This window comes from Eleutherodactylus coqui, chromosome 6, assembly GCF_035609145.1.
Source record: "Eleutherodactylus coqui strain aEleCoq1 chromosome 6, aEleCoq1.hap1, whole genome shotgun sequence".
Lineage (NCBI taxonomy): Eukaryota > Metazoa > Chordata > Amphibia > Anura > Eleutherodactylidae > Eleutherodactylus > Eleutherodactylus coqui.
Window position 1 is genome coordinate 192,247,220 of NC_089842.1, and position 72,089 is coordinate 192,319,308.

At 46.2% G+C, this 72,089-nt stretch overlaps 1 protein-coding gene across 1 annotated transcript; it reads right to left on the reverse strand.

Annotated features, from left to right (window-relative positions):
• Nucleotides 1–14,157: 14,157 nt before the first annotated feature.
• Nucleotides 14,158–49,749, reverse strand: FAM98B (family with sequence similarity 98 member B). Its single transcript, XM_066608518.1, has 8 exons — nt 49,588–49,749; nt 47,648–47,793; nt 45,412–45,543; nt 43,218–43,387; nt 40,014–40,094; nt 36,677–36,793; nt 20,683–20,850; nt 14,158–15,733 (listed from the first exon to the last, which is right to left on the reverse strand). Exons 1-8 carry the CDS (start codon nt 49,623–49,625, stop codon nt 15,479–15,481), a joined length of 1,107 nt encoding a protein of 368 aa, XP_066464615.1. The 5' UTR covers nt 49,626–49,749; the 3' UTR covers nt 14,158–15,478.
• Nucleotides 49,750–72,089: the final 22,340 nt, after the last annotated feature.

Genomic DNA, 72,089 nt, shown 5'->3' on the forward strand with positions numbered 1-72,089 from the left:
CCCCAAGGCTCCAAGACTGGTGAGTTCGCTGGCACGAGACCAGTTACCGGGACATGACCCACCGACTTGACCCTCCCACCGGAGTGGACTTCTCCACCCTTTCTACCCTCGAGCAGAGAAGCAACGAGATGGACATTATCTTTATAACCATTCTTTTTCCTCCCTGAGTAGGACGCGCAAATTGCGGCCAAGCGGCTAGGCCAAGCATTTATATTGTTTTTGGTTACATAATACCAAGATAGAAGAGGACGCTGCCTCCTCTATCTTTCACTGCACGAGTTTGGAGTGCCGTAGCGCCGCTTCGGACCCTACGCACTGCCACGTTACCCCAAGTAGGGTTTCAGGGGCACTGGTTTCTCACAGGAACTCAGAGGAACAGGCCCTCTGAATAGTTTATAGTACCCTGCTGGCTTTACGCTAGCAGTTAAGGTTCTTTGGGTTTTTTTTTTTGTTTGTTTTTTTTTTTTTAGTGTACGTCTTTGTCTGTGTGTACCTCCCCCCTCTCTCCCCCCCTCCCCTCTTTCCCCACGGACCCATCCCCAGGGGCACACCTCTGACCGCAGAGGCATCGTAACGGCACCTACCGGTACACCAACCTCAATCAGGTCAAAAATGCCACCCGATACTGCTAACCTTACGATTGTGTCCCTAAATGCACAGGGCTTGAATGTTCCGGAGAAAAGGTCCTCCATTCTCCATCTCCTGTGGAAAAGAAAAGCGCAAGTGGCCTTCGTACAGGAGACACACTTCCGGACAGACGCAGCCCCCAGGTTCCGTGATGCCAGGTTTCCGAACGTTTACCACAGCACGAACCACGAATCCAAGTCTAAGGGGGTATCGATCCTCATCGCCAATTCGGTTCCGTGGGAGCACGTGGAGACGCGCGCTGATGCAGGAGGCAGATCTCTCTTCATTAAAGGTAAGCTGGCCGACACTCCAGTCACACTTGCAACGGTTTACCTCCCTAACTCCAACCAGGTGACTTTCTTGGAGAGGACCCTGGAGGACTTAGAGGAGTTCAAGGAGGGCACCCTGATATTGGGGGGAGACTTCAACCTGCCATTAGACCCACACATAGACACCTCTAGGGGGAGTAGCTGCCTATCGCAAGCCGCACATCGTAGAATCCGAAAGACACTCCACAAATACCAACTAGTGGACGCGTGGAGGATCCTACACCCCTCTACAAAGGACTATACGTTCTTCTCCGCGCCCCACAATACATACTCCAGGATAGATTACTTCCTGGTGCATCACTCAAACCTGCCCGCCCTAGTCACAGCGGACATAGGCAATATCACCTTCTCAGACCACGCCATGATCACTATGTCAATAACGCTTCCCAATGTGTATGGCAGAGCTTGGCATTGGCGCTTAAATGAATCCCTGATCAATGACCCGATTACTTCCAAAGAAGTTAAGGAGGCATTGCAAGACTACTTCGCCCACAACAACACCACAGATGTAGACCCATTAATGATATGGGAAGCCCACAAATGTGTCATCCGTGGCTTTTGCATCAGCCTCGGATCCCGCATCAAGAAAGAGCGAAATGCACACCTCCAGGGACTGCTCTCGCAGATCCAGACGCTAGAACGCACCCACAAATCCTCAAGTAACGACAGGGGGACAGAACTAGCTCAGCTCAGAGAGAAGGTCCGCTCATTCTGTCTAGGTCGAGCAAAGGCGAATCTGACAAAATGTAAACGCCACTTCTTCGAATTTGGGGATAAGCCCAGCCGCACACTAGCCCGTGCACTCCGCACCACCAGAGCCAGGACATACATACCACACATCACAAACGGCGGCGGGCATATGCACCATACACCTCAACAGATAGCCGAAGCATTCAGGGACTACTACCAGGCCCTGTACAACTCGGCCCCCACCCTGTCAGAGCAGGAGAGGACAGCCAGACGAGAAAAAATGAGAGACTATCTTCAACACTCCAATTTAGGCAAACTCCCATGTGAGGCCATAAAAGCGATGGAGGCCCCGATCACACAAACAGAACTAGCAAACGCCATAGCAGACTCCAACACAGGGAAGGCACCAGGACCAGACGGTCTCACGCTCACATATTACAAAAAGTATTTAGAGGTCTTGTCCCCTCACTTTACCCGGGCATTTAACGCAATTACGTCAGGGAATAAACTTCCAAGGGACACCCTAAAAGCCCACATCACGGTAATACCAAAAGAAGGAAAGGACCCATCTCAGTGCCAGAGCTACCGCCCCATCTCACTGCTAAATACAGATTTGAAACTATTCGCCAAAATTCTAGCCAACAGGATCTCCCCATTCCTACAGGGCCTGATCCATGAAGACCAAGTGGGCTTTGTCCCACTCAGGGAAGCAAAAGACAACACGACGAAGGCCATAAACCTGATCAACATAGCAAAAAAAAGCTCGCTCCCTATCAGTCTACTCTCCACAGACGCGGACAAAGCGTTCGACAGAGTAGACTGGGACTTCATGTTCACCACGGTCGCCCATGTGGGGCTGGGTCCTAACATGCTATCCTGGCTAGCAAGCCTTTACTCCAACCCCTCAGCATTGGTCAAGGTGAACGGCCAGCTCTCCCCCCCATTCATGATCAATAACGGCACGAGGCAGGGCTGCCCCCTATCCCCCCTAATCTTTATCATATGCCTGGAACCGCTATTAGGACACATCCGCTCCAACCCGGATATTAAGGGAATCAAGCTAGCAGACACAGAGCATAAGATAGCGGCATACGCAGATGATCTCCTGTTCTTTATATCAAACCCACGAATATCGCTCCCTAATCTAATGGCAGAAGTAAACCAATACTCCGCCCTATCGAATTTCAAAATTAATTACAACAAATCTGCGGCGCTTAATGTATCATTACCCCAGACCACGGCGACAGAGCTGGAGGACGCCTTCCCTTTCTCGTGGAAAGGTGACCACATACAGTACTTAGGAACTAAGCTGACACCAGAGGTTGAGGGACTTTATGCGGCTAATTTTCCAGCGCTCCTGAACAGGGTGAGACAGGATCTCAACTCCTGGACGAAAGGCCTGTTCTCATGGTTTGGTAGAGGGGCAATTATCAAGATGAATATCCTACCCAGAGTACTATACCTGCTCCAGGCCCTCCCTATCCAAATACCGAAACAATTCTTTCAGCACCTAAATTCCCTGATGACCAAATTCGTGTGGGCAGGTAAGCCCACCCGCATCGCACGTAGCACTTTATCCAGACCAAAAAATGAAGGGGGTATGGGACTTCCCAACTTTACGCAATACTATCAGGCAGCTCATCTAACACGGATCGTAGACTGGCACAGGCACTTAGTATCCAAACAATGGGTCACGATTGAACAGCACGCTACATCAGTCCCGCTCAAAGTTCTACCCTGGACACAAACAGGAATCCCCCCGGAAATAGCAAACCACCCCACGATTGGCCCCACATTGGCGGTAGCAGCAAAAACTTTCCCCAGAGCAAACATCTCCCCTAAGCCCTCACCATTGTTCCCAATCCTGGGCAACCCTGCCTTCCCTCCAGGTACCGAAGACAAGGCATTGAGAAACTGGCTCGCGGAGGGCGTATTCAGGGCAGAGCACTTTATACAGGAGGGCCAATGGCTCTCGGTGGACGCGCTACTAGCAAGGGGGACAGGCAGAGCACCACTGACACACTGGAGGGCGATCCAAACACGGCACTTCCTCACCTCCCTCCCCCGACCCAACACCTTCACGCGCCCCAAAACACAATTCGAAACCACCTGCATTCAGGAGGGACCTTCAAGACACACACTCTCCAGAATGTACAATCTACTCAATTCACAACCAGAGACACCGCCCCCGGGATACATACAGAAATGGGAAACAGAGCTCGGGATTACGCTCTCCACAGAGGAAAGGGGGGAAATATACAATATCACGCACTCCTCTTCTATATCTAGCAAGATACAAGAAGCAGGATACAAAATCCTCTCGCGCTGGTACAGGGTGCCCTCCTTCCTCAACACAATATTCCCGTCGGTCTCGCACCTGTGCTGGAGGTGCGGTGCAGAACGGGGCACGTTGTTGCACGTGTTTTGGGAGTGCCCGGCATTAGCGAATTTCTGGTCCGAAGTCTGGCGGATCATATCAAAGTTCACAGACCACTCAGTTCCGAAATCCCCGGCCTTCTTCCTCCTGCATCATAGCGACATACCGCTGGCGAGATACAAAAACTCGATCGTGCGCCATCTGGTGAACGCGGCGAAATCCTGTATCCCCAGACTGTGGAGGCAGACTGCGCCGCCCACCCTACACATGTGGCTTAACATAGCCAACTGGATCATGGAAATGGAGGACCTTACTGCATCTCTAAAAGGGACACAAGAAAAATTCAGGAAGACCTGGTATCATTGGATAGCGTTCCAGGGTTCGGAGGAATATCGGCAATTACTCCGCACTTAAGGTACCAAGTACCCCACCCCCTGAATCCCTACAACGTTCCCGCCCCCTGCTCCCACTGTTCTCCTCTCCGTGAGATGTTTGTAAGTTACGTTGACATGTTCTATATTTCTGCAAAGGCACATGAGAGCAAGCACTGGCAGAAGTATACGACTACAGGTGGAGCAATCGGCCGCTGGGCATAACAGTGTTTTGTGACACGAAACCCCCCGGCGATCGACTGCCCCCATGCACACTACTTCTCTGCGGCTGCTATACCCGTGCTCCGTCCAGCCAATGGTTATACGCCTAACAGCCGGGCAAAGAGCACCACAGAAAACGGTTCTAACAACAAGAGAATGATTGCTCTCGCTGTCCTCGGGGCGGTACTCCGCCTGAGGAGAGGCGAATACAGAAGAACCCTAAAACACCACGCTACATAACAGCAGCTGAGACGAGACAATGTACAGGATGTCCAAGTTATGTTCAGACAAATGTTTGAAGATGTTTAATGAAAATGTCATATTTTTCCGTTACTATGTCACTGTCATTGAAAATGAAAATTGAAAACGAGAAAATAAAGAATTTAAAAAAAATAAATAAATGTTTTTCTTCCCCACTGTAAATCAAGGCTGAAGTGCAGTCCCTCTGAAAGCCACTGCCTGTTATTAGGCACCCAGCTTCTCTAGTAACTTGGACCTTAGAACATCATCTTAGGTGTGAGGAAGGGGCTGCCTTCACAGGCTCCGCTTCCTCAAAAATCTGTCAGAGTTGCAGTCATTGTGTGCACAATCTCTGCCTCTGCTTCCCTTTACCTAACTTGCTATGTGTGTTCATCTTTATGTTGTAGACATTATTATTATCCTTACTAGGTATTGTGCGTTTTCTGCTTTGCCCACTAGAGACATATATAAAGACCAGTCCATTATGCTGCATAAACATAAGTGCACATAGCAAGTTAGCCAGTTGTTAGGGAAGCTAAATGTCTGATGACAAGCAGTGGACTGCAGAGGAGCTATTCGTCAACAATGATTTAGCCTGTGTTTGTGTGATCAATTTTGTAATATGCCTTCATTAAAAAAGTATAAGTCGTCTGAAAAGTTAGGTATACTTTAAGTATGTATCTATGTTGACTGTACAACACTACAAATGTTTACTATTTTGCAACAGTTTTCCCAATTTGTTCCAAGAGCAGTGCATGACTGTCACCCATTTTTATACACTATATGTACCGCTGTCCTTACAAAATTCTGTGGCTAAGGCGGCCTTCACATGGGCGAAAAAACCTGCGTAATTTTTGAGCTATGTGAGAAAATGCAGAATTATGAAACCCATGACTTTCAATGACTTCATTCCCATGTGCGATTTTCCCTGTTGTGAGATTTGGAAAATCGCTGTCTTCCCCATCTTTATGCGTTTTGCTATTTTTTTTTACTCATCTTTCCCTATGGAGCTTCCGATCCATCACAATGCATGAACTGATGAGGTACGTGCAATCTGTTTTTTAGCATTAACCATCCTTTTGTAGTATATCGTGTGAGAAAATCGCAGGCTGCAGCGATGCTGGATTATTTTTCAGGAAAAAGCATCGCTGATGCTCAAACACTGCATGAGCAAATATGTGATATCCCTACAAGTATTGTGCGGCACTATCGCGCTTGCCTGTGTGAAGTGAGCCTGAATGTAGGTTTTGTACACCTTAGCTACCAACATACATACAAGCAGACCCATTACATTACCACAACTATAGACAAGGTTTACTTCAATTCTTTTTCCTACAGAAGCGCAATACAGGTGTATTTATTATAGGCATCTACGACGCTGAGGGTTCGGCTCAGTAGACCTGCGGTTAAGCCAGGACATTTGTTCTGTATTGCACTCCTGTAAAACCGGCTACACACACATCATATTAACCTTTGCTATTATCTGTACTTTCATGACAAACAGCTCCATCATAAAATGACCATTTTGTCAGTCTCGCAGAAATTGCTTTAGGCTGTGAAAGGTCTCAAGCCCGAAGATCGCTGTGTTACCCAGCTGCAAACGTGATCACATTGCGACTTAGAAGAAATCTAAACATGTTGGACTTCTTACAACTGTCGAGTTGACGTCACAGAACAACTATATTCACTTACACTACAACGCAGCGAAAGTCGCCATGTACAGCCCTAACTGATCCCTACTACTACTCGTTGACAGCATACAATGGCGTAAGGATTTATTTACATCTGCCCCACGGTTTCCATTAGTGATAGACCCAAAGCACAATGGATCCCACTGGCTGTAATTGTTTCGGCCAGGATGTGTACAGTAGCATAGCGGTCTATAGGACTTTGTCCCTAAAGACAATAGAAATTGGAGGGAGGAGAGGCGCATCAATCAATGGAGACACGTACAGAAACGTTTCTTTACAATATTCTACTTCTGCTTGATTACAGAAATCTGTAGCCATATAGCAATGTGAATAAAGCCTTACACAAGAGAGTGGAAAAACCAATACGGATTCCTACGACAAACGAACGTGCTCCGCTATTAGACCTTATTTACATGATCTGCGGGTGAAACTATGCCACAGATTTGTATCAGGGGAGTTAATGCACTAGTTCAGGGGCAGAGTCAATGGGAATATTGAACATGCAATATTGGGGTTACACAGTCATTTCATGCAAAATTTTGCAAGAGCGTGTAAATTTGGCGTCGAAAATATGGATTGCCGTTAAGATTTCAGCAGATTCTGTCCACATTTACGCACCTAAAACCTGACAAAATCTACTCTTTCTGTATGAACACACCTTTGTAGTATACGAACACAGGTCAGACCTGCAGAAGAAATAAATAGTGCAAATTCACTGCACCACAGCTCAATTTCCACCACTTTTCTCCCAGCAAAGTCTGGATGGACTTGCTGTAAATTCTATTCACATTGCTTGTACTGTAAATTGCTGGGGATTTGCTGCAATGCAGGAACATACCCTTGGGGGTGGGGGTGGGGGGGCATCACACAGACTATATTCGCTGAAGGCTTTCCAGTGGCCAAATCTGTACCTAAATGGTGCGGATTTAGCCACATGTTTCAAACTTTTTATTAGGCTGGAAGTCACTGTCAAATTCTGCAGTACATATTGACATGCTGTGGATTTAGAAATTGCACCTCTAAAAACAGGGTCAAATGGGCAAAATCTGTATACGGAATTCTGGCACGGAAACATGAAACCGCTGATTTTCGTGTCAGAATTCCACATGCATATTTTGCCCAGTGACAGGGAAAAATCCGCATGCAGATCCGGACCAAAAGGCTGCGAATTTTGATGTCTTTTTTTAGGCAGAAGTTGCCATGGAAAATTCCACCAGGATTCTGCCGTGTGAACATACCCTTGAAGTTTGAAGACATGTCCAATAAGGCCAAACACTCTGCAGTAGCAGGCAGACAAACAATGTAATATGTTACAAAGTACCAAGCCTACTGAAGTCTGTACTAGAATTAAAGTGGAATTCCCCTTTTAACATTACACCATTAGAGTTCTCAGAGTTCAAGTTAATGACACTTAATTGTCAGCACTCATCAAGATAAACCAGTCTGTGTGCCAAATCTACAACATGTATTCGTACCCAGGTGCAGGCGATGGAAAAAAACGTGGGTTTTACCTGACATCCATCGTCCGTGCCATGCTATGGATCTCCCATCCTGCTGATACTATGTGGGTCTTGTGATATAATAGGACATACCTGCATTCTGGCACCATCACAGACCAAATATATATACAGAATATATAACAGGACCTTGACAGAAAGGCATCTTGAAACTCCTGGACCGAATATAGTTAGGGCCAGAAATATTTGGACAGTAACACAATTTTCGCGAGTTGGGCTCTGCATGCCACCGCATTGGATTTGAAATGAAACCTCTACAACAGAATTCAAGTGCAGATTGTAACGTTTAATTTAAAGGGTTGAGCAAAAATATTTGATAGAAAATGTAGGAATTGTACACATTTCTTTACAAACACTCCACATTTAAGGAGCTCAAAAGTAATTGGACAAATAAACATATCCCAAACAAAATATTTTTTGGTTCAATATTTTGTTGCAAATCCTTTGGAGGCAATCACTGCCTTAAGTCTGGAACCCATGGACATCACCAAACGCTGGGTTTCCTCCTTCTTAATGCTTTGCCAGGCCTTTACAGCCGCAGCCTTCAGGTCTTGCTTGTTTGTGGGTCTTTCCGTCTGAAGTCTGGATTTGAGCAAGTGAAATGCATGCTCAATTGGGTTAAGATCTGGTGATTGACTTGGCCATTGCAGAATGTTCCACTTTTTTGCACTCATGAACTCCTGGGTAGCTTTGGCTGTATGCTTGGGGTCATTGTCCATCTGTACTGTGAAGCGCCGTCCGATCAACTTTGCAGCATTTGGCTGAATCTGGACTGAAAGTATATCCCGGTACGCTTCAGAATTCATCCGGCTACTCTTGTCTGCTGTTATGTCATCAATAAACACAAGTGACCCAGTGCCATTGAAAGCCATGCATGCCCATGCCATCACGTTGCCTCCACCATGTTTTACAGAGGATGTGGTGTGCCTTGGATCATGTGCCGTTCCCTTTCTTCTCCAAACTTTTTTCTTCCCATCATTCTGGTACAGGTTGATCTTTGTCTCATCTGTCCATAGAATACTTTTCCAGAACTGGGCTGGCTTCTTGAGGTGTTTTTCGGCAAATTTAACTCTGGCCTGTCTATTTTTGGAATTGATGAATGGTTTGCATCTAGATGTGAACCCTTTGTATTTACTTTCATGGAGTCTTCTCTTTACTGTTGACTTAGAGACAGATACACCTAGTTCCCTGAGAGTGTTCTGGACTTCAGTTGATGTTGTGAACGGGTTCTTCTTCACCAAAAGAAAGTATGCGGCGATCATCCACCACCGTTGTCTTCCGTGGATGCCCAGGCCTTTTTGAGTTCCCAAGCTCACCGGTGAATTCCTTTTTTCTCAGAATGTACCCGACTGTTGATTTTGCTACTCCAAGCATGTCTGCTATCTCTCTGATGGATTTTTTCTTTTTTTTCAGCCTCAGGATGTTCTGCTTCACCTCAATTGAGAGTTCCTTTGACCGCATGTTGTCTGGTCACAGCAACAGCTTCCAAATGCAAACCCACACACCTTTAATCAACCCCAGACCTTTTAACTACTTAAAGGGGTTGTCCCGAGGCAGCAAGTGGGTCTATACACTTCTGTATGGCCATAATAATGCACTTTGTAATATACATTGTGCATTAATTATGAGCCATACAGAAGTTATAAAAAGTTTTTTACTTACCTGCTCCGTTGCTAGCGTCCTCGTCTCCATGGTGCCGACTAATTTTTGGCCTCCGATGGCCAAATTAGCCGCGCTTGCGCAGTCCGGGTCTTCAGCAGTCTTCTATGGAGCCGCTCGTGCCAGAGAGCGGCTCCGTGTAGCTCCGCCCCGTCACGTGCCGATTCCAGCCAATCAGGAGGCTGGAATCGGCAGTGGACCGCACAGAAGAGCTGCGGTCCACGAAGACAGAGGATCCCGGCGGCCATCTTCAGCAGGTGAGTATGAAGACGCCGGACCGCCGGGATTCAGGTAAGCGCTGTGCGGGTGGTTTTTTTAACCCCTGCATCGGGGTTGTCTCGCGCCGAACGGGGGGGGGGGTTTAAAAAAAAAAAAACCCGTTTCGGCGCGGGACATCTCCTTTAATTGATTACAGGTTAACGAGGGAGACGCCTTCTGAGTTAATTGCAGCCCTTAGATTCCATTGTCCAATTACTTTTGGTCCCTTGAAAAAGAGGAGGCTATGCATTACAGAGGTATGATTCCTAAACCCTTTCTGCTATTTGGATGTGGAAACTCTCATATTGCAGCTGGGAGTGTGCACTTTCAGCCCATATTATATATAAAATTGTATTTCTGAACATGTTTTTGTAAACAGCTAAAATAACAAAACTTGTGTCACTGTCCAAATATTTCTGGCCCTAACTGTATAATAGGAATTCCAAACTATATAGTACTGGTTGGTCACATGGCACCGCCACCTTTAGAGTCAGATTACCCACCCTCTCTATAATACCCCTGCTTGGAGCAAGCAAGATCAGCTGTGGAGAGCAGAGAAATACATGACAATGCAACTAAAAAGTATTAAGGATACAGTCATACGTGGCAGATTTTGATGCAGATCTACAGCAGATTTCACCCTTTCAATTGAAGCGGTAAAGTCTGCTGCAGATCCACACCAAAATCCATACTAATGCAGTATTTCCACGCTAAATCTGCTGTGTGTAAACGCACCCTAAAAAAAAACCCCAACTTTCTCAATATATGCAAATTTTACTGGTTTCAACTTACTACCTAGTAGGGCCACTCCAGGGATTTTTAAAATTCATTATGTAGCTATCCCCCCCCCCCCCCAGTGGCGACAGTGTAGCCTTTTTTTTTCTTTAGATGGTCACGTGATCTCAGTTCTGACCAGCTCAGATCTGCTTGGGGTTATGTTGTCTGGAATTAGTCAATTTCTCAGTTTGTGTGAAACAGTTACATGATTCTTACCACTGAAACTGCCTAGAGGGGGACACAGACATTCCTGTCATAGTTACTGATGATGATCACACAGTTATAATAGAGGAGATCACAGCTCATCCTTCTGACTGTTCCTCACCATGAAAAAATGGTCCTCAGCTAAAGCATCATGGGATAAATCTCAGCCTCAAGATACTGACTGACAAACATTAGAAAGGGAACTGCACTGCATGGAAGTGGCTAAAATACATGGAGGAGACGTCCATAGTGTGACTGGCAATCAGGTGACGTAAAAATGTGTTTTTCACCCGACTGGCCCTTTAAAATTACAGACCCCTTATGTTATTTCCTATGTTTTTCAAGTCATTTTGCTCTACTGCAAAGGCAGGTTTACATTATTCATGCAACACAAAAGATCTCAGGCTTGTAAGGGCAATAGCAAAAGGTTATATAGAATAATGTCTGTGCGTTGCGTCATGTTCACCCAATCAGTAATCCTAGTGCTATAGGGAACCAGTCATCAGTCTGGAACTGGTGAACCCAGTAGCAATGGTGGTCCTGTTTAGCTCCTAGTGCCCTTATATGTCAACACAAACCAAACCTACAGCTGCAGATACACTCGCTGACAAAACATAATACACCAAGGAGGAGGAGTTGAAATTGAATGAAACTTTCTCTGTGATTGTAAGATTGATATAAGTAAGCGATTACAATACAAGAGCAAAAGGATCATGTATTGCAGAAAACTGAACACTTGAAGGGAGGCTCTAGTAACCTGTTGGACCGCCTCTAGCTTGGATACAAGATGTGATACAAGGGGCATGGAAGCTCTAGTACCTTGTTGTTCCGCCTCTAGCTTGGATACAAGATGTGATATGGGGGGCATTGAAGCTCTAGTACCCTGTTGTACCGCCTCTAGCTTGGATACAAGATGTGATACGGTTGGGCATGGAGACTCTAGTACCCTGTTGTACCGCCTCTAGCTTGTATACAAGATGTGATACGGGCGGGCATGGAAGCTCTAGTATGCTGTTGTACCGCCTCCAGCTTGGATACAAGATGTGATACACGTGAGCACGGAGGCTTTAGTAGCCTGTTGTACCACCTCTAGCTTGGATACAAGATGTGAAAGGGTGGGCATGGAGGCTCTAGTACCGTTACCCACCTCTAACTTGGATACAAGATGGGATTGGGGTGGGCATGGAGGTTCAGGTACTCTGTTGTACTGCCTCTAGCTTGGATACAAGATGTGATACAGGCGGGCATGGAGGCTCTAGTACCCTATTGTACTGCCTCTAGCTTGGATACAGGATGTGATACAGGTGGGCATGGAGGTTCTAGTACCCTGTTGTACCACCTCTACCTTAGATACAACATGTGATAGGGGTGGGCATGGAGGCTCTAGTACCCTGCTGTACCACCTCTAGCTTGGATACAAGATGTGATACGGCCGGGCATGGAGGGATACAGTCTCCGTTTGGCATCCAGCGGCATATTTGCCCACAGATCTTGTAACTAGGCCTCTAGATCCTGCACACTTGTGGGCTGCTGACGCTGGCATCCCAAGGGGACCCATAAATGCTTGATCAGCAATAAATCTGCTAAGGAAGTGTGGCAGAGACATTCCTGTGACACCCTTGCTGTGAGCGGTTAAGCATTATCCTCCTGAGAAATGCCTATTACAAACAACACATCTGGCTGCAGGATTTCCAGCACATATCACTGAGCTACTAGTGTACCTCTACCACTACTAGGGGTGATCGACTCGTTTGTGACGGCTTCCTAGATCATCACACCAGCAGTGGGGTAGTGTGTTGCTCCACAGCAAAGGCAGGATTGAAGCGCTCACCATGAGGCCTTCGTATGCGAACATGACCATTGTTGGCTCCCAGAAAGAAGCTGGATTAACTGCTAAAGACGATACGTTTACAGTCAATAGCAACCCAGGTTTTTCAATCACGACAGCACTGCAAACGAAGGCGATAGTGTTGTGGTGTTAATGGCAGGACATGTAATGGGCACCGTGACTCCGAATTTCCTTTGGCTAAAGGCCCATTTACAGCAGCCAATCGTTTTAGCGATAATCGGTGCGTGTAAATGTGCGCCCATCGTCTGCTTTTCGGGCCCTGCTGGCTGATCGTTAAATTCAGTCCAACCTAAAAATTGCCACTCACTTTTATCAGTAGTTCTCCACGGGGAGTGCTGATAGCATTGCTTCCCCGTGAAGAACAAAGAATCGGAGTGCAGATAATAGCCTAATATTATCAGAGTGCAGATAATAGGCTATTAGCTGCGTTCAGTGAAGGCTTCATCTGCATACCTAATTGGTATTTAAGTAGCTGAGCAGCCACCTAAATACCAATACATTTTTATGCAAAATGATCGCTGAGAGCGGTCACTCAAACTGTCGTTTGAGCGATCATCGGCCCGTGTAAATCAGGCTTAAGCCTGGACATGGTCCAGGGTCTGACATTTGTATCTGTACGTACCTGTCCGGGTCATCTTTTTTCTACACTGCTGATGTGTGCGGAGTTGTCTGCCAGCGCACATGCGCAGTACAGTTTTGTTTTTTATTTAAACTACTGCTTTCCAGCAGGATCCACTGGAAGCCATCTGTGCGGAATCTGCACTGAATATGGAGCATGCTGCGATTTGTTTTCCGGACCAAAAGATCCACAAAACAAATCTGCATGCTTTAATTTTGCTGCAGCCACCCATGCTTCCCTATGGGAGGCTTGAATTGCAGATCTTCCGCCGGTGGACATTGGGCCTAAATAATGTATGAACATTTCCGGTTTTATAGAAGCAAATTCTTGCTCAGCTGCGTGTCTAATAAGCTAAACTAACACTATCAAAAAGGCGTATGGTGTTATTACCCAAGATCAGATCTGCGGCGGCCCGGGATTTGTGGCCTAATGAAATCCAGTCCTTATTCAGCACAAAGCTCCAGGTCAAATATATTGTCTTGCGCTAATCAAGGCTGCATTTACACAAGCAATTTCACATGCGAGTTCTGTGCGTTGCGAAATGCACGTGACAAGAACCCATCATGTTCAATGGGTTAATTTATACAAGTGATTTCTTGGTCGTTCACACCAATAGTGTAAGATCAAAAACTCACTGCATTATTTCCCATTATTTCCTACGTGAGCCGAAAAAACAACACTTTATACTCACATGTAAAGGTATTTTGCATGCGAGTGCGATGTATTTTTTCCCATTTTAACTATAAGCACATGCGATTTTTTCACATGCATGAAAAATTATGTCCAGCCATGCAATGCGCTTTTAACATTGAGACACTTTGCAGTGAGATCGCTAATTTATATGAGCAAGATCGGTCCGATTTTCTCAGACTGATATCGCACTCGCCCGTGTAAATACAGACTTACGCTTTCTCAGGCACAGGAGCTGGCAGCCAGGCATCATCACAGTACAATTCATTCAAACTGGCATCAATGGTCTGTGATAAATAGCAGATCATCAAATCTTCCGAATTATCAGATAATAAAAAAAAGTATACAAAACTCAACAGCAAAAAACAAAAGATCAAAAATCACACTGGAATCTTATTTTCTATGAAGAATTACATTACTGGTTCTGTCTGCTCCGTTTTCAATTTCTGTCCTTGTGCAATCCCACATTATATTCAGTTCTATGTAAGGAATAAGATCCAAATTATCAGACTTTCTGAATTATTGGATACCAAAGTGAAGGAGTTTTACTGAACACACAACCAATAAGCAGTCTGAAGTACTTATTAAAGGGAATCGGTCAGGTAATTTTAGCATAATACCCCTCTGATTCAGACAGTAGAACAAGATCAATCAATCATTTAGGCATGAAATATATAAAAGTTATTACAAGTCTTAGCAAAGACTGACAGCAACCATGAACAGCAATGGCCTTTCTTATATGAGGAGAATGAATGAGGTTGTGCCAAGAGCCCATCAGCGGTTCATGCGCCCCATTAAAGCACACGATCATAGAGCGCAACTCCTCTTTAATGCATAATGGTGAGCTGCTCCCATTCTAATGGGTCTCGTGCAGTCCTGGTATTGTGGGGCGGCCATTTGTGTGAATTGCCATCCTGTAATACTATGTTACTGAAATGTGTGACTGAACACGGCTTCTCTCAATAAAACCAGCCAGGGGTACCGAGAGCAGAAATTGTGATGATCAAGCTGTTCACCCCCAGGCACCCAATTCTGGAAGGAGTTGTGCATGTTAACCCCTTTAAGATCACAGTTCATAAATGTTCCATCTCTGATCATCAACGTCAAATTTAGTCTCCCTGATCTCAGTTTACAAATATAGAAAAATAAATAAGTTGTGATGCAAAAATGAGGAACATTAGCTGCTCAGTAGTAGTTCATCCAAGGAGGTCTTTATAGGTGCAGATATTGTATTTTGGAGCCTTTTAACACCTCAAAGACTTGGCGCACTTGCGCATAAAAAAAAAAAAAATGTCCGTTCAAGATCTCCTATAATTCCCTCTTCCTTTAGAACCTCCATCACCGTATCTTCCTCTGCTCTAGTAGCCTCCTCGGCCACCTCGATTAAAATCCCTTCCACCTGCGTTATACCATCCTCTTCCGTATCCACCGCCACCTCGCCCACCGTAACCCCCGTGTCCACCATAACCACCGCCACCTCGTCCACCTCCTCGCCAGCCTCCTCCTCTTCCTCCTCTGTCGTCCTGTCTCTTCTGCCATGGTGGCATTTCAGGAGGTGGTGGCTCAATTTCTGAAGGCCTTCCTCCTCGATCAGGCACCCTGCCCATCAAAACCTGTAGAAAGTTTTAATTTATTATTAATAGTCAGGTAGAACAAACAGTCAACAGATATACATATGGCACAAATGGCTCTAAAGAAATTTTCACCCTTAAACATAATTTTTCTTTTATCTATTTACATAGATTCAAAGTTGAAAAAAAATTACTAAATATGGGATTCACAAGGCAACTGTTGGGTGGATTCACAACTGGCTGAGTGATCATACTCAAAGAGTGGTCATAAATGGGATCGCTAACACTAGGAAAGAGAGAAAGTATTCAAAAAGATCTAGAAAAGCTTGAACAGTGGGCGGCGACGTACAGAATGGTATTTAACAAGGAGAAATGCAAGGTCCTACATCTGGGCAAGAAAAATGAAGAAAGCACATACAGAATGGGAGGAATTGAGCTAAGCAGCAGCACACGTGAAAAAGACTTGGGTATACTAATAGATTATAGACTGAACCTGAGTCAACAATGTGATGTAGCAGCCAAAAAGGCAAACACAATTCTGGGATGTATTAAGAGAAGCATAGAGTCTAGACCACGTGAGGTAATTATCCCCCTCTACTCTTCCTTAGTCAAACCTCATATGGAATACTGTGTCCAGTTCTGGGCACCCCACTTTAAAAAATACATAGACAAACTGGAGCAAGTTCAGAGAAGAGCTACTAGGATGGTGAGCGGTCTGCAAACTGGGTCCTATGAGGTACGGTTAAAGGACCTAAAAATGTTTAGCTTGCAAAAAAGAAAGCTGAGAGGAGACTTAATAGCGGTCTACAAATATCTGAAGGGCTGTCACAGTGCAGTGGGATCAGCCCTATTCTCATTTGCACAAGGAAAGACTAGAAGCAATGGGATGAAACTGAAAGGGAGGAGACACAGATTAGTTATTAAAAAAAAAACCTTCTGACAGTGAGTGATCAATAAGTGGAACTGGTTACCATGGGAGGTGGTGAGTTCTCCTTCAATTGAAGTGTTCAAACAAAGGCTGGACAAATATCTGTCTGGGATGATTTAGTGAATCCGGCACTGAGCAGGGAGTTGGACCCGATGACCCTGGAGGTCCCTTCCAACTCTACCATTCTATCTGAATTAATTTCCTTTTTTATATCCCATTGTATGAGCAAATTGGAGCTCTGCCTGCTATAGAGTCCAAAATCTCCTGCATACAAGTAGACGGAAAACATAACATTCTGTCTTTCTGCAGTCGCCACTAGAGGGAGCTTATATGTTATACATACGAGAACTTTGGTGTGGTTTAATTCAAACAATCGATCTAAAAAGATATATTCGATCAATTACCGTATTTTTCGCTTAATAGGACGCACCGGACTATAAGACGCACACCTCTTTTAGAGCAGGAAAGTAGGGAAAAAATATTTTGAACTCCCTCAGGCTCAGGTCAGGGATAGTGCCGGAGCAGAAGGAGCAGCAGAGGTCTGAAACAGTTGTGTCTCAGCAGTGCTTCCTCAGCAGCAGAAGGGAAAAAGCCGATTGGTGGAGGTGGGGAAGCAGCAGCAGTTCCCACCAGCGCTCACCACCAATCAGCAGCACATATGATGGCAGCAGTGGGGAGGAGAGAAAACTGGTAAGTGATCGCACATTTGTTCGTGCGCTCACGAGTTTTTTTTTGCGTGGCTGCGATTTAGTTAGTGCGATTCCGCAAACAAATGCAGACGCAACGAATTTCAGAACACTTGCTTTATAAGACGCAGCAACTTTTTCCCCCCGCTTTGGGAGGCAAAAAAGTGTGTCTTGTAATGCGAAAAATACGGTTTGTATCAGCACAGAATTTTGCACTTAAAGTCAACATAATAATAAAGGGGTGGAAATTCGCTTTCAAGGGGTTTGTTTTATCAGACAACTGTTAAACTGTGAGCCACTGGCTCCCTAAACCCTCAGCAAATCATACAGTCGTCACTCTGCTTCCTGGAAGTGAAGAACTGCTTATGGCCATTCAAGATGGCAACTGCAGCCGGCCTGAGTCTAGCAGCGGATGGTTCAATACCACTCTTATAACGTGTCTGAATGATTAACCAACAGGTTACTGCTCTACAGCACTGATCAGGATAATCATCTAAATGTCCCAAAGTGTAGAATGGTTTAAGAAGGTAAACACAGCTAGAGGAAGATACATTTCCACGAAGCCATCCATGGCAAACGCCATCCTAATTAGAGACCAAGACAACACGTACGGAGCTCTTGCATGTTCGCGGTGTCCTATTAAGTAGAAGTGCGCTGCAGTGCCAACAACTCTGGGTGTTAGGTTCCTGCTCGGAAGGAAAATCCAGCATATGGCGACGTTATATCATGTACGTAAAACAGGACTGTAAACCAAAGCCTGACAAATCCCAGCCACTAGGTCTCCATGGTGACTGAAAAATGAGACCTGTGACTAAGTCTTGTGTCCAGCTGCCTGGTAAGCCTCTCATTGTTCAGTCTGCGTAAGGCACACAGATAACCCAAACACCCCCACCCGTCCCCCCACAAAAAAAACCAAAAACGCACAGTTGATATGTCCCTTGTGAGCAAAGAAGAGAGGCGTCCTCGGTGTAGAGGCAGAGTAGGACGTACTAATGTGCAGAACATTGGGTGCAATGAGGAAGAACGAAAATAAATGATTCACTCCAGACGCCAGAACATGCAGAGAAGGACAAGGATGGATGGTGGTGACTAGAGTCACTTATGGGAACCCTCCAAGCCCCTCAATGTTTCCTCCAACTGACATATATGCTATGTATACTCCAGCCTTTGGCGTCTCAAGATACCAAACAGTCACTGTTACTACCAAAATGTGACTAATACAACATACCATAAAGACAGGCCTTAACCATAGGCATCCATATACCGCTATATTGTGCCTCCCTACTGCACCACAATGCTCCTAGCAGGGGATAACCGTGCAACACGGCATCTGAAAGAGATGGCACGATTTATTTTCTTTCTGATGCATATGGAACCCGACCAGAAAGGGAAAAAAAAACAAACCTGTATTCCTCCGTATAGCTGGGGTGTTATAGATTGCACCGGTGCTTGATTGTAATATGTATTAGGCTGGAATGCGGTCAGGTTTATGCGCTCTTAGGCCCAATGTCAATGGCACGTGCGAATTTTCAATGCAGCTATCTGCAGCGGATGCACTGCGGGTCATGTTAAATGTGATTTTTTTAAAGGGGTTCTGACACAAATAATGTTTTTATGCTTTAGCAGCCATTGTTCCCTGGTGTGCCTAATGGACCCAGGGAACCCATGGTTTAATGGCTGCTAAAGCATAAAAAGATAACACTTACCTGTTCTTCTGTTGTTGTTGACATCGGGGGGTCGGCTCCCGGCAGGCAGTCTTCTTCCTCAAGCAGCCGCGTCGCTCCGGGATCGCGCGCATGCGCAGTGGAGAGGTGCCCTCTGACAGGAGTCAGGACGGGCTGCGTCTCCACTGCGCATGCGCAGCACTCCGGAGTTCAGCCGAACGGACAGGCCGCCCACAGCAAGCACTGCTTGTGACGTGCTTGCTGTGAGCGATCCGTCCGTTGACCTCGGAAGTGCCCGACGGACGGACCAGAGCAGGAAGCGGTCTTTTTGACCGCTCCTGCTCTGCTTTAAAGGCACAGAAGAAGATGCCGGCTGGAGGGGACATGCCTGGCGATCGGGCCAGGCCAGGCAAGGTGAGTACAATTTTTTTTTTTCATGTCAGAACCCCTTTAATGGTTGTAGGTGATCACGGATTGTGTGTTTTCATCTCCCATAGAGATGACTGGAGCCAGATGCGCAATTAAATGGAGCATGCAGCGATTTTAGATCCGCGCGGGGCATCTGCAGAGCACCTAAAAATCAAATCCGCGAGGTTTAACTCAGTTGCAGACTGACAGTGTGGGTGACACACACTACAATATTATATATATATATATATATATATATATATATATATATATATATATATATATATATATATATATATATATATATTAATATATATATATATTACACACACACACACACACACACACACACACACACACACACACACACACACACACACACACACACATACATACATACACACACATTTTTTTTTTTTCCAAAACATGTCCCCCATGACGCCATACAAGACCTCTTGTCTCATTCATATTGTTTATTCTTTTTCACACTATTCCACTGCAGGTGGAGTATCCATAAGAGCCCCGGTTACAGGGGAAATAAATCCCCTGTAATGAGAATAGTCACTAACAGAGCTGATCTGGGTCGGGCAGGACCCTGCAGCTCTGCTGTGCCAGAGGACCCGTAGCGGTCACGTGATCGCCAGGTCGAATAGTAGAAGCGACATTTCCGCTTTCTCCCTTTAGTACATTGAGCTCTATATAGCCTGTAAAGGAGAAAGCAGCAGTAGTTAAATAGTTTCTCGCTATTCCTCTGGGTCCTCAGCTGTGAAGACCTGACCTGCTCCTGCTTGATTTCAGGAGCAGAGGCTTATTCCCCGCACTGTACTTCTGCCATTAGCAGATTAAAGCCCGGGACCAAGTGCCATAAACTGACTGGTTAATGCACGCAGCAGATGTGACAGATGACAGCAGCACTGATCTTCCAACCAACATTCCAGCTTCTTTACTACTTGATAGGGCTAGAATGAGACTCCCTGAATGAAATCCAGCCGGTTTCATGAGCCTTTGGCTTGCCCAGACTACCAACTAGGATTGACAGCTTTCTTCCTACCATCGGGCAAAGAAAGAAACTGTCTAGTGGGCAGAGGAAGCACACCGGGCACGCTCAAGCATGACTTCTATAGTCACAGACAATCTCTAAGACTATATCTGTATAAGCAGGCAGCGTCCCTGCCCCCACTAGATGACACTTTCAAACCCCACAAAATACATATGTGACAGACTGGCTTGAGATATAAACCGTGAATGGGGAAAAAAAAACAACTATACAATCTAGAACGCAACAATACCATCCTGGATATTCACCTTATTGACGGGGCACACCATCTTCTCCCGCACTGACCCACTGCTCGTACGCACGATTCTGGACAGATCCTGCCTGGCAGCCAATAGATGTGACACCGTGATTCCCGACTTCGGTGACAGCGAGTAACGGATTGGTTGGTAAGCCTTTGCAATTTCATCCATTTTTGCCTTAAAACACAGATAACATACTGTATAAATATCCAAGCGTATAGATAAACAACATTGTGTGTAGAGAAAGTATTAGCATTCTATAATCCGGATACTATGAGAACCTGATTCCCAATTTGGGCACAGAACTACAAATTAATCTAACCGATCACACATTCATGGCCCAACCCAAGTACAGACCATCAGCTGGAGAAAAATCCTCATAACATGTACCTATGCACTATATTCCAGCAGCTAAGCCTCGGACGCATGAGATCTAAACAGAAGCAGTATGATCAAGTCAATGTTCATGGCCTAGTAACAATGCTATGGGGGCAATATCCAGCTTACAGATGTCAAAATATGGGTGACCTACTTCTGGGTTATTGCTGTGGTGTTATCACATGCATCCAATGTTACATAGTACAGGTGTGCTGACTGGAGTCCACAGAAATTAGCAACAATAGGCCTTTGCCAACCAGGAATAAGTTTTTCATTATAGTTTGTGGGCACCTGGATAAAAGGATTCCACATACATCTGACCTCCTTGTGTTATTGCCTAGATTAAACTGCCGCCATTTACACTGTAATTCAGATGCAATACATAATATCTTACATGAAGAGGTAGTACAATGAACGTCATGTGGAAATGCTGCCCTCATGTGGCCCTTTTAGTGTCACTGCATGTAACGCTATCCATTTTTGTTTCCTCTTATTTATATGGCCCCAATGTATTCTATAGCATCGTACTCAGAATACATTTACTTGAATCAGTCCCTGTCCCTTACGCACACATGTTAAGGCCAATTTCATAGAAGGCCAATTTCATACTGTATACTTTTGTGGTGGGAAAGTATATGGGAACACCTTAAATTTTCCTAACTTTTTGAGGACCGCTCATCATAAATATACATGTAACCGGTGTTACATGGAGAGGGGCTCGAGAACTGAGCCCACTGCTTTTGACACCCACTTGCGACTGCAGTGATTGAAGCTACAGCCAATTGCTGCAGTTAACTGTTTAGATGCTGCTGTCAAAGTTGTTAACAGTACATCTCAGCAGCCATCTAGATGGAGTTCTTGCATACATCTGTATTCCACTTTCATTCTTTGGAACAAACGACCATTTTTGGTTACGTACACCAGCCGATCGCCATGCGTGAAAGTGCCATCTATGTCATTGATACTAATTATGAAAGTTGCTACAGATTGCTTACACTTCTTGTGGTTATCCTCTTTATATTTTGGCTTCAGAAAGGGGACAATTGGTATGTTGTCCCCCGAAACACATCTCAGCCTGTGTAAAGGTTCCGGTTTCCCCCCAATAAAGTTATGCTACCTTTCTGATAGTCTTCATATATTTTGACCCAGCAACCCTAGACCCGAGAGATTGATTTACATATGTTTTTGGATTTGGGATGTTTGTGTGCTTCACCATCCCTCAGAAAATACAGAACTTACTTTACAAATATAAATACAATTTCTTCAATGAACTGCCAAATTGTACCATTTACCCCTGAACGCTGGTGCTTTTTTGGCTCGGATGTTCTCCCCATGCTCTGTGACCTGTGCAGAGGTCATTGTGCAGGGATGGGGAGGAGGCATTCTGTGACCATTGCCTATTGAGAGTGGCGGATCCTGTGTGTGTATTATAATTATATACATACATACACTATATCTATATCTATATATACACACACACACACACACACACACACACACACACACACACACACACACACACACAATCACCTTTAGGTCTCTCTCACACAGGGGCTTTTCCCTGCGATTAACGCAGTGTTTTATCATGTGGGGTGTAACACTCCCATTGAAATCAATGGGGCCTTGCAGACATGAGTTCGATCAAAGCGCTGGATGGCGTTTTCCTTAATTGTAATCCTGTCTGTGATGATAACGAGATTACTGTTGCACAGGAAGCATCAGATTATTATTGGGCTCAGTAGTCAGTGAGAAAAGTGCAAGTTTTCTTTTTTTTTCCAATAGAGATCACAATATTGAAAATTCTAAAAATAAACCAAAATTCTTATTTTTGGTATAACTTACCTGTAAAATCACTTTGTCGTCACGTTCATTGGGGGACACAGCAAGACCTTGGGTTTAGGTGATGCCACTAGAAGGCGACACTAAGCAAAGAAAGAGTTTGTCCCTCCTTCAGAGACTGACCTAGTTTGTACGTAAGCAGGAGGAGATAACAGATGAACACATGACGTCGAACCATACAGACTAAGTAGAATGATAGTCCTAGGGAAAGAGTCCGGCCGGATTGAGGGACGACTTAGAAGAGACGTCAGCGCCAGTATAAGCAAATGGGTGGGTGCTGTGTCCCCCAATGAACGTGACGAGAAAGTAATTTTACGGTAAGTTATACCAAAAAAATCCTGTTTTCTCGTCTATCATTGGGGGACATAGAAAGACCTTGGGACGTTCTAGAGCAGTACCCAAGGGGGAGGGGCCAGAAACAAGCAAGACACTAGTCTGTTACCGGAGGGCGCTAATAAGCACTGACTTAGTCGCAGATAGCAAAAAATGCTTGCTCTTCCTTGCCAGACAAAGATAAGCATTGCTGTTCTAGTAAGAAAACAATTTGCAATACAGAACTACAAGTGTCTTTGGAGCTAAGGGAGAGAGACTGGATCCCGACCAAAGCTAAGGAACAGGCGAGCATAGGCAAGAGAGAGGCACTGTGTGCTTGTAGCATGTTACAGCCAGGAGCAGGCTAACTACTGACCTGAGAGAACATGACGGCCGGAATACCTGGGCTGTTCTTGACACCAACCCTCCATCTGCCTGCTGTTAGGGCAAAGGCTAAGGGGGCCATGACCTGGGAATAATCTCAGCACCGCATGGTGCGAGAGGAACAGAGGAGCAATCATGGAGGTCTGATGACCGAAAAATAAAAAGATAATTAGAAAACTGAGGTGCAGAAAGCTAACAGTGGATCTAACACAATTCATCTAGTTGGAACGGCTCCCGGAAGAACAGGGATGCTGAAGCCTGGATGACAGAGTCACTTTCCACATGAAGGAGTACCACTCGTAATCTCTTCATTTATGTATATAACTCTATACACAAATCTTATCATCCTTGTAATGGAGAACTAGGGCAAGTTACCCACTACGCTGCAAGCGCTAATATTGTACGGATAAACATCTAATGCCGTACTTGTAAAGGGAAGTACCTAACAGACGTACCCCTGCATAGAACTAGCTGTAGACATTAGCGGTAGCAACGGACTATCTACACTATCATGGAAAGGCTCGTTTAAGAAGTTTGGTCGGTATACTGCATAGAAAATGGTTCCGACTTCACTTGGCCAACACGAACTGGTAGGGCACAGGGGTGTGCCTCCAGGATAACAATACCAGTGTTTTTTGGCCGGGCTGACGGTAGAACGCTCCATTGTACAGTATGACATCAGGTACTACAGCACCCAGAATCCTTAGAAACTAGCGCAGTGAGATATGCGCTATAAGAGTAGTACCTATGATGACCAGTGTCCACATACAGAACCAACCTTGTCTTAAACCCTGGTTTATGGTAGACTCACAACTCCAAGTCCTGGCAATGTAAATGCAAGTTATGCAGACTGCCGCAGGATAGAGTATTCCTCCCAGAATGGAAGCATAATTACTAGCAGACGCCATGCCCGAGCATGGGCAAGACGCTGCTCTAGGAGGGTACCGCTCTCCGATGTGCTGCACGAAGACAGAGTAACTATAGAGTGTCTCTAGTCACTGATAACGGATGATTGTCAACCGTGCGGTAGAGCCCCGAGGGCTCTCTATACTCTGCCCCAGAGAATAAATAAGGCAGGAATCTAAGATTTGCAGTAGCAAATATGAGAGAAACAGCATTGCACAACACTGCCATAATTCCTCCTAGGAAAAAGAAAAACACCTTAATCAGGGTCAGCAAACAGTGCCCAACCAGACAGGGGCAATGAGAGGCAAGACTACAGAAAACTCCCATCCGTCCCCCCATGCCAGGGGCACAGAGACAGATGCCTTTCAGAGCTATGGCTACAAGGGGATTGACCCCCCCCCCCCCCAGCCTACCATTACGCCTCCCTCACATGGGGGCAATGAGAGAGCATCGTACCAAGGAAACCTCGCTATGTGCTAGGCCGTGGCATGAGAGTCAAAGAGTGGCCTCCTGTAGGAGAAACAACCATGGAAATTAGATCCCACATAGTGAAGCATAAAAGCACAATACAAACTACAAATGTTGACCTCAGGATTCTGAAAAACTTCTGGCCACAGCATTAGTCAATGATCATGTACCAAACGACATCAGGGGTGGGGAGCGGGTAAATTTACTTAAAAGGAAAGAAGCAAAAACTGATCTTTGATCTTGATCCACTCTCCCCACACGGCCTGAACCTGGAATATAATATACTACCATTTCTGTAGTAGAAATAGTGTTTGTGTCCCTCTCTAGTGCTAATACATATGATAGCGGTTTTTTAATACATATCTTTTTCTCTGATACTTTTTTGTCGGTCATCTAAACCATTGCCTCGTGAAAGGGCGAATGACATCATTCAGGCTTTTGCTCCATCCTTTGTCCATTTACTTGGAATAGAATTATGCTATGACCCAATTTATTTGAAAGATTTACACCCGTTATGTAATCCGGTGTTGTCTATGTATTTGGAAGAGCCCTTCTTGCAAGATCAAATTATCTTGATTATGAATAAAAATCTTTCTAGCAATAATAACTTTGCCTTTATGCAATTTTTTTTTTTTTTACTAAGAGTGGACCTAAAATTAACCGTATTTAAGCTGGATTGGTCAATGGCTTTTTATTGCTGGGGTCACCTACCTGGGACAAGGTTATGAATACAATTTGATAATTTGACTTCTGATGGATCCATTCAGACATGATTTTCTATATACTATACACAGGAGCCACAGATATATCATTCTTTAAAACAACATAATATACCATTAAAAGGTACTGTATAATTCTTGGTTCTTTCATATGTAGTATAGTTCTTTATTGACGGTGAATATAGATCCATGTTCTGTGTAAATCAAGGTGTAGATGCGGCATACAGTCCACATAGTCTGACCTTACATTTTGAGGTATATATGATACCACTTTGGACAACGACAACAGTACAAAACCTGTCCCTTTGGATGTGATGAAGGCACAGGCGACATCGCTATTCTGTAGAGATTGGCAGATATGCACCTCTTCACGTGAGGTTCAAGTCATCTCGCGCCTGCCCAGTGTATAATATGGGTCCCCTATGCAGAGGGAGTAGTAGGAGTGACGTTGGTAGCGCCGTGAGAATTGGAGAGTCCCGCACATGCGCAGTTGGAGCAGCAGGGCGCCGAGATTTGGATCAATTGAGTGGAGCACAGCATGATGATGATCACAGCCTGCATTATAGTTATTCTGACAGGTATGGTCACACCAGCATAAGAAGGGATTTTAATTTTGTCCTTGTATCCGTTTGGCTGTTTAATTATGTTCTTGTATGCAATTGGCTATTTTCTACATATAAGCTTACTATTACTCCTCAAGGACGAGGAGAGTAGGAATCTACTATCACTTCTACATGGGAGAGAAGGATAAAGTGGATAATGACAGAAGTCATCCTTCAGCAATATGCCTAATACAGTCGTCCCATTACTCCTTCAGAAGGAGGTAAGAAAATGAATGATGGTTTTGCGATAGCCTGACTCCGTGCAATCCAGAAGTAGGGAGTCGCACAGACTATCACAAGTACTCCTCCCTGGAAGAGTATGCATCAGCCAGTAGTCAAGCAGATAACTGATGCCAGCAGCCCCACCATTACTCCTATAGAAAGGGTGTAAAGAGAACGCGGACGGCGACACCAAGATAGAAAGTTGCACCGCTTCCTATTACTCCTCTAAAACAGAAATGAAAAAGGAGGGTGGAGCAAGACCCAGTGAGGGTGGTGGAATATTTATGGAGTACAAAGAGTTTTCAATGATTGAGTATTTTGAATGGTGGAGGTGCTGCCAGCCAGATGACGCTCCACCAGTGTGGGCGTACGTGTAGCGAAAAGGATGTGAAAAGAACTGGTATGGAGGCGCAACACTCTAAGCTACTAGAAGATGTAGATCAAAGTCCAATGTGTGATGGTGAAAGCACTTCTTTTTTATTATTTTTTCAGAAATTAAAAACCAGCAATGGAATACGCGTTTCGGGGAAGAACCCCTTCGTCAGTTCGGCTGGATAGGACTGTGTGATAAGTACAAATAGATAATGGAGGAGTGATTAACAAAGGAAGGGGAGGAGAGGGGAGAGGGGAAAAAAATCATATACCTAATGAAATCTCACAAATGTGTCAATAGGAACAATAAATATATGATGAAAAACAAGATTTGGTAAGAACTTACCGTAAAATCTCTTTCTCGTTTTGTTCATTGGGGGACACAGCTCTGACCTTGGGTATAGCTTCTGCCACTAGGAGGCAACACTAAGCACAAAAGTGTTAACTCCTCCCACTAGCTATACCCCTCCTGCAAGCAGCATGCTAGCTCAGTTTGTGTGCAAGCAGTAGGAGCAGCCAGTAGGATACAACATAGATAATAAACAACAATACTCACGAACTCTAACTCATTCCAACACCGTGTGCGACTGCACCGAGGACCCTCCCCTAGGGAGTATACGTCACAGTTCCGATACCAGACTGGGTGGGTGCTGTGCCCCCCAATGAACAAGACGAGAAAGAGATTTTACGGTAAGTGCTTACCAAATCTTGTTTTCTCGTCTGTTATCATTGGGGGACACAGCTCTGACCTTGGGACGTTCTAGAGGAGTACCCAAGGGGGCGGGAAAATATAAGGCGTCGCATGTGTAAGGACGCAATCTGTCCTTCAACTGCGACCAGCGTTAATGGATGGCTAGGTATCCCGCATGCTCAGACAGAGCCTAAAGGGGCCTAAATAACAGCCCCATCCACCCTCTGAGGGAAGAAAAAAACAAAACCCAGACAAGGAGCTTCCGACGAGGCACACGGCTTCCAAATAATACGGCCTGAGAATATGACCTTGCTGGCATAGTAACCCTGAATTGCTGCAAGGCAGAATCATTGTAAGGAGTCCACTCTGGAAAAGCAGGGATCCAGTCGGAGTTGCCGGAATTACCGGCAGCGTGACTGAAGTATGCTACCTGCACGAGGAACTCCGGCGCAGTCAACCGAGAAACCTGCCCTTATTCACAGAAAAAGCCAAAAATACAATACCTGAAGGTCTGCAAAGCAGACAGAGTCGCCATAGAACAAGCTGCTCCTCCACATTATTGTCTGGCTGACTGCATATCTCCAGGGCTTATGGCCATTGCGCCTGCCCTACGGCGATTGTGCCTGCCTTATGGTGACCGTGCCTATGGCGACCATGTCTGCTTTGCAGACCTTCAGGTATTGTATTTTTGGCTTTTTCTGTGAATAATGTTTTTGTGTTTTTTCCCTCACCTCTGTGATTTTTTGAGAAACCTGCCCTGGAGCGTTCGCTGGAACTACCGAGAAGGTGCCCACCGATACCTCACCGAAGTGGATCCTGATACCGGCGGTAGGCCATACAGCGGGTAGATAACAACCGTTTCCTGTACCATCCGTACCCAATAGGCATCCGAAGATGAAACTGTGGAGCCATAGGCGCCGAAACATCAGGGTTGTGGACCTTCTACCAGGCGACTTAGTTGTAAGTCAGGTCCCGTATACCTCCCGGTATTCAATCTCACCTACACCGTCCCTCCGTGATGAAGGGACATTCGACTCCAGACGCCAGTGGAGAAACAACCTGTTGAGATATGCAACCGTCTCATGCTGGACTCCTGTATTGACCACGGTTGGAAGGCCTGCCGTATGACCTTGATGCTGTATATGCTGACAGCCTCCGTCCATGGCGTCGGCTGTCTGATTAGCTGTAACTTGAAAAAGGGTCGTCAGAGGAAAAAGTTTGGTTCCATGATTCTGCAACAATGCCCACGGGGTCCGCCTCTGCATGGCCCCATGGGCTAGCGAGGACTTCTGCCCATTTCGTGATCAACTAGGCCTGGCCCCGTGCTGGGATGCAATGTAACCGTGTGACTCCACTGGGTACAGAAAAATTGACCGCACAAGGCAGCAAAGGTACACTGGTCCGAGACTCACTGATCCCTTTGAGGAAAGCTCCACAGTAGAGATGGAGGAACCCTAAAATTGCAGACAGTACAAGTATGGACTGTCTTACGCTGTCCTGCAAGTCATAATGCAGGGAGAACAATGCAGGAGAGTCGCAGCGAGTCGCTGGATCTGTCAGTCTTAACCCCATTAGACGTTTTACCTTCCTATACACCATCAGTCTCGCAAGCGACTGGGAGGGCCTAGTTTGCTGAGGATCAGCGCTCTACACCTGAACCGACACTAGCGACCGTTTAGAATACCGAGCACTCCTACGGTCAGTCTCCCCATCCCCAATCGGAGAAACGTGGCCTGTTCTGCACCCCACCAGGGTTCGCAGGAGCTGTCTCCTGCAGAGAGCTAGCCACGTCCTACTGACACGGCTGTAGAACTAGCAGTCCATGATTCCTAGAGAGTACACATGCCTTGTAGTTCAAAGAACGCCGAAAGAAACGAACTTGGCATTACAAAGTGCCGCCCCGCGTCACTTCTGTCTGTGGTGGGGGCCTAAAAAGTATGCGGCTCTTCTGTCATCGTAGATCGCCCTAAGTTGCCTGTAGGAAGTTGCAGGTGGTCACTCCAGGGAGGCTAGCCGTTATGAAAAACGTCTGGAGCGTAAGCTTCTGTGGGGTGGAGGCGAATACGACGTGTTCACAGAATTCCTGAGAATAGTATATTCCTCAGAAGGGTACCACAAGACTTAGCCAGACCGAAGGAAGCCCAACGGAGTTTTGGCCTGCATACTGCTGCCTTAACACCTTGCTCCACACAAGGCCCAATACATGTTGTCCATAAGGTGACTAATTTTTTGGGAATGCAACTCTCGTCCAATAGCGAGACCCCATACTGATGTGGTACTAGCCGGACCCTGTCTGCGTGCTATCCTGGCATCGGACATAGCGGTCTGGTTGCCTGCAGGAAAAAGCGGGGGGCTAGCTGTAAAGCCAGGGCAACCCGGTCAGGCCTAACATCAAGGCCGGGGAACCGCTGCTAATCAGCTTGTAGACCAGTACAGCAGCAGAGAGCACACTTGATATGTGGCTCGGTCCCGAACTGCGACTCGGTGCAGGAAACTACTGAGGGGACGAAGCTGACTCCTGCTCAAACCAGTGTATGCGCTGTTTCGGGCATGGAAGTACCCCCGGTCTCAGCCGCCTGGGGTACTGCCGACAAGCACCTTGAACTCTGTTGTACGTAGGGCAAGATATTCTCCAGCTGGATGTAGTCTCGTTCCTTAACGAGCGCGCACATAGTATGTGACCCTTGCCGGCCGCTGTCATCGTGTCCTCCTGGACACGGACACTGTGATGCGATTGTCTGTAGAGGAGTTCAACCGGATTCGGGACAGACATGAGGAAAAAGGAGTCCAGAGACTCCCTGTGTGAGTACTGACAAGAGATCGCATACTGTTATCTGTAAGACGAGATTCTCTCTGCTTAATCGCGAACTACAGCGTGAGAGCACTTGGTATGTGGCTCTGGCCGCCCTGTCCGCGTGTCATCCTGGACTTAGACACCGCGGTACTGCTGGCTGCAGGGAACTGCAGGGGGGCAATGGGGGGAGCTTCCGTCAGGCAACGCTCAACCCGGTCCGGAGCAGATATGGGTAGCTGTGCGGTACTCCTTCTGTTATGGAAGGGGTAATAGGGGCGCTATTAGCGACGAAGGAGCCACCGATAGTCTGTGTGTAGTATAAAAGGGGTCCCAGTGACCTCAGTTTCACAGAGAGGATTGCGTAAGGAGTGGTCAGCTGCTGCCTGCGGGCAAAGCGGGTCGCACAGTAGCATTATACGCCAGCCTATGGCAATCGAACGCCCGAACGTCGCGAGCTACACAATCTGTTCAGCAGCAAGGCAATGGTGGCCGTGCGATACGGTTATCCACCAGCCGTCCTGACCGGCGGCAACGCACGCAGGAAACATGTGACCAACGCTGCTGTAGGGGGCGATGATGGTGCACAACCTCTAAAAATCGCGTGGCGTGTTCTGCTGCGCGTGGCGCCGAGAGCGTGGCCGCTTGGAGGTGATTTTAAAATGTCCCTGCGCCGACACGTGGAGTGGGGCCGGCAAACCGGCGCTACAGAAAGAGGGACGCGGGGCGCCACAGGGTAGTCGCCCGCTAGGCGGGGAAAATACCTACGCCCGCTTGGCGTGGAAAACACAAACGCCCGCTTGGCGGGGAAAACACAAACGCCCGCTTGGCGGGGAAAACACAAACGCCCGCTTGGCGGGGAAAACACAAACGCCCGCTTGGCGGGGAAAACACAAACGCCCGCTTGGCGGGGAAAACACAAACGCCCGCTTGGCGGGGAAAATACATACGCCCGCTTGGCGGGGAAAATACATACGCCCGCTTGGCGGGGAAAATACATACGCCCGCTTGGCGGGGAAAATACATACGCCCGCTTGGCGGGGAAACTCAAACGCCCGTTGGCGTCTGCATGCCCGGCCGACGGCGCGAGGAGCCCTTGCACGAAACGAGCAGCAGGCACGCTCCGGGAGTGCGGCAACCCCAGCCGCGGGCGGCCGGCAGTGCAAGCCGCAGCCGTCATCAACAGGCGCGGGCGGCCGGTGGCACATCAGCCGCGCATCAACCGTGGCCGTCACCCACAGGAGACCGGCGGCACATCAGCCGCGGGCGGCCAGCAGCACACCAACCGCTCACAGCAACCGCGGGGGGAGACATCGCGGGCGGCCGGTGGCACATCAGCCGCGGGGGGCCGCCATCAGCCGCGCATCAACCGCGGCCGTCACCCACAGGTGACCGGCAGCACATCAGCCGCGGGTGGCCAGCAGCACACCGGCCGCGACCGCTCACAGCAACCGCGGGGGGGAGACATCGCGGGCGGCCAGTGGCACATCACCTGCGGCCGCCCAACAAGTAGATACGGGCGGCCGGCAGCACAGCAGACAGTTCGGGCGGCCCAGTGGCACATCAGCCGGGCCGCCCAACACAGCAGCCGCGGACGGCCCCAACAAAATGGCCGCGGCCGAGTCCGGCTGGTAGTGCCTAAGCCGCAGCTGCCCTGGAGGCGGGCGGCCGCCGACAGCACATCAGTCGCGGTCACACTGCGCCAAGTTTAAAAAGGCCCGCCCACCATATCGCCGCGGCACATAAGCCGCGGGCGCCCACCAAGACAGCCGCGGGCGCCCACCAAAACAGCCGCGGGCGCAGCATAAACATCGGTGCTGCGGGTGCATCAACCGCAGCCGCCCTGTAATAGTGCAGCAGGCAGCATAACTAGCAGCGCAGCTAACAAGCAGCGCAACGGGAAACAAGTAGCGCAGCAGGCGGCATAGCAAGCAGTGCAACGCACATCGGGTGGCAATAACAAAACAAACCCACATACTTACCTCCTTCCTGAGGTAGGGTGGCTCCCAGGCTCCAGCAGAGCTTCTCCCCATCATCGCCTGCCTTTGATGAGGCAGTGGATGCCGGACCATAAATAAGGGGGGGCTCTATGGCTGGCGGGTCACACTCAGTTTGGTGGCCGAGTGTGCCTCCTTTTCTTCAGAGGGGGCCCGGCAGACAACAGAAGGCTACATATCACCTCTGTTCGCCGCCCTCGGCGGGTTAACGGGGAGAGTCCTGCCTCCCCGTTATGCCCTGGCCTTCCGGAGAAAAAACTGATAAAAATAAATAAAAAATAGTCTCAGCAGGAGAGACAGTCCTGCCTCCTAGACACTAAGCTAAAAACTGAGCTAGCATGCTGCTTGCAGGAGGGGTATAGCTAGTGGGAGGAGTTAACACTTTTGTGCTTAGTGTCGCCTCCTAGTGGCAGAAGCTATACCCAAGGTCAGAGCTGTGTCCCCCAATGATAACAGACGAGAAACATCGATCTGAATAGTGATAAAATATATACGAGACAAAAAACATAAAAAAGAATATGAGCATCCGTACATGTAAACTAACATGAAATTTATACAAAACAAGTATCTGTTAAAATAGGATGAAGGCAATCCTGAGTAAAATACCAATCTTAAAAGTACCAATATGAAAGCGGATGGACTGAAAATCGTGTGGTTGCTTTCAGTTGAATGGAATGACTACAGAATTAAGATGCATGCACAGCCTATTGGGAAACATGATATGATTGCTACACCCGAGGGGGTGCATAAATAAATGTGTATATGTATGTTAAAAAAAAAAAAAAAAGACATCAATTGGAAAGCTACTTCAGAATGGTGTGCATTGACAGCATTGGGTTCATGTTGTGGGATAAAGTTAGGGAAAAAAAAAGAGGGGGGGAGGGGGGGGGGGAAGGACACCTTTTTGTGACCAACAAAAAAAAGGAGAATAAAACTAATTAGTTTTACGAGTTGTACGACAAAAGAGACATTTTCTATCAAATCATTTCTAAACTGCTCATCTACGTATGTAATCTATCTACTAGAATGTCCCTGCAAGCTTCAGTATATTGGACGTACCACCTAGACCTTGAGAAGTCGCATTAACAAGCATAGATCAAACACCAAGAATAGCTATCTAAACCATAGTGTTTCCAGGCATGGGACCGCAGCCCATAATAATGTTTCCCAATAGGCTGTACATGCATCTTAATTCTGTAGTCATTCCATTCAGCTGAAAGCAACCACACCATTTTCAGTCCATCCGCTTTCATATTGGTACTTTTAAGATTGGTATTTTACTCAGGATTGTCTTCATCCTATTTTAACAGATATTTGGTTTGTATAAATGTCATGTTAATTTACATGTACGGATGCTCAGATTCTTTTTTATGTTTTTTGTCTCATATATTTTATCACTATTCAGATCGATGTTTTCATCATATATTTATTGTTCTTATTGACACATTTGTGAAATTTCATTATGTATATGAATTTTTTTTCCCTCTCCCCTCTCCTCCCCTTCCTTTGTTAATCACTCCTCCATTATCTATTTGTACTTATCACACAGTCCTATCCAGCCGAACTGACGAAGGGGTTCTTCCCCGAAACGCGTATTCCATTGCTGGTTTTTAATTTCTGAAAAAATAATAAAAAAGAAGTGCTTTCACCATCACACATTGGACTTTGATCTACATCTTCTAGTAGCTTAGAGTGTTGCGCCTCCATACCAGTTCTTTTCACATCCTTTTCGCTCCTCTAAAACAGGGGTAATAAAGCAGGTGATGGAAGACATTAAACGCCGAATACTGGGACTCCCCGTCCTACCATTACTCCTCCTGGAAGAGGAGGTAATGAGACAAAACCACGTGAACCCTAACAACTAACGTAGCACATGGATGCCATGATTGCCTGGGTCAGTGCGATTTAGAGATGCACGGGTTGCAAATACCCTTGCTAAGGAAGAGAGTAATGTTGTGCATGTTGGCAGCCCTCATGTGAAATACAGAGACTTCCAGTCCTACCACTACTCCTCTTGTAAAAGGTGGTAATGAGAAGGTATACGGATGTAACGACTGCCTGGATCTTGTGCGGCGCTGGTAGAGAGTCGCACAGCTCACCATTGCACCTCCTAAAGCAGGGGGTAATGTTGAGGTTGACCGAAGTCATCGGTGAGTAATCATGTAGAATATGGAGACTCGCAGTCCTACCATTACTCTTCCCGCAAAAGGGGGCAATAAAGTAGCGTCCGGATGTCCCAATTGTCTGTATAATTACTCCTCCATGTAAGGCTGAGTTCCCACAAGGCAGAATCTCCCAGTTTGGCCGCAGCGAAAAACAGCAAGATTTCTGCCGGGAAAGCGCCACTTCAAAACCAGTGGCACTTAACCGCAGGTTTTGGAGCGACTTGGCCGCATGCTTTTCTGTTGCGGACGGTGCTCCCATAGAGGAGAGCGCGGCCGCAACAGAAAAAAAATAAATTAAAAAAATTGACATGCTGCGGTCGGGGAATCCGCACTGCAGAGCCCGGCTTTGCTGCGACGGATTGGCTGTCCCGTGAGGACGAGCTTTTTGACAAATCTCATCCACATAGCTGGCTAATCCCGGGATTAGCAGCCACAGCGAAATTCCAGACATAACATAGTATGTAAGGCCGAATGAAGACAATGTTAATCTAGTTCAGCCTGTTTATCCTCCTGTGTTGTTGATCCAGAGGAAGGCAAAAAAACCCAAGAGGCAGGAGCCAAATCGGCCCTTTGTGAACCCAGCCTTAGGGGGTAATGTGGTGGATGATCAAAGTCATTAGTGTGCAATCATGAAGATTACAGAGACTCGCAATCCTACCTTTACTACCTCTGGGAAAAAGGGGGTAATAAGGTAGCTCACAAAATGTCACAATTGCCCAGATCTGTGCGACGCTGACAGTGTCGCACAGCTTATAATGACTCCACCATGTAAGGGGGTAATGTTGACGATGACCGAAGCCATCAGTTAGCAATCATGTAAAATACGGAGACTTACAGTCCTACCATTACTACTCCTGTAAAGGGGGGTAATGAAGAAGCATACAGATGTCACGATTGCCTGAGTCTGTGCAACGCTGATAGAGTCATGCAGCTTACAATTACTCCTCCTATGGAAGGGGGTAATGTTGTGGAGGACTGTAGCCATCAGCGAGTCATGGTAACACGATTACTTCTACAGTGGAAGGGAGTAATAGGCGGCTTGATGCCAGTGCCTTTCTGTTAAGCGTATATGGGCTGTACAGCTAATACTCCTACTGCAGTAGGGTAAAATGTACCCGTGGAAGCCCAGCTAGTTACAGTGTACATGGATACCTGCCCCGGAGGTCCTGGGCTTGTGTGACGGTGCACGCCATGAGCGCCTCACCCATTTGGAAGGGATTGCGCCCATTCGAATTCAACCGCCCGTTTGGCGGGAGCGCATGCAAATTTTGCGTTACAGCTAGCACAGGTGTAAAACTTGGCTCTGACTGTACCTTGTCCAGAACCTTCTGGTCTGGGGTCAGACATGACGTTGGCACAATACTGCGCACAGAACTACTGGGTAGTATTGGTGTGAGGGGCAGCTGTAGGGGAAGTTGCCTCAGGCAGAGCTTACCCAGTTCACGGGGACCCACAGATCACAGCTGGAGCTTCTGAATCAGCGGTTCTCCTATAGCAGCAGCATCATTATTATTTCTGTTCGCAGACCTCTGAGTGGAGCAGAGAAGCATAATAGGTACCCGAAACTAACATGCCTGCCTCCTTGCTTAGCGTCGCCTCCTAGTGGTAACCGCTATACCCATGGTCTTGCTGTGTCCTCCAATGATATGGACGAGAAAATTATGTTTAAAATAAAAACTTTACATAATAGGTAATTTATTAATGACCCATTCACTTTACAAGCAGCAGATTAAGCCATCTGACAACCTGCTGCCACATAGCCAATACTTTATGGTAAGCTACAAAACATAGATAGAACCAAGAGTTGTATAAATAAATAAAGTTATGCACTAAGATTCCTATCCCAGGAAAGGGGTCCTATGACATCCTCCAGCACTCAACTCTTTCTGGAACTCCTATAGACTTCAACTGAGTCAGTGAGGTGCAAGCATGGCTAACTCTCCATTGAATTCTATGAACATAGTGGATGCACTCACTTGGCAAACGGAGGTTACAGGACCCCTGTGATCCTATTGTGTGATGGTCCCGTGGGTGGGACCCACACCTATCATGTAATACTGTGGATGTGCCATAAAAGTCTGTTCCAAAATGTACTGGGATACATAGTGCAGCTCTCCCCACATTGTAGCTCCCCTGTAGTTACTATAGATCCCTCACCTTAGCTCTGTCTGACCAACCAAACGATTGCACGGTTACATCCAAACGTTTTATTAACATTCTGCGCCGACACTCATATTCTTTACGAAGAGCTTCATTTATTTTCTCCAGGCGATCCTATAACATAAGAGGAACAACCACCAAATTAGCTTATGAGATATTTTATGTCAGTAGCAGACGGTAGATCCATGGTCATCATTACAGGGAAACCGCTTGGTGTGTTTGCTTCTGAAGTGCATAGCATGAAAGACTGCGCAACTTTAGTAGACCTGTTATTCATATAAATAGGTCCGTGTATAAAAGCATATTATTTTCACTGCAGTCAAGCAGTATAGTGCCATAGGAGCACAAGTCTTGCTGTATATTTCCAACATCACAGAGTTTTGCAAGCCTTACAAATACATACTGAGGGATTTACATACCTTGCTATATACCTGTCACTCCACCTTCCTCGCTAACAGTCATGACAACTCAACAACAAGACTGAAAGGCATTTTTATCATTTAGGTGCAAATGGGAAGATAGAACTATACCTCTGCAGCGGCGCCTATTAGAAGGCAGCATTCCTGCAAGTCAGAGCTCCGGCAAACTGCAGATAATAGAACCCCACATTTAGCGGTTTTGTGCACGCATTTCTATCGGGAGGAAAAACATGCTGCATTCTCTATTTCTGTGCATGGTTTCGCAGTGTTAATTGATAACACCAGGGACAAATTAGGCTGCTGAGCTGTTCCAAAACTGGCACGGGTGTGTCCTGTGCCAATATGAAGGGGCCCGGCAGTGCAAAAATGTATAGTAAGCTGCGCAGAAACGCTCACGAGAATATGCAATAGCACTCCATTTAGAGGATTCACACGATCATGTGCAGGAGCCCTCAATGTGATACTTGTTAACAAGTCTTATAATATGACTGGGAAACCTAAATCTTCTCCAGAAGGAAAAACAGCTTGCAAAAGGAAGAAAAATCCCCGCGCTCCAGAACACAGAGGGATCGTTGGTAGACCCGTTAGTTACTAGGGTTGGTTTATTCATGCAACGCGTTTCGACAATTTCAGATTGCCTTTCTCAAGCATGCAATACATTTAATACATAAAAACATGTCTATATATATATCCAGGTTAAAATCCACTCACCTTTCCATGGCTCGTGGTGGACGCCGGTGCAGGGGCAGTCATGGCATCATCAAGTGGGAAGTGCTTCCTACGCAGGTGACTCCCTTTTCATTCATAAAACCAAATTTTACTATAGCGGAGTGTGCGCTGTCATTGTGATTCCAACATAGTGTTGTCACTGCATCGGGTTCCGCATAGTTTCTCATAGAGAATAAATGCAAGCCGTGACTGCCCCTGCACCGACATCCACCACGAGCCATGGAAAGGTGAGTGGATTTTAACCTGGATATATATAGATGTGCTTTTATATATTGAATGTATCACATGCTTCAGAAAGGCAATCTGAAATTGCCGAAACGCGTTGCATGAATAAACCAACCCTAGTAACTAACAGGTCTACTGCCGATTTCTCTGTGATCCGGAGCGCAGGGATTTTTCTTCCTTTTGCAAGCAGTTTTTCCAGCCCGTAGTGGGCTGCTTCCCCCAGGACGACTCTCCAGGGAGCTGGATTTAGAAACCAGAGATGGATGATCAGAAGATCGTAGATATATAGGTGGCGGTGGATTATCCTACCGGAGAAGTCCACAGAGCACCAGGTGAGTGCAGTCTATTCATTCATCATTTATGATTATTTTCTTTTGAATGAGGCGCTGACAAGAACATTTGTTTATTCCAGAAGGAAAAGATATCCATACATAGCTGTTTTGGGGTATTTGCTAATCAGTGTGCAGTAGCTTTGCTGGCTTGACTGGGGAAGAAGCCTTTGACGTGGGTCAGAAAATATATGGTTTCTCCTTAGGGAGAGCACCAAATGAGGAGACTTAGGCCTCATGTCCACGGGGAAAATCAGGCCCGCTACGGATTCTCCATGTAGAATCTGCAGCGGGTCCCTCCTGCCCCGCGGACATGAGCGCTGAAAATAGGAATAAATCAGAATTAACTTACCTCTCACACGCTCCGGATACTTCCTTCGCTGCGGCGTCATCTTCTCTCGTCGCGGCCGGATCTTCTTTCTTCGGCTCGGCGGATGTGCATGATGACGTCGGTGACGTGCCCCGCGCATGCGCCGGGCCGAAGCAAAATGATCCGGCCGCGACTGAGAGAAGATGGCGCCGCGGCGAAGAGAAGAACCGGAGCGTGTGAGTAAAATCTGATTTTTGTGTCCCGCGGATCCGGACGGCTTCCATAGGCTTCAATAGAAGCCCGCGGGAGCCGTCCCCGCGGGAGACCCGCATGAAAATGGAGCTTGGTCCAGATTTTTTCATGCTCCATTTTTTTTAAAATCACTTTTATTGACGATCCGCGGGTATTTATCTACCCGCGGGTGGTCAATGCATCCCTATGGGATGCGGATCCGCGGGCAGGAGAAGAGTTAAAATTTGCTGCGGATTTTAATTCTTATTTTGCCCGTGGACATGAGGCCTTATAAGGCCATCCGCACTCATCTGGGAGATTTATGCAAATGCTAACATGGAACAATACCTATGCAGCACCACATATTGGTAGGCATTATTCCTACTGCACATTGATGAGGTACAAATAAACCATACACAGACAGCTGTTTTGGGGTACCTTTTCCTTCTGGAGAAGATTTTGACTTTGGCCTATATTCCCAGTCATGTTACTAGGCCTGTTAAAAAATCTGACATTAACTTGCAGGAATGCAGCCGTCCAATAGGTGGTGCTGTAGAGGCATAGTTTAATCTTCCCATTTGCATGAATTTCCCAGAGGAGCATGGATGGTCTTATAAGTCTCCTCACTAGGTGTAACACACATACATAGCCTAGAACTCATACAAATCATGTAGAGAGATCCATGATTATTATGTATTCATATGTGTAGATAAACTTATCTTTTTAGATGTGAATAGCAGCACAGAATTCTACAATGCCTTGCTATATCTCTGTACACCTCTTATTTCATATGGAGAGAACCAAGCGTGCCTGGTGTGCTCCATCAGAGTTATTCTTTACTATATCTCTGTAATAAGGCACTCTATTGAGACACCATATAGAAACTTGGGGAGGGGTGGGGTCTTCATGAACCTCCATACTGCCTCATGTACACAGCACTGCCAAGTGTATGAGGCCTAATGGATGCCACGTTATTTTAGTTCTATGTAATCATTCGAGTTTTCTATGGACCTGAAGCCATGCTGATCCATTACAGTATCAATAACATACACCCCCATCAAGTATACTGAATTATTTTGCAGCTTTCTCACCAGCTGTTGTGCATTCAGATCCACAAAGAGCAGAGCCTGGTCAATGCTGGTAGGCTTGGCTTTCGGTAACAGTTCAGTGACCTGCAAAAATGAAAACACTTGGGGTCAAATTGCTGATTTGAACAGTAGAAACAAGCCAATCCTTGTTTGAGTGAGTGATGTCACCGCTAACTCATTCACACTTGTGCGGCCCGTTTAGACAGGCAGATGCATCATTAAAAAATTATTTACTTCTCGTTCAGTGCGAAACACCAAGCGGGGAATATTTAAATGTAGCGAGAAGCGAATGAGCCGCCGCCAATTTTTATGTCAGCCGAAACTGAGCGACAAACAAAAAAATGCACAACGGTTTACATTTAGACATAATGATTATCGCGTACTTTCGGTCTTATAACAATTTTCAACGATAATCGGTACATCTAAAAGGGGGTGGCATTTATCAATCTGCGGATGGCCAAAATCAGCTCGAGGCTATGTTCACACTGGCATTTTTTGTTTCCATCCAGCTAACTCCATCAGCTAAATGAAATGAAAGCGCTACAGTTTTTGGGCCCATAGACATGCATTAAAACGAAAGACTTTCATACTATTTCTCACTTTCCATCGTTATTGCAGTTTTAAAACTAAAGGAAAAGTGCTGACTGCTGCGCTTTTATTTCTGGTTCAAAAAAGGGTCCAAAATGGATTCTAACGTTCCCGTTTTTTTTACATTTTTTTTTATATTACTGTCAATGGAATCTGCAAGCATGAAATGAAAGTTATCCATTTGCTTCTGTTTATGATTCGATTTTCTTTCCGTTTAGTTGCTCCTACAATGGAACAGTTAGGCGTAAACAAAAAAACATGAACTGGCCCCAAGTGTAAATGCACCCCATCTGGTTTACCTTAAAAAAATAAATCAATTACTCCACAGTAACACCATCAGGCTTCTTGCAGCAATACTACTGCAGACATTATGTATTGCCCAGAGGAACCAATGGAATCGCTTCTCACATTTTTAAACTGTCTCCGAATGCATGAAAGCTAGTATCAGATTGGTTGCTGCAGGCAGCATTGACACTTTTTGCTTTTATGCACGAAGCCTAATGTCCCATTCAGACGGGACGAGAGTCATCTAAACGACGGCACAATCACTGCACATCTAAACTTACATCACCACTAAGGTGGTTAGCTCTCGTGCAGAGCATTTAGACAGGCAGAGTTCACTGCAGAATTGCCGCCTTCTTCCTGGCCTCTTGCTCAGCGCTTCACCTATCATGTGATGCGCTGAGCATTTACATTCAGCGAGAATCTCGCGATCCAGCAATGTTTTCTATGCTGACTAAAAGTCAGCAATAACGAGGAGTGAATAATAAACGATTTTGTTGCATTTACACGGGACGATTACTGCTCAATTTCGTTCATTTGAACAAATTTTGAGTGATAATTGGCCCGTGTACATGGCACATATGGATCTTAAAAGGATAAAATCTTTTATTGTATTCCTATTGGCATTACCAGACTGTCTACATTACGTTTAGCAGTTTTCTTCAGTGCCATAAAGGGTGTATATACACGTGACGTTAAGGGTGTGTTCACACGAGCACATATACGGCGCGTTTTTGCGCCCAATCGTATATACGTGACCATCTGAGGCATTGGTTTCCAATGTATTAGTTCACACGGGCGATTTTACGGCGCAAAAATGGCAACCTGCAAAAAAACAGAACATACGCGACCGAAATACGTGCCAGCGTATATTCGATGGCTGAAAAGAGCGTTTGAAAAGTAGGAACAAATGATAATACGCTTTCTAGCTCTGGTCATGATCACCGAAAAACGTTTTTTCCGGCGATTATACGCTGCGGACGTGCGAACGTAAATACGCCTACGCTTGTGTGAACGCACCCTAAGGTTAAGGCCCCTTAACACGGGTGACAGTCCCTGAAATGGCTGCATGAACTCTGATGTCACCGCTAAGATTGCCAGCGCTCGTGCAGAGCGTTTAGACTAAAAGACATCGCTATCATTTTCTATGTGAAGCGTTGAATGGGGAGCGTTTACACGCAACAAGAAGCCAGCGATTGTTTTTTCGCTGACTCAAAGTCAGCCATAAAACAACCACGAACGAATAGTGAGCGATTTTTTTTCTCATTTACACTCAACAATTATTGTTCACATTCGTTCCTACAGCTGCCATGTGACATAAGGCTCTGCATAGCCTCAGCATAAACATGTGGCATAGTAATAGTGGACATATGTTAATGAGACAGACAATACCTCTACCAATTAATAATTGTGAACTTAGGACTGTGACGATAAACATGGACATGTGTAGAGAATGAGGCTGTTGTGCGATACCAGAATGTATGAGCTATACAAGGCAGTATTGGCCCGTGTACATGGCACTTAAAGGGGTTGTCCCGCGCCGAAACGGGTCTTTTTTTTTCAACACCCCCCCCCCCCCCCCCCGTTCGGCGCGAGACAAAAAAAAAATCCACACAGCGCTTACCTGAATCCCCGCGCTCCGGTGACTTCTTACTTACCGGCTGAAGATGGCCCCCGGGATCTTCTCCCTCGGTGGACCGCAGGGCTTCTGTGCGGTCCATTGCCAATTCCAGCCTCCTGATTGGCTGGAATCGGCACGTGACGGGGCGGAGCTACACGGAGGCGGCATCCTGCACGAGCGGCCCCATTGAGAAAAGAAGAAGTCCCGGACTGCGCAAGCGCGTCTAATTTGGCCATTAGACGCCGAAAATTAGGCGGCTCCATGGAAACGAGGACGCTAGCAACGGAGCAGGTAAGTGAAAAACTTGCTATAACTTCTGTATGGCTCATAATTAATGCACAATGTACATTACAAAGTGCATTAATATGGCCATACAGAAGTGTATAGACCCACTTGCTGCCGCGGGACAACCCCTTTAAGGATCTTAAAAGGATAAAATCTTTTATTGTATTCCTATTGGCATTACCAGACTGTCTGCATTACGTTTAGCAGTTTTCTTCAGTGCCATAAAGGGTGTATATACACGTGACGTTAAGGGTGTCATCAGAAGTGACTGATGACTTCTCATAGTCTAATATTAAGAATTACATTGTGCAGCATAGATAGGAATAGATGAAGTGTTAAGAGTTTTGTTAACATTGAATATAGCTCTACTCTCATGTCTACAATGGAGCCTAGTTAGTAGATGTTGATACATGTAATACAAGACCCTCCACCTTTTCCTCCACGCTTTTTAACATAGAAGCAGCATTTGAAGACGACTGTTCAGGAAGTCGCAGAGCGTCACAGATAGTTCTGACTTCCTTCTGCACTTCGTTGTGAAGACTCGAGTCTTTCGGCTTGTTCTGACCAATTTGCAAGGCCTGAAGCTCTGAGCCTAAAAATACTGAAAGAAATCATAAAGCGCGTGAGCGACATTACACAATAAAACACATGAAGCAGTCTGTTGTAGGTTGCCTTAAAGGGGTTGTCCCGCGCCGAAACTGGGTTTTTTTTTTTTTAAACCCCCCCCCCCCCCCCCCCGTTCGGCACGAGACAACCCCGATGCAGGGACGTACAGAAAGCTTACCGGAGCGCTTACCTTAATCCCCGCGCTCCGGTGACTTCTATACTTACCTGTGAAGATGGCCGCCGGAATCCTCTTCCTCCGTGGACCGCAGCTCTTCTGTGCGGTCCATTGCCGATTCCAGCCTCCTGATTGGCTGGAATCGGCAAGTGACGGGGCGGAGCTACACGGAGCCTGCATTCTGCACGAGCGGCTCCATTGAAGAGAGCAGAAGACCCGGACTGCGCAAGCGCGGCTAATTTGGCCATCGGAGGCCGAAAATTAGTCGGCACCATGGAGACGAGGACGCCAGCAACGGAGCAGGTAAGTAAAAAACTTTTTATAACTTCTGTATGGCTCATAATTAATGCACAATGTACATTACAAAGTGCATTAATATGGCCATACAGAAGTGTATAGACCCACTTGCTGCCGCGGGACAACCCCTTTAAGAATAAGTCTGAGAAATGTAGAAGTGGCAGCTACGAGTGTAAGTACATATCCAAACCGAACGTAAGTAGTCGTGGACTTTCCTAACAATGCATATCCCCAGCAGCAGGGACTTCTCTTCCACTGAGGAATCTGCCAAGTAGACCTTAAAGGGGTTGTCCCGCAAAATAAAGTAAAGTTAAACACTTCTGTATGGCCATATACATGCACTTTGTAATATACATCGTGCATTAAATATTGGCCATACAGAAGTTATTTACTTATCTACAGGGCATGCGCAGACCAGCTGTGCGGCACGAGCACGCTGGAGCGGCCCCTTCAACGGGACAGAAGAGGCAGACTGCGCAAGCGCGTCTAATCGAGCCAGGAGAAGGATTCGGTCGGCGCCATGGCGATGGGGACGCCAGCACAGGGGGGGGACCCCCTGCAGGTAAGCAAATAACTTCTGTATGGCCGATATTTAATGCACGATGTATATTACAAAGTGCATGTATAAGGCCATACAGAAGTGTTTAACTTTACTTTATTTTGCGGGACAACCCCTTTAATGACTTATAGATCACGTCTAGCATAAACTACTGTGTGTGCGATTGAGAATCTAGCATATAAAAATCTATGGAATTTGAAATTATGTAAAAGAAGAATCTATAAAATACCCAGACCACGGCCCATATGGAAGTTAGAAATCTCTATCATCAGGAGTAGAACTCTCACAACTGCTCCACACCTTCAGACAGCAGGTTGAAGAATAGAAGCCCTTTGTATTTTCAAAGCAGACAAGAGGTTGTACCAGAATCAGTTTTTATCCATAGGATAGGCGATAAAGGTCTGGCCAGCAACGGGTTTCTCCACTGAGACCCCCATTGATTACACTGGGGGGGTGGGGAGAAAACTAATGAAGCAGCGGTTATGTATGTCAGGCGTAACTCCATTCACTATTAATGGGGCTGCTGGAGATAGTCGAGCACTTGTACTCAACTATTTACATCTGCCCCATTGAAACGAATGGAGCAATGTTGGTCATGCGTGACCACAGTTGCATTCCATCTCTACATGCCTGGGGGTGGGTGCAGTGAGCCTGCAATGATGAGAAGATGGGGATACGGGACCCCTGTTGTCAGGATCAGTAAAGGTGAGACCCCCACCAACCAAACTTTTAACGCTTATCCAATGGATAGGTGATAAAAGCTGATTTTGGCACATCCCCTTGAGGATTACATTCACGCGTGTGTAACCAGGTACGCACCAAAATCCTCATCAGACTTCACCCCTTCAACTGAAGGTGCGAAATCTGCTGCCGATCTATGCCAAAATCTGCTAAGTGTAAAAGCACCCACGTTCTGTCTAGACGCACCTTTAGTTATGTTATAGCCACTACTATTACCTCTTGATCATTTCCATCTTACTATACTCACACAGCAGTTTCAGACAGTCCTCCTTGCTCTTTAACCTGTCCTTGATGTCTCCAGAAACCAGTTTAGGGTACGGGCAGGAGAGCTCCTTCAGGAAACCACTTATTTCCAGCTGAATACTTTCTACATCCCCACCTAACAGAGAAGGTCGGACAGTTAGACAGTTGCATATAACACATCTCCATTTCAGTATTATAACTGACCTGAATATTAGCACTGCTAAAAGCTCCAAATTTATATGCACCCTACACACTTACTTCACAGGCCATTTACAGAGGCATTCAAATAGATCTATAGTGATGAAACGTGCACCGAAAGGTATCTTTACAAGGGCCGATAGTGGCCCGCATAATCACTCAAACAGGCAATTACAGGCAACTGTTGACCCGTGTACACACGGCGATCAATAGGGAACGGAGCGAGAAGCCACTCAGTTATTGCTAGATGTTACGTTAGAGCTCACTGAACGGGAACGACTGCTGAGTGGCTTCTCGTTCCGTGTAAACAGTAGCTGCCCAATATATGAGCAACTCCTGTTTACTGTGAAAGGTGGCAGGCCGAACGATCCCAGTGCGCTCCACCTATATTGCTCCTGTGTAAAGCATAGGAGCCATAGTTGCTGGCACGGCTGTCGGATGTTTATGCGCCTGACAGTTGTCCCTCATCTGGTACCAGCTTCAAAGTGCAGGACTGCAATGAACAAGGTTGGGGTAAATCCTAATACATTAAGTTTAAAGGGATTCTGTCACCAGATGTAATGCTGCCTTATCCGAGTGCAGCATGAACGAGCACCAGAGACCCCGACTTCAGTGAGTTCCCCCTTACTTTACTCTGTGCAGAAGTTTTTATAACATCAGCTAATATCAGCGTCAGCTGTGGCGGAGGACGTAGTCTTCTGTTCTGTGCACACCCCTGGTAGTCTGCGGTATTCACGAACTGCAGCTCCTCCAAATGATTGGCAGATCTCTTCCTTAAGCATAGTGGTCAATCAGTGCCAGGAGGGCAGGCATAGCCCGTTGCTCGTATATACCAGGACTTTGTGCTGCAGCAGATTTTATGAAAACTACCAAACCAATTAAAGTAAGTAACCCATTGCTAGAATCAGGATGTCTGTCACTACTTAATGTTGCCCTCAGGTAAGGCCTGCACACACAGGAGTATTTAGGAGTGCATCTGCTATGCGTTTTTGCTAAATGGGCGTTATGCATTTGTGCGCGCATCAGCATATTTTACTGTAATTTTGTGCGCGCAAGCGGTACACAATTGAACATGCAAAAAAATACATAGGCATACTCCCACCAACTGAAATGGCCAATTAGGGCTCATTAACATGATCATATGCATAACATGCTGTGTGAGCCACGCAGCGTTTTACTGGTCTGTGTTAGCCTGCTATCGCTGCATATAGCAATAAGTGCACTGCACATGACCGTGTATCTCACGCACGCTGCCATGCGCAGCGTTAGTTTTTTTGTTTTAAATCCCCTACTCCGTCTCAGCAGTGTTATGTATGTATGGTCACCCATACGCAATGTATTGCGCATGGACTGCGTTGCATACTCGACCCATAAAAAAAAAAAAAAAAAAGACTTTGGCTTTTGCTGGGTGAAAGGCGGTGAAATATGGCATGCTGCGATCTTTTTCACATGTGTATCTATATGCAGATGCAGTGTTTACGTGCCTACGTGAACGAATCAATGCATGTCCATGTACTTTCATTGACTCCATTCACTGCCTGTTACACGGCCGTACAACGCATACTTAATACGTGCTGAAATCAGCTGTAAGAATAAACTGTGGGTTTAAGGAGTTCAAAAAGTGCTCTTTCCCTGCGCAAACGCACACAAAATACATGCATGTAATCAAACCCATTGAAAATCAATGCATTCTATCACCGTGTATTGCGCATAAATCTGGTGACAGAGTCCCTTTAACAGGAAGCACATTTGTGTTCCCGTTTTTAGAGATTAGGATTAGCACTATTGCAGTCCTTCCTTACAGCAGTCTGATAACATGCAGCCGCCCAGCGACATGCAGAGGTGGCCACAATAAAGCTACCAATTGTTGAAGAGCTGCAGCAGGTTCCCGGTCCGTGAAATATACAGCAGCTCGTCGGTTCCAGACAAGTATTCAGCTGCAGCCAGACATGCAGTTGTGTTTAGTTTTGGCAAAGCATGGATCCAAATGGAAGGAAAAATGTACATGAAGGATAGCAGGTTTTCGTTTACTTGTCACTTACCTTCAGAATTTACACTTTCTTCTAGATTATCCAGCACTTTAATCTTTGTTGTGAGCCAGTTCAAGAGCTCAAAGTACTCCGGGGACGACAAGCCGCCTTCTAGGGCCGGACCCAGAGTGTTCTCCTCCAGCAGGGCGCCCTCGTACCTAAATAAATGAGCACAGCCATTACTCCAGGAAATACAAGTATTAAACGGATGGCTCCACTTTTTTAAAATATATATTTGTTAGGTTAACCCCTTTGGTGACATGGCCTATGTTGGACTTAAAGATGTGACGATTTTTTGGAGGAAATGTCATCTCGACTTTTCAAAAGCCATAACTTTTTTATTTATCTGCTGAAATGGCCGTATGAGGGCTTGTTTCTTCTGCAGTGAGGCGTCGTTTTTATTGGTACCATGTTTTGCATACCTTTTCTTAATTTTATTTAGAAGGGCAGGGAGAACAAAAAAAAACAAAAAACACATTCTGCCATTGTTTTTTTTTTCCTTCTTTTTTTCTCTGGGTTGGTACAATTACGACAATATTAAAGGGGTTGTCTCGCGAAAGCAAGTGGGGTTAAGTACTTCTGTATGGCCATATTAATGCACTTTGTAATATACATCGTGCATTAAATATGAGCCATACAGAAGTTATTCACTTACCTGCTCCGTTGCTGGCATCCCCGTCTCCATGGCTCTGTCTAATTTCGGTGTCTTCTTGCTTTTTTAGACGCGCTTGCGCAGATGGGTCTTCTCCCTTCGTCTTGGCAGCAGCTGCGTTTTGGCTCCGCCCCTTGTATGCGTCATCGCGTAGCTCCGCCCCCGTCACATGTGCCGATTCCAGCCCGTTTCGGCGCGGGACAACCCCTTTAAATTACGTCCGTGTAAATGAGCCCTAAGGCTCTGCCCCCCCCCCCCCCTCACCCGGCAATGTTTTTGGGTATGTTCACATGGCGCCATTATCTGTGTGGTATCCTCGCTGATTCTGCAACAAATCCGCTGCTTTCCACGCTGTCGTCTACACGATAAAAATTTATTCTGCAGGCGGGACAAAAAAAGGTGACGTTTCGCTTCTTGACGCGATTCCACGTGGTGTCCACATTCGGAATTCTGCACGCGGATTTGCTCATTAAAAAGAGCAAACTCCACGTGCGGATCCATAGCCCTGCGCTTACCCAGCCACGGCAGAAATCTGCGGCTCGGTAGCGGATTTCTGCGAGGTATTTTAGAGGCAGAATCCACCAAGAACTACCCATGATCCCACAGTGTAAACGTACTCTTAGGGCTCCTTGACACTGGCGAGCGCGATATCGCTGCTAGAAAATCGCGGTAGTAACGCCTATGTGCTCATGCGATGGAAAATAATCTTGCATCGCTGTCACTTGCGATTTTATGGCGGGATAAATGACTATAGGAGTTTCTAATGTTAAAAATGCATTGCACATTCGTGCGTTGCGATGCGATGCGATAAGGCAGAGGATCTACAGGGAAAAACGGGCAGAAAAAAAAAAGGGCAAGACGTAGAAAAATAGAGCAGGCAGCCATGTCTAAATCACAAAACATTGCAAATGTGAATGAAGTCATTGAAAAGCATAATGCTGCGTTTTCAGACTCTTGCAAAAATTGCGTAATTTTCTCGCAAACGTAAAGGCCGCTACAGAAATGGTGCAGAATTTACATTTGCTGGACGTAAAAGTTGTGTATGTGGGGCTTTTTTGTCCCACAGAAATGGCGGACAGGTGCAGGAAGCTAACAGACCCTATTATAGTCAATGGTTCAGTTCGGCGCGGTTTGGTTCCGCTGAGATGGATCCGCTTATCCAGGGGGTTCCCGTGACAGTCTTAAAAGGATTGTCCACTTTGCTGGCAGGTGGTCGTGATGATGGAAGCCCCCACAATGCAGCAGTAGAACATGCCGGTACCTGCAGGAGGACTATGGCGGCGCCGGGCATTACACTCACCCCAGAGCCTCTAATGTGTCCAGTAAATCCGCCTCCATCAGTGCCTGCGAATGAAGAAAATCCCGCCAATGGATTCAATACAATAAAGAGCACAGGCGTACGTCGGGAGCGCTTTTTCCGACGCCTTCCGGTGCAACGATAAAACTCGTCCGTGCTGTAAAGGAACTTCCGGTGCGCAATGTTCCTATGGCTAGCGCTACACCGACGCTGCTGCCGGCTCTACAGGGGCGGGGCTAAATTTTGAGAATTAGCCCCGCCTCTCCCCATTGCAAGTAGTGCAGAGGGGCGGAGAGGGTGCGGGAGCTCAGTTCCTGCTCCCTGCTCTTGCATCCCCCCCCCCCCCCCCCTTGCACATGAGGACAACGTATATCGGCTCGGCATGAAAACCGAGCCGATATACGTTCGTGGGAATGCAGCCTTACTCAGACAACCCCTTTAAGTGAGACTGCGCAGCAATGCGATAGAGTACCAGTTATAAAATTGACGGTGCTGTGGCTCGTAAACAATGGAGGAACCATAACACTCACCAGCTTAGTCCGCTGATTGGTCAAGTAGAGGCTGGAGTATCAAAGTCCCAGAAAGGCCCTTTAATCCCCCGACAGTCACATTAAAATTGAAAAAAATAACACTTTTTTAATTGTAGATTTTGAATTTACTTCTCATGTACACTCCATTGCCTCCAGTGCATTTTTAACCCCTTAATGCAAATAAGGGAGATGGAATAAATCTTCCACAGTGGAGGTAGCACTGTGGGGGATTTATTCCATCTCCCTTATTTGCATATTACCCAGAAGAGCGTGCATGGCCATGTAGTTGCTCTCCCTAAAGAGGATTTATGCCAGCTCCCTTATTTGCATATTACCCAGAGGAGCGTGCATGGCCATGTGAGTCTCCTTACTTCGTTAGCAGTTGCTCTCCCTAAGGAGGATTTATGCCAGCTCCCTTATTTGCATATTACCCAGAGGAGCGTGCATGGCCATGTGAGTTTCCTTACTTCGTTTGCAGTTGCTCTCCCTAAGGAGGATTTATGCCAGCTCCCTTATTTGCATATTACCCAGAGGAGCGTGCATGGTCATGTGAGTCTCCTTACTTCGTTTCCAGTTGCTCTCCCTAAGGAGGATTTATGCCAGCTCCATTATTTGCATATTACCCAGAAGAACGTGCATGGCCATGTAGTTGCTCTCCCTAAAGAGGATTTATGCCAGCTCCCTTATTTGCATATTACCCAGAGGAGCATGCATGGCCATGTGAGTCTCCTTACTTCGTTTGCAGTTGCTCTCCCTAAGGAGGATTTATGCCAGCTCTAGAGATGAGCGAGCACCAAAATGATCGGGTGTTTGTTACTCGGGACGAAAATTTTGCGAAGCTCGAGGGTTCGTTTCGAATAACGAACCCCATTGAAGTCAATGGGCGACCCGAGCATTTTTGTATATCGCCGATGCTCGCTAAGGTTTCCATTTGTGAAAATCTGGGCAATTCAAGAAAGTGATGGGAACGACACAGCAACGGATAGGGCAGGCGAGGGGCTACATGTTGGGCTGCATCTCAAGTTCCCAGGTCCCACTATTAAGCCACAATAGCGGCAAGAGTGCCCCCCCCCCCCTTCCAACAATTTTTACTTCTGAAAAGCCCTCATTAGCAATGCATACCTTAGCTAAGCACCACACTACCTCCAACAAAGCACAATCAATGCCTGCATGACACTCCACTGCCACTTCTCCTGGGTTACATGTAAAAATGACCCCGTTTTTGATGGTGATAGAGAACGATGCTTCCATCCGCGGGTGCAGCCTACGTATTGTTTAGGTATCGCTGCTGTCCGCTGGTGGAGAAGAGAAGTCTGGGGAAATCCAGGCTTTGTTCATCTTGATGAGTGTAAGCCTGTCGGCACTGTCGGTTGACAGGTGCGTATGCTTATCTGTGATGATTCCCCCAGCCGCACTAAACACCCTCTCTGACAAGACGCTAGCCGCAGGACAAGCAAGCACCTCCAGGGCATACAGCGCGAGTTCAGGCCACGTGTCCAGCTTCGACACCCAGTAGTTGTAGGGGGCAGAGGCGTCACGGAGGACGGTCGTGCGATCGGCTACGTACTCCCTCACCATCCTTTTACAGTGCTCCCGCCGACTCAGCTCTGACTGGGGAGCGGTGACACAGTCTTGCTGGGGAGCCAGAAAGCTGTCAAAGGCCTTAGAAAGTGTTCCCCTGCCTGTGCTGTACATGCTGCCTGATCTCCGCGCCTCCCCTGCTACCTGGCCCTTGGAACTGCGCCTTCTGCCACTAGCGCTGTCGGATGGGAATTTTACCATCAACTTGTCCACCAGGGTCCTGTGGTATAGCATCACTCAAGAACCCCTTTCCTCTTCGGGTATCAGAGTGGAAAAGTTCTCCTTATACCGTGGGTCGAGCAATGTGTACACCCAGTAATCCGTAGTGGCCAGAATGCGTGTAACGCGAGGGTCACGAGAAAGGCATCCTAACAGGAAGTCCGCCATGTGTGCCAGAGTACCTGTACGCAACACATGGCTGTTCTCACTAGGAAGATCACTTTCAGGATCCTCCTTCTCCTCCTCCTCCTCAGGCCATACACGCTGAAAGGATGACAGGCAAGCAGCATTGGTACCCTCAGCAGTGGGCCAAGCTGTCTCTTCCCCCTCCTCCTCATCCTCCTCATGCTCCTCCTCCTCCTCAACGCGCTGAGATATAGACAGGAGGGTTCTCTGACTATCCAGCGACATACTGTCTTCCCCCGGCTCTGTTTCCGAGCGCAAAGCGTCTGCCTTTATGCTTTGCAGGGAACTTCTCAAGAGGCACAGCAGAGGAATGGTGACGCTAATGATTGCAGCATCGCCGCTCACCATCTGGGTAGACTCCTCAAAGTTTCCAAGGACCTGGCAGATGTCTGCCAACCAGGCCCACTCTTCTGTAAAGAATTGAGGAGGCTGACTCCCACTGCGCCGCCCATGTTGGAGTTGGTATTCCACTATAGCTCTACGCTGCTCATAGAGCCTGGCCAACATGTGGAGCGTAGAGTTCCACCATGTGGGCACGTCGCACAGCAGTCGGTGCACTGGCAGATGAAACCGATGTTGCAGGGTGCGCAGGGTGGCAGCGTCCGTGTGGGACTTGCGGAAATGTGCGCAGAGCCGGCGCACCTTTCCGAGCAGGTCTGACAAGCGTGGGTAGCTTTTCAGAAAGCGCTGAACCACCAAATTAAAGACGTGGACCAGGCATGGCACGTGCGTGAGGCTGCCGAGCTGCAGAGCCGCCACCAGGTTACGGCCATTGTCACACACGACCATGCCCAGTTGGAGGCTCAGCGGCGCAAGCCAGCGGTCGGTCTGCTATGTCAGACCCTGCAGCAGTTCGTGGGCCGTGTGCCTCTTACCTCCTAAGCTGAGTAGTTTCAGCATGGCCTGCTGCCGCTTGCCCACCGCTGTGCTGCCACGCCGCGCGACACCGACTGCTGCCGACGTGCTGCTGACACATCTTGATTGCGAGACAGAGGTTGCGGAGGAGGAGGGTGGTTTAGTGGAGGAAGCATACACCGCCGCAGATACCACCACCGAGCTGGGGCCCGCAATTCTGGAGGTGGGTAGGACGTGAGCGGTCCCAGGCTCTGACTCTGTCCCAGCCTCCACTAATATCACCCAATGTGCCGTCAGGGAGATATAGTGGCCCTGCCCGCCTGTGCTTGTCCACGAGTCTGTTGTTAAGTGGACCTTGGCAGTAACCGCGTTGGTGAGGGCGCGTACAATGTTGCGGGAGACGTGGTCGTGAAGGGGTGGGACGGCACATCGGGAAAAGTAGTGGCAACTGGGAACTGAGCAGTGCGGGGCCGCCATCATACTTTTGAAAGCCTCCGTTTCCACAACCCTATACGGCAGCATCTCCAGGCTGATAAATGTGGCTATGTGCACGTTTAACGCTTGAGCGTGCAGGTGCGTGGCGGCGTACTTGCGCTTGCGCTCCAACACTTGCGCTAGCGACGGCTGGACAGTGCGCTGACAGACATTGGTGGATGGGGCCAAGTACAGCGGAGGTGAGGGTGTGGGTGCAGGCCAGGAGACGGTAGCGCCTGTGTCCTGAGAGGGGGGTTGGATCTCAGTGGCAGGTTGGGGCACAGGGGGAGAGGCAGCGGTGCAAATCGGAGGCGGTGAACGGCCTTCGCTTGGCCATCATATGTCTGCGCATGCTGGTGGTGGTGAGGCTGGTGGTGGTGGCTCCCCGGCTGATCTTGGCGCGACACAGGTTGCACACCACTGTTCGTCGGTCGTCTGCACTCTCAGTGAAAAACTGCCAGACCTTTGAGCACCTCGGCCTCTGCAGGGTGGCATGGCGCGAGGGGGCGCTTTGGGAAACACTTGGTGGATTATTCGGTCTGGCTCTGCCTCTACCCCTGGACACCGCACTGCCTCTTGCAACCTGCCCTGCTGCTGCCCTTGCCTCCCCCTCTGAAGACCTGTCCTCAGTAGGCGTAGCAAACCCGGTGGGGTCAGTCACCTCATCGTCCTGCTGCTCTTCCTCCGAATCCTCTGTGCGCTCCTCCCTCGGACTTACTGCCCTTACTACTACCTCACCGATAGACAACTGTGTCTCATCGTCATCGTCCTCCTCACCCACTGAAAGGTCTTGAGACAGTTGCCGGAAGTCCCCAGCCTCATCCCCTGGACCCCGGGAACTTTCAAAAGGTTGGGCATCGGTCACGACAAACTCCTCCAGTGGGAGAGGATTCGGAACCCTTGCTGCCCATTCTGGGCAGGGGCCCGAGAATAGTTCCTGGGAGTCTGCCTGCTCCTCAGAATGTGTCATTGTAATGGAGTGAGGAGGCTGGGAGGAAGGAGGAGCAGCAGCCAGAGGATTCAGAGTTGCAGCAGTGGACAGCGCAGAACTCTGGGTGTTCGATAGATTGCTCGATGCACTTTCTGCCATCCACGACAGGACCTGCTCACACTGCTCATTTTCTAATAAAGGTCTACCGCGTGGACCCATTAATTGTGAGATGAATGTGGGGACGCCAGAAACGTGCCTCTCTCCTAATCCCGCAGCAGTCGGCTGCGATACACCTGGATCAGGAGCTCGGCCTGTGCCCACACCCTGACTTGGGCCTCCGCGTCCTCGCCCGCGTCCACGTCCACATCCTCTAGGCCTACCCCTACCCCTCAGCATGGTGTAGTACCAGTAGTGCAGAAACAGAGCGCTGTAATTAAATGTGCCGCTTATTGGCCTGTGGTTGGAGGCTGACTTCGCTTACGGAACGCACAGCAGAGCCAGGAAATAATTTTGCGCAAGCCTGCTGTAACACTTAGCTGGCTGCGTATGAATTAGGACAACTACCCCCAGCAGAGACCCAGTACACTGAGGACGGTCACAGGCAGCCCAAATAGATTTTTTTTCCCAAATGTTTTTGGAAAGGCCCACTGCCTATATTCAATAAAGATGTCTTCTGTCCCTGCCTCACCACCACTACTGGCCCTGGACTATGTATAATTACTGCAGGGCGCAATGCTCTGCACGGCCGATATACAAAAAAAAAAAAAAAAAGTGCAACACTGCAAAAAGCAGCCTCCACACTACTGCACACGGTTAGATGTGGCCCTAAGAAGGACCGTTGGGGTTCTTGAAGCCTAAAATACTCCTAACACTCTCCCTATAGCAACTGCAGCAAGACAGCACTTTCGCTGATCTCTGTCAAAACGCATCTGTGGCGAGCCGCGGGAGGGGCCGATTTATATACTCGGGTGACACCTGATCTCGCCAGCCACTCACTGCAGGGGGGTGGTATAGGGCTTGAACGTTGCAAGGGAAAGTTGTAATGCCTTCCCTGTCTTTCTATTGGCCAGAAAAAAGCGCTAACGTCTCAGAGATGAAAGTGAAAGTAACTCGAACACGCTAATACTCGAACGAGTATCAAGCTCGGACGAGTACGTTCGCTCATCTCTAGCCAGCTCCCTTATTTGCATATTACCCAGAGGAGCGTGCATGGCCATGTGAGTCTCCTTACTTCCTTTGCAGCTGATCTCCCTACGGAGAATTTATGCCGGCTCCCTTATTTGCATATTACCCAGAGGAGCGTGCATGGCCATGTGCGTCTCCTTTCTTAGTTTGCAGTTGCTCTTCCTAAGGATGATTTATGCCAGCTCCCTTATTTGCATATTACCCAGAGGAGCTTGCATGGCTATGCGAGTCTTTTTACTTAGTTTCTAGTTTCTCTCCCTAAGGAGGATTTATGCCAGCTCCCTTATTTGCATATTACCCAGAGAAGCGTGCATGGCCATGTGAGTCTCCTTACTTCGTTTGCAGTTGCTCTCCCTAAGGAAGAGTGATTCCATCTCTCTTATTTGCATATTACCCAGAGGAGCGTGCATGGCCATGTGAGCCTCCTTACTTAGTTTGTAGTTTCTCTCCCTAAGGAGGATTTATTCCAGCTCCCTTATTTGCATATTACCCAGAGGAGCGTGCATGGCCTTGTCAGTCTCCTTACTTCGTTTGCAGCTGCTCTCCCTAAAGAGGATTTATGCCAGCTCCCTTATTTGCATATTACCCAGAGGAGCGTGCATGGCCATGTGAGTTTCCTTACTTAGTTTGTCGTTTCTCTCCCTAAAGAAGATTCATTCCATCTCCTATACTTGCATATTACCCAGAGGTGCCTGCATGGCCATGTGAGTCTCCTTACTTCGTTTGCAGTTGCTCTTCCTAAACAAGATTGTTTCCATCTCCCTTATTTGCATATTACCCAGAGGAGCGTGCATGGCCATTTTAGTCTCCTTACTTAGCTTATAGTTGCTCTCCCTAAGGAGGATTTATTCCATCTCCCTTATTTGTATATTACCCAGAGGAGCGTGCATGGCCACGTGAGTCTCCTTACTTAGTTTGTAGTTGCTCTCCCTAAGGAGAATTTATGCCAGCTCCCTTATTTGCATATTACCCAGTGCATGGCCGTGTGCATCTCTTTTCTTAGTCTGTAGTTGCTCTCCCTAAGGAGGATTTATGCCAGCTCCCTTATTTGCATATTACCCAGAGGTGCGTGCATGGCCATGTGAGTCTCCTTACTTAGTTTGTAGTTTCTCTCCCTAAGGAAGATTGATTTCATCTCCCATACTTGCATATTACCCAGAGGTGCGTGCATGACCATATGAGTCTCCTTACTTCGTTTGCAGTTGCTCTTCCTAAACAAGATTGTTTCCATCTCCCTTATTTGCATATTACCCAGAGGAGCGTGCATGGCCATGTGATTCTCCTTACTTTGTTTGCAATTGCTCTCACTAAGGAGGATTTATGCCTGGTCCCTTATTTGCATATTACCCAGAGGAGCGTGCATGGCCATGTGCGTCTCCTTACTTAGTTTGTAGTTGCTCTCCCTAAGGAGGATTTATTCCATCTCCCTTATTTGTATATTACCCAGAGGAGCGTGCATGGCCATGTGAGTCTCCTTACTTAGTTTGTAGTTGCTCTCCCTAAGGAGAATTTATGCCAGCTCCCGTATTTGCATATTACCCAGAGGAGCGTGCATGGCCATGTACGTCTCCTTTCTTAGTTTGTAGTTGCTCTCCCTAAGGAGGATTTATGCCAGCTCCCTTACTTGCATATTACCCAGAGGAGCGTGCAAGGCCATGTGAGTCTCCTTACTTCGTTTGCAGTTGCTCTCCCTAAGGAGGATTTATGCCAGCTCCCTTATTTGCATATTACCCAGAGGAGCGTGCATGGCCATGAGTCTCCTTACTTCGTTTGCAGTTGCTCTCCCTAAAGAGGACTTATGCCAGCTCCCTTATTTGCATATTACCCAGAGGAGCGTGCATGGCCATGTAAGTCTCCTTAGTTTGTAGTTGCTCTCCCTAAGAAGAATTTATGCCAGCTCCCTTATTTGCATATTTCCCAGAGGAGCGTGCATGGCCATGTGAGTCTCCTTACTTCGTTCGCAGTTGCTCTTCCTAAGGAGGATTTATTCCATCTTACTTATTTGCATATTACCCAGAGGAGCGTGCATGGCCATGTGAGTCTCCTTACTTTGTTTGCAGCTGCTCTCCCTAAGGAGGATTTAGCCAGCTCCCTTATTTGCATATTACCCGGCGGAGCGTGCATGGCCATGTGATTCTACTTACTCGTGTGCAGTTGCTCTCCCAAAACAAGATTGACTCCGTCTCCCTTATTTGCATATTACCCAGAGGAATGTGCATGGGCGTTTGAGTCTCCTTACTTTGTTCATAGTTGCTCTCCCTAAGGAGGATTTATGCCAGCTTCCTTATTTGCATATTACCCAGAGGAGCGTGCATGGCCATGTGAGTCTCCTTACTTCGTTTGCAGTTGCTCTCACTAAGGAGGATTTATGCCAGCTCCCTTATTTGCATATTACACAGAGGAGCGTGCATGGCTATGTGAGTCTCCTTACTTAGTTTATAATTGCTCTCCCTAAGGAGGATTTATTCCATCTCCCTTATTTGTATATTACCCAGAGGAGCGTGCATGGCCATGTGAGTCTCCTTACTTAGTTTGTAGTTGCTCTCCCTAAAGAAGATTGATTCCATCTCCCGTTCTTGCTTATTACCCAGGGGAGCGTGCGTGGCCGTGTGAGTCTCCTTACTTAGTTTATAGTTGCTCTCCCTAAGGAGGATTTATTCCATGTTTCTTATTGGCGTATTACCCAGAGGAGTGTGCATGGCCATGAGAGTCTGCTTCCTTCGTTTGCAGTTAGTCTCCCTAAGGAGAATTTATGCCAGCTCCCTTATTTGCATATTACCCAGAGGAGCGTGCATGGCCATGTGAGTCTCCTTATTTCGTTTGCAGTTGCTCTCCCTAAGGAAAATTGATTCCATCTTCCTTATTTGCATATTACCCAGAGGAGCGTGCATGGCCATGTGAGTTTCCTTATTTCGTTTGCATTTGCTCTCCCTAAGGAGGATTTATGCCAGCTCCCTTATTTGCATATTACCCAGAGGAGCGTGCATGGCCATGTGAGTCTCCTAACTTCGTTTGCAGTTGCTCTCACTAAGGAGGATTTATGCCAGCTGCCTTATTTGCATATTACCCAGAGGAGCGTGCATGGCTATGTGAGTCTCCTTACTTAGTTTGTAGTTTCTCTCCCTAAAGAAGATTGATTCCATCTCCCGTTCTTGCATATTACCCAGGGGGGCGTGCGTGGCCATGTGAGTCTCCTTACTTCGTTTGCAGTTGCTATCCCTTAGCAAGCTTGATTCCATCTCCCTTATTTGCATGTTACCCAGAGGAGTGTGCATGGCCATTTGAGTCTCCTTACTTAGTTTATAGTTGCTCTCCCTAAGGAGGATTTATTTATTCCATCTCCCTTATTGGCACATTACCCAGAGGAGCGTGCATGGCTATGTGAGTCTCCTTACTTTGCTTGCATTTGCTCTCCCTAAGGAAGATTGATTCCATCTCCATTATTTGCATATTACCCAGAGGAGCGTGCATGGCCATGTGAGTCTCCTTACTTCGTTTGCATTTGCTCTCCCTAAGGAGGATTTATGCCAGCTCCCTTATTTGCATATTACCCAGAAGAGCGTGCATGGCCATGTAGTTGCTCTCCGTAAGGAGGATTTATGTCAGTTTCCTTATTTGCATATTACCCAGAGGAGCGTGCATGGCCATGTGAGTCTCCTTACTTCGTTTGCAGTTGCTCTCCCTAAAGAGGATTTATGACAGCTCCATTATTTGCATATTACCCAGAGGAGCGTGCATGGCCATGCAGTTGCTCTCCCTAAGGAGGATTTATGCCAGCTCCCTTATTTGCATATTACCCAGAGGAGCGTGCATGGCCATGTGAGACTCCTTACTTTGTTTGCAGTTGCTCTCCCTAAGGAAGATTGATTCCATCTCCCTTATTTGCATATTACCCAGAGGAGCGTGCATGGCCATGTAAGTCTCCTAACTTCGTTTGCAGTTGCTCTCGCTAAGGAGGATTTATGCCAGCTGCCTTATTTGCATATTACCCAGAGGAGCGTGCATGGCCATGTGCGTCTCCTTTCTTAGTCTGTAGTTGCTCTCCCTAAGGAGGATTTATTCCATCTCCTTCATTTGCATATTACCCAGAGGAGTATGCATGGGCGTTTGAGTCTCCTTACTTTATTCATAGTTGCTCTCCCTAAGGAAGATTGATTCCATCTTCCTTATTTGCATATTACCCAGAGGAGCGTGCATGGCCATGTGTGTCTCCTTACTTCGTTTGCATTTGCCCTCCCAAAGGAGGATTTATGCTAGCTCCCTTATTTGCATATTACCCACAGGAGCGTGCATAGCCATGTGAGTCTCCATACTTCGTTTGCAGTTGCTCTCACTAAGGAGGATTTATGCCAGCTCCCTTATTTGCATATTACCCAGAGAATCGTGCATGGCCATTTGGGTCTCATTATTTAGTTTATAGTTGCTCTCCCTAAGGAGGATTTATTCCATCTCCCCTATTTGCATATTACCCAGAGGAGCGTGCATGGCCAGGTGAGTCTCCTTATTTCGTTTGCAGTTGCTCTTCCTAAACAAGATTGTTTCCATTTCCCTTATTTGCATATTACCCAGAGGAGCGTGCATGGCCATTTGAGTCTCCTTACTTCGTTTGCAGTTGCTCTCCCTAAGGAGGATTTATGCCAGCTCCCTTATTTGCATATTACCCAGAGGAGCGTGCATGGCTATGTGAGTCTCCTTACTTAGTTTGTAGTTTCTCTCCATAAAGAAGATTGATTCCATCTCCCGTACTTGCATATTACCCAGAGGAGCGTGCGTGGCAATGTGAGTCTCCTTACTTCGTTTGCAGTTGCTTTCCCTTAGCCAGATTGATTCCATCTCCTTTATTTGCATATTACCCAGAGGAGTGTGCATGGCCATTTGAGTATCCTTACTTAGTTTATAGTTGCTCTCCCTAAGGAGGATTTATTCCATCTCCTTTATTTGCACATTACCTAGAGGAGCGTGCATGGCCATGTGAGTCTCCTTACTTCGTTTGCAATTGCTCTCCGTAAGGAAGATTGATTCCATCTTTCTTATTTGCATATTACCCAGAGGAGCGTGCATGGCCATGTGAGTTTCCTTACTTCGTTTGCATTTGCTCTCCCTAAGGAGGATTTATGCCAGCTCCCTTATTTGCATATTATCCAGAGGAGCGTGCATAGCCATGTAGTTGCTCTCCCTAAGGAGGATTTATGCCAGCTCCCTTATTTGCATATTACCCAGAGGAGCGTGCATGGCCATTTGAGTCTCCTTACTTAGTTTGTAGTTTCTCTCCTTAAAGAAGATTGATTCCATCTCCCATACTTGCATATTACCCAGAGGTGCGTGCATGGCCCTGTGAGTTTCCTTATTTCGTTTGCAGTTGCTCTTCCTAAACAAGATTGTTTCCATCTCCCGTATTTGCATATTACCCAGAGGAGCGTGCATGGCCATTTGAGTCTCCTTACTTAGTTTATAGTTGCTCTCCCTAAGGAGGATTTATTCCATCTCCTTTATTTGCACATTGCCTAGAGGAGCGTGCATGGCCATGTGAGTCTCCTTACTTCGTTTGCAATTGCTCTCCGTAAGGAAGATTGATTCCATCTTTCTTATTTGTATATTACCCAGAGGAGCGTGCATGGCCATGTGAGTTTCCTTACTTCGTTTGCATTTGCTCTCCCTAAGGAGGATTTATGCCAGCTCCCTTATTTGCATATTATCCAGAGGAGCGTGCATGGCCATGTAGTTGCTCTCCCTAAGGAGGATTTATGCCAGCTCCCTTATTTGCATATTACCCAGAGGAGCGTGCATGGCCATTTGAGTCTCCTTACTTAGTTTGTAGTTTCTCTCCTTAAAGAAGATTGATTCCATCTCCCATACTTGCATATTACCCAGAGGTGCGTGCATGGCCCTGTGAGTTTCCTTATTTCGTTTGCAGTTGCTCTTCCTAAACAAGATTGTTTCCATCTCCCGTATTTGCATATTACCCAGAGGAGCGTGCATGGCCATTTGAGTCTCCTTACTTAGTTTATAGTTGCTCTCCCTAAGGAGGATTTAGCCAGCTCCCTTATTTGCATATTACCCAGAGGAGCGTGCATGGCCATGTGAGTCTACTTACTCGTTTGCAGTTGCTCTCCCTTATTTGCATATTACCCAGAGGAGTGTGCATGGGCATTTGAGTCTCCTTACTTTGTTCCTAGTAGCTCTCCCTAAGGAGGATTTATGCCAGCTTCCTTATTTGCATATTACCCAGAGGAGCGTGCATGGCCATGTGAGTCTCCTTACTTCGTTTGCAGATGCTCTCACTAAGGAGGATTTATGTCAGCTCCCTTATTTGCATATTACCCAGAGCAGCATGCATGGCCATGTGCATCTTCTTTATTAGTTTATAGTTGCTCTCCCTAAGGAGGATTTATTCCATCTCTCTTATTTGCATATTACTCAGAGGAGCGTGCATGGACATTTGAGTCTCCTTACTTAGTTTATAGTTGCCCTCCCTAAGGAGGATTTATTCCATCTCTCTTATTTGCATATTACTCAGAGGAGCGTGCATGGCCATTTGAGTCTCCTTTCTTAGTTTGTAGTTGCTCTCCCGAAGGAGCATTTATGCCAGCTCCCTTATTTGCATATTACCCAGAGGAGCGTGCATGGCCATGTAAGTCTCCTTAGTTTATAATTGCTCTCCCTAAGGAGAATTTATGCCAGCTCCCTTATTTGCATATTACCCAGAGGAGCGTGCATGGCCATGTGCGTCTGCTTTCTTAGTCTATAGTTGCTCTCCCTAAGGAGCATTTATGCCAGCTCCCTTATTTGCATATTACCCAGAGGAGCGTGCATGGCCATGTGAGTCTCCATACTTCGTTTGCAGTTGCTCTCCCTAAGGAGAATTTATGCCAGCTCCCTTATTTGCATATTTCCCAGAGGAACGTGCATGGCCATGTACGTCTCCTTTCTTAGTTTGTAGTTGCTCTCCCTAAGGAGGATTTATGCCAGCTCCCTTATATGCATATTACCCAGAGGAGCGTGCATGGCTATGTGAGTCTCCTTACTTAGTTTGTAGTTGCTCTCCCTAAAGAAGATTGATTCCATCTCCTGTACTTGCATATTACCCAGAGGAGTGTGCATGGCCATGTGAGTCTCCTTACTTTGTTTGCAGTTGCTCTTCCTAAACAAGATGGATTACATCTCCCTTATTTGCATATTACTCAGTGGAGCGTGCATGGGCATTTGAGTCTCCTTACGTAGTTCATAGTTGTTCTCCCTAAGGAGGATTTATTCCATCTTCCTTAGAGGCATATAACTCAGAGGAGTGTGCATGGGCTTTTGAGTCTCCTTACTTTGTGTGCAGTTGCTCTCCCTAAGGAGGATTTATTCCATCTCCTTTACTTGCATATTACCCAGAGCAGCGTGCATGGCCATGTGCGTCTTCTTTCTTAGTTTGTAGTTGCTCTCTTAAGGAGGATTTATTCCATCTCCCTTATTTGTTTATTACCCAGAGGAGCGTGCATGGCCATCTGAGTCTCCTTACTTAGTTTGTAGTTGCTCACCCTAAGGAGAATTTGTTCCATCTTACTTATTGGCATATTACCCAGAGGAGCGTGCATGGGCATTTGAGTCTCCTTACTTCGTTTGCAGTTGCTCTCCTTAAGGAGGATTTGTTCCATCTCCCTTATTTGCATATTACCCAGAGGAGCATGCATGGCCATGTGAGTCTGCTTACTTTGTTTGCAGTTGTTCTCCCTAAGGAGAATTTATGCCAGCTCCCTTATTTGCATATTACCCAGAGGAGCTTGCAGGGCCATGTGCGTCTCCTTTCTTAGTCTGTAGTTGCTCTCCTTAAGGAGGATTTATGCCAGCTCCCTTATTTGCGTATTACCCAGAGGAGCGTGCATGGCTATGTGAGTCACCTTACTTAGTTTGTAGTTTCTCTCCCTAAAGAAGATTGATTCCATCTCCCGTACTTGCATATTACCCAGGGGAGCATGCGTGGCCATGTGAGTCTTCTTACTTTGTTTGCAGTTGCTCTCCCTAAGGAGGATTGATTCCATCTCCCTTATTTGCATATTACCCAGAGGAGCGTGCATGGGCATTTGAGTCTCCTTATTTCGTTCATAGTTGCTCACCCTATGGAGGATTTATTCCATCTCCCTTATTTGTGTATTACCCAGAGGAGCATGCATGGCCATGTGAGTCTCCTTTCTTAGTTTGTAGTTGCTCTCCTTAAGGAGGATTTATTCCATCTCCTTTATTTGCATATTACCCAGAGGAGCGTGCATGGCCAGGTGTGTCTCCTGACTTCGTTTGCAGTTGCTCTCCCTAAGGAGGATTTATGCCAGCTCCCTTATTTGCATATTACCCAGAGGAGCATGCATGGCTATGTGAGTGTCCTTACTTAGTTTGTAGTTTCTCTCACTAAGGAGGATTTATGCCAGCTCCCTTATTTGCATATTACCCAGAGGAGCGTGCATGGCCAGGTGTGTCTCCTGACTTCGTTTGCAGTTGCTCTCCCTAAGGAGGATTTATGCCAGCTCCCTTATTTGCATATTACCCAGAGGAGCATGCATGGCTATGTGAGTGTCCTTACTTAGTTTGTAGTTTCTCTCACTAAGGAGGATTTATGCCAGCTCCCTTATTTGCATATTACCCAGAGGAGCGTGCATGGCCATGTGCGTCTCCTTTCTTAGTCTGTAGTTGCTCTCCCTAAGGAGGATTTATTCCATCTCCCTTATTTGCATATTACGCAGAGGAGCGTGCATGGCCATGTGAGTCTCCTTACTTCGTTTGCAGTTGCTCTCCCTAAACAAGATTGATTCCATCTCCCTTATTTGTATATTACCCAGAGGAGCATGCATGGGCATTTGAGTCTCCTAACTTCGTTTGCAGTTGCTCTCCTTAAGGAGGATTTATTCCATCTCCCTTATTTGCATATTACCCAGAGGAGCGTGCATGGCCATGTGCGTCTCCTTTCTTAGTTTTTAGTTTCTCTCACTAAGGAGGATTTATGTCAGCTCCCTTATTTGCATATTACCCAGAGGAGCGTGCATGGCCATGTGAGTCTCCTTACTTCGTTTGCAATTGCTCTCCCTTATTTGCATATTACCCAGAGGAGCGTGCATGGGCATTTTGAATCTCCTCACTTAGTTCATAGTTGCTCAACCTAAGGAGGATTTGTTCCATCTTATTTATTGGCATATTACCCAGAAGAGCGTACATGGCCATTTGAGTCTGCTTACTTAGTTTATAGTTGCTCTCCCTAAGGAGAATTTATTCCATCTCCTTTATTTGCACATTACCCAGAGGAGCGTGCATGGCCATGTGAGTCTCCTTACTTCATTTGCAGTTGCTCTCCCTAAGGAAGATTGATTCCATCTCCCTTATTTGCATATTACCCAGAGGAGCGTGCATGGCCAGGTGAGTCTCCTTACTTCGTTTGCATTTGCTATCCCTAAGGAGGATTTATGCCAGCTCCCTTATTTGCATATTACCCAGAGGAGCGTGCATGGCCATGTAGTTGCTCTCCCTAATGAGGATTTATGCCAGCTCCCTTATTTGCATATTACCCAGAGGAGCGTGCATGGCCATGTGAGTCTCCTTACTTCGTTTGCAGTTGCTCTCCCTAAGGAGGATTTATGCCAGCTCCCTTATTTGCATATTACCCAGAGGAGCGTGCATAGCCATGTGCGGCTCCTCTCTTAGTTTGTAGTTGCTCTCCCTAAGGAGGATTTATTCCATCTCTCTTATTTGCATATTACCCAGAGGAGTGTGCATGGCCATGTGAGTCTCCTTACTTTGTTTGCAGTTGCTCTCCATAAGGAAGATTGATTCCTTCTCCCTTCTTTGCATATTACCCCGAGGAGCGTGCATGGCCATTTGAGTCTTCTTACTTTTTTTTTTTTTTATAGTTGCTCTCCCTAAGGAGGATTTATTCCATCTCCCTTATTTGCATATTACCCAGAGGAGCGTGCATGGCCATGCGAGTCTCCCTTCTACGTTTGCAGTTGCTCTCCCTAAGGAAAATTTATGCCAGCTCCCTTATTTGCATATTACCCAGAGGTGCGTGCATGGCCATGTGCGTCTCCTTTCTTAGTCTGTAGTTGCTCTCCCTAAGGAGAATTTATGCCAGCTCCCTTATTTGCATATTACCCAGAGGAGCGTGCATGGCCATGTGAGTCTCCTTACTTCGTTTGCATTTGCTCTCCCTAAGGATGATTTATGCCAGCTCCCTAATTTCCAAATTACCCAGAGGAGCGTGCATGGCCATGTGCGAATCCTTTCTTAGGTTTTAGTTTCTCTTCCTAAGGAGCATTTATGCCAGCTTCCTTATTTGCATATTACCCAGAGGAGCGTGCATGGCCATGTGAGTCTCCTTACTTCGTTTGCAGCTGCTCTCCCTAAGGAGGATTTATGCCAGCTCACTTATTTGCATATTACCCAGAGGAGAGTGCAGTGCCACATAAGTCTCCTTACTTAGTTTGTAGTTGCTCTCCCTAAGGAGAATTTATGCCAGCTCCCTTATTTGCATATTTCCCAGAGGAGCGTGCATGGCTATGTGAGTCTCCTTACTTAGTTTGTAGTTTCTCTCCCTAAAGAAGATTGATTCCATCTCCTGTACTTGCATATTACCCACAGGAGCGTGCATGGGCATTTGAGTCTCCTTACTTAGTTCATAGTTGTTTTCCCTAAGGAGGATTTATTCTATCTTCCTTATAGGCATATAACCCAGAGGCGTGTGCATGGGCTTTTGAGTCTCCTTAATTCGTGTACAGTTGCTCTCCCTTACTTGCATATTACCCAGAGCAGCGTGCATGGCCATGTGCGTCTTCTTTCTTAGTTTGTAGTTGCTCTCCCTAAGGAGCATTTATGCCAGCTCCTTTATTTGCATATTACCCTGAGGAGCGTGCATGGCCATGTGAGTCTGCTTACTTCGTTTGCAGTTGTTCTCCCTAAAGAGAATTTATGCCAGCTCCCTTATTTGCATATTACCCAGAGGAGCGTGCATGGCCATGTGCGTCTCCTTGCTTAATTTGTAGTTTCTCTCCCTAAGGAGAATTTATTCCATCTCCCTTATTTGCATATTACCCAGAGGAGCGTGCATGGCCATTTGAGTCACCTAACTTAGTTTATAGTTGCTCTTGTGGGAGATATCCTATATGTTCACCATTTTGTATGTATTTTCTGTTATCAACTGTGAATATACTGTATTTTGTCTATAATGGTCTGAACTTCTAGAGGAAGGGAACATCACCTCCCCCCACCTCCACAAGAATTGGAGGAGCTCAAGAACTGGTAAAACCAGTTCTAACTGGCCAAACCTTTTTAGGAGTGCTTTGTCTTGGACAGCAGAGAGGAGAAACCCAGGATGTTCTTCTCATGAAGCTAAATTCAAGAATGAACTGAGCGTGCTCACTGAAGTTCCTCCCAGATGGATGACATCACAAGCTACCTCACAAATACCTCCCTCTGAGGACAACCAATCAGCACGCTAAATAATGTAACTGTATACTTCCTGTGTTGAAACTTATTTAAGTTTCAACGCGCGCAGAATAAAGACAGACTCTTTGGGGAACACATGATGTAGTCCGTGTGGTCTTTGAAGGCTATCCAGGCCTGTACACATATTTAATTTGGAACACATGGTATATCTATAATAGCGAATTTTGCGCTAACAAATTTGGAGGCACCGCTGGGATAATGAAGATACAGAGATATGAAGATATTTCATCATTATCCGGACACAAGGGGACTTCGAAGCAGAGACGGACAGATAATGAGCTCAAACAAGGTAATAAGCTATTCTTATACCTATACCATCTCTCCCTCTCTGCTATGATCCGCCCCAGGCCGGGTGAGTTGAAATATGATAAGTCTGTATCTAAAGAACTATGAAATAGATATACTGTGTTGTTTTTATGTTGTCTGTGAAGAAAATGTCCTGAGTGAAAGAAGGTGTGAGCTATGGGGGTTTATATATTCTCTGTAGAAGTGAATGGTGTGAGCAGACTGTGCAGGTTAATAAGGAACAAAGAATGTAGAATAACTTGTTAAAAGAAAGTAAAAAGGAAAGTTGATATAAGCAATTTTAGCTGAAGGTTATAGTAGTGATTCTGGTTAAAAACAGTAGTGTCCATGTGGTCAGAGAGTGTCCATTGTGCAACATGTGGCTGAAGAGGTCTCCCTTTGTTATGTGGGGGGAGGGGTGCACATGGAGTGCTTGCATTTGCCTTGTTGGCATACATCAACTCAAAGGATTTTGGCTTGGAGTAATTGATACCAGACAGCAGAGAGGCCTGTCTGATGATAGATGTGGGCGCGCCAGAGAAGTCTCCTCCGATTATGGCAGGCTAAGCAGGCTGTTGAGGTTCCACAATGTGGTGCCAAAAATACAGATCTGCGCCATGAGGTGCGGGAGTAGAGAATCTCAATTAATTAAGGATTTTTCCAATTATGACAAGATGGGCAGGGGTGAAATTGTAAGTGCTTATTAATAAGATAAGCCAGACCTGTGTCGTGAGTTGTGGGAAAAATCGAAGTAGGACTCGCAAGCAAATTCAGTGAGATGATGTTTGTAAACATAAATGGACACATAAAAATGGGAAAGGAAAAAGTAAGTCAATGAGTTAAGGAAAGGTAGAAGGTTTAACAATGAACGGTGAAAATAGTTGCTATCTGGAGTGGTGAATATAAGTATGTGGGTGGAAATGGGCATAAGTTGTATTGTGTTTGTCATTGGATAGCCTATTCTGAACAAAATATGTAAAAACCACGGTACATAAGAGTTTTTCTTATATATATATACTTTGTTCAATATGGGAAGTTCTATGTACAGTAAATACAATCCCAGTTTCTACTTCACATGAGATACTTATCAGTCTGTGTATGAGTGAATTAAAACCCCAGTGAGTGTGAATTTGTGTGTATAAATGAAGGGCCCGTATGAGAGTTAGATTGTGTTATATGGTATATACTGTTCGGTGGCTAGAAATGAAATGAGGCAAGAAAGACCAAACGCTGAGCCAGACCACAGGGGGTGGAGCTAGGTGATGTAAGGAGATGGGAGGGAAGAACAATAGGAAGAGGTCTTGCTCGACCCTCAACACAGATCAGCCTAGGAGAGAAGTGTGTCTCCATTTAAGTGGATGTTGGTATATATATATGTATATTGTGGTAATGTATAGAGGGAAGGTCACTCTTAGACTCCATGTTAAGTCTTTCACTTGAACAAATGTAGGTGGCCAAAGGAGGGGCATCTAATTTATTCCTGAGGGTAGTTGTGTGAGATAATAGTCCAAGATTGCCACAGTGTGTGTATATATATATATATATATATATATATATATATATATATATATATATATATATATGTTCTTGGAGTATGTGGAGAATTTAAAAATATTGAGTTGTATTTATTTTGCATATCATTGAATTAAGATACGAAAATGAGATAGTTGTGTACTTGAGACACCTGATAAGTACTTTAGTCAAATTAATAACAAAAGTTCTATTTTAGAGAGTATCTCATTTTCCATTAACAACAGTATTTTACGTGAAGAGTCTTACATTTGAAAAAAAGAAAAAGTAGTAAATTTTTAATGACAGAATTTGAGTATATTCCGAATGGTATCAGGGATACTAGTCCCTTAGTAAACCAGTAGTTAACCATCATTGGTGCAGTTGTCATGGTTGCAGATTGTAATAACAATATTTCCTATCCTGTTTGCAGTACGTTTTCGTACAGGTACCAGAGATGGTGTGGGGCCCCGTAACGTCATGCTCCCTCAAGGGGTCATAAAATACTGTATAGAGTGCAAACTAAACATCTTTCAGCTTCCAGACTATATATGAGACTGCCCTGCTAGCACCCTCACATATCGCAATCAAGAGGGGTATAGTTCCAAATGATGTTTCATGTCTTTTACTGAATTGGAAGGTTGAGAGGAGGGGCAGCAGGTGCAGACCATGACATTAAATAGCAAGCACATGGTTGTATGATTGTAGAAACACAAATGAAAAGAGAAACTAGGTGTCCTAACAATAATGTTGTAACTGCCATGATTAATGTAAATCTTGAGTTTTACCCATAGATGGTTCCAAATATCGGTGAAATGGACAAGTAAAACAGGCTATGCAGTGGTAACCGACAGAAAGAGGTAATTGTACAAAAACCACTCTTTCCCTCCTGAGACACTCAGTTACTCAGGAAATAAAGGTGATGGCGCTCACTGAAATATGTAAGCTGGCTGCAGGTAAGACTGTTTGTGTCTGCACCGACTTAAGGTACACATTGGGAATCGTACACGATTTCACATCTATGTGGCACAGTGGAAGTTTCATGGGGTCCTTGAGTAAGCCAATCCAGAATGCAGAAGAAGTGTTTTTGTTCTACAAGTTTTTAGCTCTTTCCGCACAGGTGACTTATCATCAGAGTCCAGGCTTATGCCACAGAGACAACCACTGAGGCCGGAAGGAACCAGAGAGTAGGCACCGCAGCAGCCTGACTTCCATACAATGAGGTAACGGCTGGTAACCTGCTTGCACCTGAAACAGGTGTAGATATTTCTCTGTTGCTTGAATTACAGTAACAGGCCTCAAAAGAAGAAAAAGGAGGAGTGGAAAAGCGAGCAGAATGCTACTGGGGTCTGGCAGAAAGGTAAATGCCTGTGCCTCCCCTGCACGCTGTACTCCATGATGTCACACCTGATCCCTGAGCTAACCCATTCATCCAAGGAGGTAATGTGTGATATGGTATCTTCTGCTTGGCTTACCCCAGGGTTCAACACTGCTGCAATAGGGTTTGTACAGGGATGCATAATATGCGCCCGTTACAATCCAGGCCAATTGGTCAAGGTACCTTCTCGGTGCGAGCCAGACTATCTGTATCAGTGACTGCAGAATGGTAGCATACAGCTACCACAGGTAGGTGTTTGGAGTTGTTGGTTTGCATAGACCTCTTTTCATGTTATTTGGAGGCGTGGCTTGAGAAATAAAAAAATAAATAAATAAAAAATAATTTTTAACACGCCAAAAATATGACCTAAGAATATGTTTTATGAAAGTAATTTTGAATATTTAGGTACACCAGAAGTAATAATAAATAATAAAGGTAAACATTTTATTAGTCATCTACTTGGTTAGAACCACGCCTAAATATAAGACTAAGTTGAGGCCCTATGAAGGTTTTGTTTGGTAATGCTGCTGTAATAGGCCTATGCCTATTCCAGGCCAAAAAGGAGGGCCTTACCTCCCATGTGAGTGCCTAACATCAGGAGTTATATCATCTGTCACTCATAAATGTGTATTCTCCGTGTTTCCAGATCAAAATGCAAAGAATCCTTTCAAGTGCTGTTAACCACTACGGTCTCAGTGAAACTTCAAGAAAAACTAATTTGGGTTCATGTCAGACATTGAATAAAGATAATCAAGGAAGGAGACAAATGTGGCCCATAATCCTTTGTTATATGTAGGACCCCTGCGGTCATTGGGCTGTCATTTCTCTTCTTCCTCATAAGGGATGTGGTAAATACATAACTACTGATGAAGAGGATTATGACAAATCTAGGAATGTTGCGTTATAAAATTTGCTTAACTTGGTTCGCAGTGTTTGATAACGTGAAAAATAAGTAACTGTGCTGATGATGATATTGATAAATCTAAGATTATTGTATTGTAAACTTGATTGATTTGCAATGTTTGATATTATATTGTTTGTTTACATAGTAAGAATTCTTGAGTTATATGTCTACTGTATGTAGAAGGTATTTGTGCCGTAATGTAGGAAGATTAGGAATATTAAAAATATTCATTTGCTACAGCAGAAAACTTATCAGGTCCCTCTGGGCAGAGTTTGCTTTATTGATAAATTTGACCTACAGATTTTTGTTTCATCTATTTTTATGAAGGGGTGAAGAAAAGCACACAAGACCCCAGATTGTGATTTTGTTTTGTTTGATTTGCCATGGACTGATTTATTCTGGATCAAGTTTATTTGGGACTGAGTAAGCGTATGAACTGAGTTATTTCCACCAGGACATCGGGACTTTCTAAGTGTGATTTGAAATTTCATCTTCTCTAAGTGAATGCTGCACCTATCCACACGCTATGACTATTCAACTGAGCCTGAAGAACTGACACGTGTGCCCGACTGCTGTTAAATTGCCACTGGGGTGATCCTCATACTCTGCATAATAACCGCCAGCAGATGACGTCAAAGGAGGGCAAAGCATCACAGCTCCTCCCTGAAGACCTTGGGCAACAAAGCGGTGTAGAGAGGGCATCTGCAAAATTCTAAGAAAGGGGCTCTATAGTCAGCTGTGGATACTTCTGGATATGGAGAATGGAGAAGATTGTTTGATACCAATGTAATGGGCAGGACAGATTCCTACTTAGGGTCTGTTCTTTGGCTAACCAGGGAAAGCAGTGAGGGCACAATAATCCCCCTGCTTCCCTGCATCGGAGATCCTATAGGTTTAGGGTCTAAAGAAGATCAAGAGAAGAAGAAACTATTTTACAGGAAGAGACATTTGTATTCAACGTCTAACGGTTTTTGAATTTTTTGTTTTTCGTTATTTTCT

Bases quoted from the DNA above. Each gene is read 5' to 3' on its own strand.
- FAM98B (XM_066608518.1), bottom strand. From the start codon at position 49,625: ATGGAGGCGGATTTACTGGACACATTAGAGGCTCTGGG. The intron at 47,794-49,587 runs GTGAGTGTAATG...TCATTTATTTAG, and splicing joins GACACATTAGAGGCTCTGGG to GTACGAGGGCGCCCTGCTGG. The intron at 20,851-36,676 runs GTGAGGGATCTA...CTGTGTTTTAAG, and splicing joins GTTGGTCAGACAGAGCTAAG to GCAAAAATGGATGAAATTGC.